General features: G+C 40.2%; 1 protein-coding gene across 10 annotated transcripts; it reads right to left on the bottom strand.

Annotated features, from left to right (window-relative positions):
* Window positions 1-7,960: 7,960 nt before the first annotated feature.
* On the bottom strand, window positions 7,961-51,570 carry ITGAM (integrin subunit alpha M). 10 transcript variants are annotated; one of them, XM_053213188.1, is made up of 31 exons: window positions 51,467-51,570; window positions 49,825-49,952; window positions 46,210-46,313; window positions 45,825-45,895; window positions 45,561-45,678; window positions 39,624-39,754; window positions 39,038-39,183; window positions 38,133-38,286; window positions 36,764-36,914; window positions 36,059-36,132; window positions 34,213-34,342; window positions 33,784-33,926; window positions 21,283-21,423; window positions 20,982-21,194; window positions 16,652-16,782; window positions 16,394-16,557; window positions 14,166-14,320; window positions 13,937-14,068; window positions 13,328-13,401; window positions 12,970-13,111; window positions 12,756-12,878; window positions 12,173-12,252; window positions 11,825-11,908; window positions 11,408-11,483; window positions 10,772-10,879; window positions 10,503-10,586; window positions 10,014-10,127; window positions 9,826-9,927; window positions 9,490-9,600; window positions 8,952-9,068; window positions 7,961-8,673 (listed from the first exon to the last, which is right to left on the bottom strand). In XM_053213188.1, exons 1-30 carry the CDS (start codon window positions 51,491-51,493, stop codon window positions 9,000-9,002), a joined length of 3,480 nt encoding a protein of 1,159 aa, XP_053069163.1. In that variant the 5' UTR covers window positions 51,494-51,570; the 3' UTR covers window positions 7,961-8,673; window positions 8,952-8,999. The 10 variants fall into 10 exon arrangements, with proteins under 10 accessions (XP_053069163.1, XP_053069164.1, XP_053069162.1 ...); XM_053213189.1 differs by having other exon boundaries at window positions 7,961-8,609; XM_053213187.1 differs by having other exon boundaries at window positions 8,963-9,068.
* Window positions 51,571-67,313: the final 15,743 nt, after the last annotated feature.

Below are 67,313 nucleotides of genomic sequence, written 5' to 3'. Positions count from 1 at the left end.
TATCCTTCTGGTCCTCTATCCCCTGCATTCAGCACAACACCTGACACATAGGAAGCACCCAATCAATACTTGGTGCCTGCATGAAGTTAAAGAAGGGCAGAGCTAATCCCAGTCAAGGGAACAAGCCTTTTTGTACAGAACATCTAATAGTTCTGGTCTCAGTCACTGTTGCACCTCAATTATGTGCCTGGGAAATAGCACTTGCTTCTGTTTGTTGCTATAGCTGTTATAAGTTGAGGATAAGGGTGAGAATTAACAGTTTTCCTTAGTGAAGAATAAAAAGTGACACCCTCTCAATGACAGCTCATTGAGATCAGACACTCATTTCTCTTTCTTTCTCCAAGGATGGCCACTAGACCTAGAGTAGATACAACCAGGGGTCAAACATGCCTGTTGGGTATGTGGGTAGTTGGGTGATAAGAGGGTAGATGAGTTTGTGTGTGGACAGATGAGCAGGTGGCTGGGTAGATGGGAGGATGAGTGGATGAATGGATAAGTGGGGTGGATGGGTATGTGGAAAGGAAATCTGCACATATTTGAAGGTGATAGACCAAGTGTTCAGCCCAGATCACCCTGGGATTCCCCCAATTGTTGTATAAATCGAAGGCTGCCTCAGAACAAGGCAAAAGCAGCCTTTCTAGGAGGCAAACTAATGAATTGGGGCAAATTTTGGATACAACAGGTATTTGTTTAGGTTGAGTAAATGCTGTAGGAAATAAGTAGAAGAATGTTAGGGAACACAGCAAACGTGTGTCTAGTGGATGAGGAAAAGCCTGGGGCAACAGTGAAGGGAAGAGGAAGGAACACTGGCTTGGCTTCTCTACGTACATTGGCAAAAACCCCTTGGAGAGTCAAATGGTTGTCCTTTAACTCCCACTGCTGGCAAGTGATTTAACTGGAATTAGAGGAACATAGCACTTAATTTGCACTTAATTTCTGTGAAATAGAAGAGAAAATGAGAAGCAAAGATAATTCATTGGGAAAAGGAAAGACAGAGAAGAGGAAAGAGAGCAGAAATGAGATGGTCAGAGCAAGGTGGATAGGGGCTGAGTATTGATGACTGACCTACCTTCTTCTGGGTTTCCCTTGGAGGGAACATTCATACTTTCCATCTGAAGGCTCCATAATGCTGCCTCAATTCCCAGCCTTAGATTCAACTCACAAAGATGATCAGGAAAAGCTGGGCTGGAGTCCAAGCTATAGGAAGTCTTGACTGACCTTGGGCAAGTTAACATAACCTCACTAATCATCAGTATCCTCTTCTGCAAAATAGGAACAATAATATCCACCTCAATGGGCAGGTGTGAAGAATTTAATGAGAACTGAATTGACTTTCAGGGCAGGACTTCTCCAGCCCTGTCTGAGCTAGAGTCTGGTCAGCACACCCCTCAAAATACCATGGAAAATAGCGTGAACAATGGGCTGATTACACCTGAACTGTAACACATAGATCAAGGTGCTCTTAAATCAGAGAACACAGTGGCTTTCTGCCTACTCCACTCTGTGACTCAAAAAAATTCTAAATGAAAAAGTAAGTGCAAGAAAGGTATTCAAAGTTCTGGTTTTCCTTCCAATATTTTGATGTTTCTTTGTATTTGTCAATTACAAATATTGTATCCTTTTCAAAAAATTTTTTCCATCATTTTTTTGATGCCTTGACTTTAATAGAGGCTCAAGCACAGCAGCTGTGCTGCACATGGGAGGGGCTGGGCTGGAGATGCTTGTGGGAATTAGGGGAGGGAGAATTCCAGAGAACAGGGGTAAGGCTGGGTCATCAGGCTTAGCTTCTGTACCTTACTCTTGGCTTGGTAGCAAGATTATTCTCTTTTTTTATATATTAAATACAATTTATTGTCAAATTGGTTTCCATACAACACCCAGTAACAAGATCATTCTCAACAGGCAAATATATATATGGAAGAACATGGCAATCAATGCATTCAATTCATGTTTACTCAGAGGGGCCTTGGAACTTCAATGGGCAACAAGAGATGGGGGCAGATAAGGAGACCCATTTCAGCAATTGTTCAAAGTCTGTGCCAAAATAGGAATGCCCACAGGGAAACTGGAAAGGAGATCATTGTGGTTTGTTTGTTTGTTTGTTTGTTTTTTAATTGTAGTAGCTGGACCAGAGGATTGAGAAAATAAATGAAGACCAACAAAATGTCTGTTGATAGGCAAAGGCTATTTATTCAGAGCTTGCCCTAGCAAGAAAATCAGCCACCATCACTTGCATTTTGACAAATACCCAAAGGCAAGGGAGGAGGAGAGGATAGGCTTTATGGTATAAAAAGGGAAGTTTTCAGGTGTGCCCTGACTGGAGGCTGTTGGCCCAGGGAAGCTGGAGTGGATTAACTGGAAGGAGAACATCTTTTGATTGGTTAGGGGAGCATATTTGGCTTTTCCTGGCTGGGCCTAAGTTGGATACAGCAACAAAAATTAGGGAAGCTGTCAGTTATTAATCAAGCCCTGGTCATTTTGAGCCAATTATTACATGGGTTATTGTTTGGCTTCCTGGACCAGTTGCTAAAGGTCTCACTTCCTACAAGTCTGACTTACAGGTGGCAAACCGGCTTCTTGGGCTGTTTATTATAGTTAATGGATGGGTTTCTTGGGCTGATTGCTACAGATTATGGGTCAGAGCTCTGTTTCTATGTATAGTCTGTCCATTATCCATTCATTCTCTCAAGATTTAGAAAATGTGAAGTAGTTACATATAGCCAGATACTATATGGTCCTGAAGAAATGTGTTGTGCTGTAGGGAAACAGACTTTTGAGAGCTCTGTCTTCTGGTGGAGGGAACAAAAACAGGAAGCCAGGAAAACCAAGATCATTCATTCATTCATTCACCAAACACATATATTCAGCAATTGTTTGCTCTGTGTTCCAGATATTGTCATAGGGGTTCCTGCACTCCAGGAATGTACAGTGTCCAGGAATAAAAAAAAACAGGTTACTGACAGCATATGAGAGGTGAAGCTTCTCTTGGCTAGGCATTCAGGAGGATTTGGAGGAAGTGACATTCAAGCTGAGACAAGAGTCAAGTGAAGGAGGAAAGGAAGTGAGTTCTGGGCAAATAATAAAGCATGGACAAATACTGGGAAGTGAGAGGGAATGAAGGGGGAACAGATACATCCTGACCTGTCCTCAACAGGTCATGTTTAGGCTTGACATCCCAATGCAATTATTATTCACACTTCCTTTCACTTTTAAAAGGGTCCTGACTGGTCACGCTAGATATGGTGCATTTGAGAAATATGAGGTTGAGAGGGAAGGGAGCAGAAGGTGAGCTACAGAGGTAGGCAGTGACCAGATCACATAGGGCTTCAAGATCACCTTTAATCCAATGGACCCTAACCTCAGAGCAGGAGTGCTATATGGAGTGAACTGGAAAGCCATGTCCTGCCTGTTTATGGTGGCTCTACCTAGCTGCAGCCTCATGTTGTCTCACTCCCATTTTTCAATAAAAGCCATAAATTTGGATTTCTCTAAGAAATCTGCCAATTTTAAAATGTCATCAACTCAGGGCGACTCGGTGGCTCAGTTGGTTAAGCGGCTGACTTCAGTTCAGGTCATGATCTTGCAGTCTGTGGGTTCCAGCCCCGCGTTGGGCTCTGTGCTGACAGCTCAGAGCCTGGAGTCTGCTTCCAATTCTGTGTATCTCTCTCTCTCTCTCTCTCTCTCTCAATCTCTCTCTCTCTGCCCCTCCCCAGCTTGCTCTCTGTCTCTCTCTCAAAAATAATAAACATTAAAAAAATTTTAATAATAAAATGTCAGTAACTAATCAAAAACAAATAAACAAACAAAACTATGTAGGCTAACTAGAACCTGAGGGCTATTACTCAGCCACCAAAAAGAATGAAATCTTGCCATTTACAATAACACGAATGGAGCTAGAGTGTATTTTGCTAAGCAAAATAAGTCAGTCAGAGAAAGACAAGTACCATATGATTACACTCATGTGTAGAATTTGAACAACAAAACAGATAAACATAGGGGAAGGGAATGAAAGAAAGAAAGAAAGAAAGAAAGAAAGAAAGAAAGAAAGAAAAGATGGAAACCCATTCCAGACTATTAACTATAGAAAACAAACTGAGGGCTGCTGGAGGGAAGGTGGGCAGGGAATGGGCTAGATGTGTCATGGGTATTAAGGAGGGCACTTGTTGGCATGAGCACTAGGTGTTATATATAAGTGATGAATCACTAGATTCTACTCCTGAAATCAATATTACTATAAGTTAAATAACTAGAATTTAAATAAAAATTTGAAACAAACAAGAATAAATAAGCTGTGAGTAAAAGCAATAGATTTTTTTAAAGGCTCTGAACTTTCCCTGGGGAGGGGAAATTCACACCATCAGGACACACATCTCTAGTAATCTCTCAAGACAGAGAAAGGAGAAATACCTTCCAAGTACCTTTCTCATGCATCTACAGGTGAAACAGGACAATTAATTTCTCTATGAGGTCATTTAGCCAGCAGGAAGGACCCCACTTTTGTGATCTCAGAGGTTGGGGATAAATCCTGGAGACCAACCCAAGTGGGCTCATCAGGAAGATCCCACAGATGAAGAAAGTATTACTGATGCCTGTGACCAGCCTGAGAATGGATACAGTGGAACATTCTCCAGCCCCCCCCCCATTTTAGGTGCCAGTCATATCATAAGTCCTGACAAGAAGGAGGGGACTGAAATGCTAGAAACTGGGGTAGCAGCACTATCAGAATTTACCACAAGTTTAGTTTCTTTGACCAAGTAGGTAAAAACTCTTGAGAAGGTAATGTTATTAGTTACAATACAGGGACAACTGCTGTGTTGAAGACTCAAAATACCAGTGCCTTAAAGAAGATTTCTCTTTCTTATAACAATATGAGACTATGGAGTCCATGGATAACATAGTGGTTCTACAGAGTTAGAACCCAAACTCTGTCTCACTTTGGCATTCTTAAGTGTTGCCCTTGTCAGCAAAGTCTAAAATGGTGAATGGCACACTTCAGTTGGTAAAGATGGTAAGGAGAAAAGAGGTACACTTCTTCTCTCAGAAGACCAGACTCCAAAGTTGTTCACTCACCCTACTCATATCCCATTAGTCAGAAAATAGCCACATGGCCATCATAGCTGTATAGGAAACTGGGAAATGTGCTCTTTAACTGGGTGGCCATATTTGTTATCCATTGTGGCATAACAAACTATTCCAAAGCAGAGTGGATTATTTCCCACAGTTCTGGGCAGTTCTTTTGTTGGACTTGCCAGTGGCTGCAGTCATCAGATTCCAGGACTGGGCTGGAAGAGTCACAATGGCCTCGGGAATGCAGTTGTGCTATCAGCTGGGAGCCTTAGTCGTCTCTTCCATATGGCTGCTCATTCTCCAATGTGCTAGATGGGTATCAGCATGATGGTGTGAGGGTGGGAGCAGAAGCTGTAGTGCCTCTCATGGCCTAGGCTCTGGAACTCCAACACATCCCTTAAGCCACCACATTCTATTGGTCAAAGTAAGCCACAAGACCAGCCCAAATTCCAGGGAGTAGAGATAGGCCCCTCCACTTGATGGAAAGAGCACAATGTCCCAGTGCAAAGGAGTGGGATACAAAGAGGCACAATTCACTGGAGATTATAATTCTAACAATATTCCATGGTGGCCCAGATAAGAACCCTATTACTAAGTAAGAAAAGGAGGGTAGAGACTGAAGGGATTTATTTATTCTGAATCAAGGGACCCCAAAAAGTAAAATCAAAGGCAGACTTTCCTGGTTTGGCTGCTTATCATGAGAGATTTATGGCCCTGTTTATTAGTAACATTATGGTCATGTTAAGAGAATTTGTCACTGGAAATTATTTCTTTTCCAACCCATCATAAAACTCCTATCTGGCTGAATTCGACACAAGCTTCCGATTCAATGATGCCAATGTGGACTCTGAGCCCACAAGACTTTAGCTGCTCATCCAAGAGCAGGTCCCTGCAGATACAGAGGCCCTCTTTCCTGGGGCATTTAAGGACTTCTGCAGATATTAAGGTCATTTATCTTTTAACCTAAGAAAGGAAAAAAACATTTTTAATGGATTTTAAAGTCAGAAGAGAAAATTGTGTGGAATCGTCTAAATGTGTATCTAAATCATCTAAATGTGTATGTGGAATCATCTGACATGTGTAATGGCACCCCCAGGATACAAAGGGCCATTGTCTCATTAGTCACTCTTTGATGACATCATATTGCACTTTGAATAAAATTAGAACTCCTCCACTCTGGCTTACAAAGGGCATCTGCCCAAGCTCTTGCCCACTCTCCAGCCCCATCTATGCTGTCCCCTAACTGGAACACTTCGGCCCCTACTTGATTCAGGTGTTGCCTATCCTGGGGTCTCTTCCCAAACCTTCCCAAACAGGAAGATCCCTTCCCTCTTCCTATCATATCTGGAACAGGCTTCCATCTGAGCAATGATTTTCTTGCATTTCTGTTAATCTAAACCATGATTTTCTTGTATTTTGATAAGCCCCATGAAATTGTCATTTTTGTCAACATGTTGGCACTTTCATATGGCTCACCTAATATTATTATAACAGCTGAATAAGTCACTCTCCTGACACTTAACTCGTACCTGCTGCACACCCATTCCTGACTGCCCCTGCTGCACACCCATTCTTCAAAAATCATCAGGACAGTAAAGGAGGAAAGCTTTGGAACCAGACAGACCAGATTTGAATCCCGGCTCCATTCTAGTTCTATCTATAATGACCTCAGGCCATTAGTGTGATCTCTCCAAGCCTCAGTTTTCTCATAAGTGAAATTCAGGTATATTAAATAGCAATGTTATTAACCAGCAAGTGGTGGCTACTTAGCAGGACTAGTGTGAGAATTAGGATACATGCTGAAGCCAGAGTTGTGGCTACTGCACTGACAGAGGTATGGGAGATGGGCACTGGGGGGAGGGAAGGCTACCTAGAAACAGCTATCAAAACTTTACCTGTACACACACTTGGTAGCAAGTGCTGTTGGTGCCCTGCCCAGATCCCTGTGGACCTTGCCAGGGGAGCATAGCCTCATCAGTCAGACTTCCAACTAGCAGCACCTGTTATCTCTTTCTCTGACCACCAGAGCCCACTCTGTCCTCATTCAGGACAGGCCAGAAGTGCCAGAGAATTAATGACTCCCTTCCCCACCAAGAGCAGACCTCAGCCAATAACTGCAGAATTGGTGGACAGTTCTCTTGAACAACACAGGTTTGAATTGCACAGGTCCACTTTTATGTGGATTTTTTCCAATGAAGATACATATAGTATCTTCATTGGAAATGTAAATGTATTTTCTTTTCATTATGATTTTCTTTTTCTTAAATTTTTTTTTAATTTTTATTTTAAATAGGCTCCATGCCCAACATAGAACTTGGACTCATGACCCTAAGGTCAGGAGTCTCATGCTCTACTGATTGAGCCAGCCAGGCACCCCTTCCTTGTGATTTTCTTAATAACATTTTCTTTTCTCTAGCTTACTTTATTATAAGAATACATAAAATAATACAATATAATACATACAATATGTAAATTATGTGTTGACTATTTATGTTATGTCAGTAAGACTTAGTAATTAAGTTTTTGGGGAGTCAAAAGTCATACATGGATTTTCAACTGTGTGAGGGGTCAGTGCCCCTAACCTCCGCGTTGTTCAAAGGTCAACTATACATATTTCATCTCCTTCTGTCTTCAAGTGGGGCAATGTTGAGGTGTGCATTCTACACTGTCTCCCAGAAATCCCAGTAGGGTTATGCTCCAAGGGTTCAGAGTGGTCCCTCTTGAAAATGGATGACTTTCCTGGATGTCTTTCCTTCCCAGCTCACATCCCTCCCCTATTTCTTGGGGCCACTGTTAAATAAACTTCTTTCACTCATATTCTTATCTTGAATTTGTTTCTGGGAGAACCCAAACTTCTGAGAATATATCCTATAAATCATCTTTACACATATGCAAAAATTACATATATTCAATTTATTAATTCATCATTGTTTGTAGTTGCAAGAGGTTGGAAATAATATACCGAAAAGAAACTGGTTAAATACAGCATGATCTTTCCATACAATGGGATACTACACAGATGTATAAAAGAATGAAAAAAAATACTTTGTCTTGATATAAAACATCTAAGCCATATTGATGAATAAAGCAAGATGCAAAACAGTATAAATAACACCTATTACCATTTGTGTAAAAAAGCTTATGTGTGTGTGTTTGCATATGCTTAAAATCTTTGTGAAGAAGACCCAAAACACATAACCTTATAACTCCTTAGGAAGGACTTGAATGGCTAGGGGGACCAGGATGGAAGGGAAAATTTTCATCATTCATGCTTGGACAACTTTTGATTTTTGTTCTGTCGATGGATTTACCCTTCCAAAAAATAAAAGTAATATTAAAATAATAAGTAAATGCATACATAAAAGGAGGTGCACCATTGCTCATTGGACCTTATGTAGCTCTAGTATGGAATGGAATGAGTGGACAGGCTCCTGGTGGCTAATCAGATCCTGGCTCCATCACAGCTCCTCCATGTGGTCTTGATCCAGCTGCAAAGCATCTTGCAGATATGTGTCCTCACCCATGAAAGAAGGTCTTGCTTCCTTCAGCAGGAACAGGATCTGTTACATTTCCCTTTATCTTCACCCACAAAATCTGCCATCACTTCTGTCAAGAGGAAGGCCCAATGGCACCTTCACCCACACACAAAGAAGCCTAATCAATTCTTTTCTGCCTGAGAGGTTGTACTGACGGCACTCATCCCCATGCAGAAGACATCTGAGTCACACACACAACTCATGCACATGCTTGCACACACACTTGCACAAACACACACACACATGAATGGAAACCCAAGCAGTTCTTTTTCGACCGAGATGTTACCACCCCACTCTCCTAATAGCAGAGTCTGCCCAACAGCCTGGAGACCTGCATGCTGGTCTAACCAGAATCCTACTTGCTGCAGGAGAGGCCACTCAATGGGGAAGGAGCTGTTACTGGGGCTGGGCATTGGGACCAGCTTCACTCATCATGTCCTTGTACTGCCGTTTGAAGAAGCCAAGCTGTGGAGGCAAAGACAGAGGAGTAAGGGCCACCAAAGTCAGGGAAGTGGTGAAGGCCATGCAGAACAGGAGGGGAGACATAGGGGCCAGGAGGCACAAAGAATAATGTGACAGAGTGTAAAGAGACCTGGGGAAAGTGGGGCAGAGAAAGAGATGGCTTTGATGTTAGAGTCAGGAAAGTGAAAATAAATAAAACATACAAGAAGGATTAATCCTTACATAGTGGTCATTCTGTACCAGGGACCATTCTAAGTACACTACATATATATTAACCCAATTACCTTCACAAAGTAGTATTTATATTCTCATTTCATAGCTGAAGAAACTGAGACTCTGTGACTTGGTGTGAGTTGAACCCAATAATGAGCTGCTGAGTAAGAAGCAGTGAGGATAGAGGAGAGCAAACAGGAAGAGGGGATACCTTGTACAGTCCAGCGGTGATGAGGGCCAGAAGCACCAGCCCCCCCACTGAGCTGCCCACTATAAGTGGTACAGGGTTGTGCACTTCATTTGGCTCCACTTTGGTTTCTATCTGTAGCAGGGGGAGGGAGGGTACATCAGGGGAACCCCAAATTTCTAGGGGTTCCCCAGTCAAACCTTCTGCCCCCACTTAACCCAATGACTGGCCCCTCCCTCTGCCCTCACTCCTCCTCCCACTCCTCCTCCTCTGTCTCTTTCTAGCTCTTTACCCAGAGATCTCCACAAGCCCAGCCTCAGCTCCTACCTCCAATAGTCCCTCTGTGCCAAAGATAGATACCTGGGCCCTCAGAAATGCCTCCTGTCCTGGAAGCAGGGCAAACTTCGAATCATCATACAAGACCTCTGCCGTGGTCACAACCTGAAGGTAGTTTGCTGAAGTCTACAGGAGAGAGTAGATTGAATCTGGACCCATGGGCCCTCTGAAATATCATGTCCATGCCCAGCTGAGTCCTGTCCTTCACATACCTTGATATACCAGTCAAATGAGAGTTTGCCTTGGAGAGTAATGTTGACTTTTTCCTGGATGCTGAAGGATGGGATGTCACATTGGATTCTCTGGCAGACAGCAATGGAGCAGTTCTGGGGAAGGGAAGAAAGGGGAGAAGTGACTAAAGAAATTGGATGCGGGGCGCCTGGGTGGCGCAGTCGGTTAAGCGTCAGACTTCAGCCAGGTCACGATCTCGCGGTCCGTGAGTTCGAGCCCCGCGTCAGGCTCTGGGCTGATGGCTCAGAGCCTGGAGCCTGTTTCTGATTCTGTGTCTCCCTCTCTCTCTACCCCTCCCCCGTTCATGCTCTGTCTCTCTCTGTCCCAAAAATAAATAAAATAAACGTTGAAAAAAAATTAAAAAAAAAAAAGAAATTGGATGCAAAAATGCTCATGCACCCAGCCCACTCAGTTGACAGATGGTATTGAGCATCAACAAGGGGACAGTGCTGGGTCTGGCTTATTCTTACCACCACTGGGGCCCTCTTAAGCTCTGCCATGAAGTCAGAGAGACGGGGAGAATTCTCCGTGGTGTTGCATGTTCTGGAGAGGTTCTGAGGAAAAGAGACACCATGAGAATAGAGAGAAATGAGGGCTTGTGAATCCAGGCTTAAGGAGGCTGAAATGGCCTAAGTCCAGGAGAAGGTCAAAGTCTCTCCAAAATAAAACAGAGATTTTAGGAAAGACAAGGGCTATGGAGGGAGGAGTTAGGACACTTCTCAAGCCCAGCTAGGCTTACCTGGGAAAGGATGACCTGGAGGTTGTCCCACACAGCCACCTGGTTCAGCTTGATAGGCACCCAGAAGACCACAATGATGGGGAGGCTCCTCTGTCCCAAGTTGTTGACCTGCACAGTGGGAAGAAGGCAGTGGACTTCAGAGCTCTGGCCTTTCCACTTACACCAGCAACCAGAATCAGTCTTCCCACTCCTGACACCCCAGTACACTTAAATAAGGCCTCACAGACCCAAGCAGCCTGCCTCTTGATGCTTTCTGGGATGCAGTAAATTGTAGCACTTAAACACACATTCAAGACCCAGATAGGTTGGTAATAAGTGGTGTCTCTTCCACTTACTAGTGGGGACACTGTGGCCATGTTCTGTTAACTTCTCTGAGCCTCAGTTTCTCCATCTGTGAACTGGAGATAATGATAGTGCCTCCTTCAAAGACTCATTGTAAGGATAAAATGAGGTGTGTGTGTGTGTGTGTGTGTGTGTGTGTGTGTGTGTGTGGTTCTGTGTGTATAGGGTGAAAGTAAACTTGGAACAGAGCCCAGAACATAGTAGGCACCTGAGGCATGTATCCCATCATTATTTCCCATTATTGCATTCCCGGCACATTGATTTCCCTCCCTGTCATCCTTCTCAGCTCCCCACCTCATACTGGTGCTTTATACTGTGGCTGGTCTTCTCTGAGGCTATGAAGCTGAGATATTTGGTGGAGACTTCATGGCTGATGGGAGAAAGAAGAAAGTACAGGAGGTGTCAGGACATCAGAGGTGTCCTGAGAAGGAGTCTTGGGCTAAGTATGTAAGGGAGTGAACAAGTACATGGGTAATGCTGTCCTGAGAAGGTGCCAGTGGGGCGGTAAGCGGGGGGGATGTGTGTCAGACACACAGGATGTGCTAGCTTGGGTTACACACACACATATGCACACAGGCACAAATACACTCCCAGGCACATATAAACACATATACACAGGCACTCATGTGCATAGACTCACACACACAAATACACAATGGGTCATGTCCAGCATAATGGTAAAGGCAGAGCTGAAGCCCTAGAATCCAGCACCTGGTGACCACCACGAAGACAGTGTATTTCACAGGCAACTCCAGTTGGAATTCAGTTTTGTTGGTCTTAGTTGTGTTGTTCTCACTAAAGGGAAACAGAGAGCTTTCCTGTGTATATTTCCACTAAATTATAATCTCTGTAAGGGCAGGAACCACAGCTGTCTTGTCCATCACTGTCTCACCAGCACTGGGCACAATGCCTGGTACATGGTGAGTGCTCAGTTGGTATTTATTGAATGAATGAATAAATAACTGACTAAGCTGAGGAGAGAACCAGTGGGGAGAGGGCAGTGGTCCATCCTGGGCAGGGGGTTGGGGCCTCAAAGGGGGTAAGATAGGCACAGCACACCTGGTCACATTGGCCTTGAGTAGTAGTCTGTTTCCAAAGAAAGCATCAGATTCCACACCAAATGTGATATTAAAGGTGATCTGGAGTTAGAGAGAGGAGAGACAGTGAAAAGAATAGAAGAAACAACTTAAATGTCTATCAACTAAAGAATGGATAAATAAAATGTGGTGCTTCCATACAACAGGATACTATGCAACAGTAAAAAGAAATAAAATATTGATAGATGCTGCAAATATACATGAGAAGTGTCCAGAATAGGTGAACCTAGAGACAGAAAATACATTAGTGGTTGCCTAGGGCTTGGAGAAATGAGAGGACTAGAATTGATGGCTGAGGAGAGCAGCGTCTTTTCTCGAGGTAATAAAATATTCTAAAATTGATCATGGTGATGAATATGTAACTCTGTGAACATACTAAAAAGCCACCCAATTGTCTGCTTGAAATAGGTGAATTGTATGGTATACGAATTGTATCTCAGTAAAGCTATTTTTCAAAACAAAAAAAGGAGCCTCTATTTTTAAAAAATAAGAAAAGAATTCAGAAAAAGACAAAAGAGAAAGGGAGAGGGGGACAGCAGCCTGACCTCTGAGTAGTTTGGGAAGATGGGGTGGCTTATGTTGCAACTGCTATTCTTCAAAGCTTCGGGCCCATTGGTGGAGTCTTCAGACTCACAAGTCAGGCGCCATGGTCGCTGTGAGCGCTGCTTCTGGAAGGCAAGGGAGACAGAGATGATGATGTGAACCAGAACCTGTGGGGACAAGGAAAGCAAAGTCAGAGCCTGAGAAGGATTTGACTACCTGGGTCACTGACATCCTCCTATAGGACAGGCCAGGTGGGTAGAAGAAGGTAACTTGAGTCCTGTAGGAGTCCTCACCCTGGTTTCTCACAGTCAATGTCACATTCAGGTCTCGGGGACCACCCACCACCAGGGTATCCAGACTGTGGAAAGAACAAGCCAGGCCGTGAGATGCTGAGGCCCTCCATGTGGCAAGTCTACTCTGGTGGCACAGACTCTTGGAGAGAGAAGACAATGGATGGAGCAACCACACAAACACCTCCAAAGCAGCTGCTCTGTTCCAGGCTCCCTCAGAGGCCAGAACAGAGCACCAGGTTGTGGTGCAGGTTTTCAGGTAGCAGTGAGGAAAAGAAACTCACCCCATAAAAGTGAAGGTGATGCTGAGGTCATCATGGCAAATGTTGTCACTGCCACAATTCTGCTCAAAAGGAAACTACAAAAAAATAAAGTATGATGAAAGAAAAGGAAAGAATAAAATGAAACAATAAAATATTGAGCTAGAGTGTATTATGCTAAGTAAAATAGGTCAATCAGAGAAAGACAAATACCATATGATTTCACTATATAAGTGAACTTATAAGTGGAACTTATAAGTGGAACTTAAAAAAAACAGATGAGCATATGGGAAGGGGATAGGGAGAGAAGAGAGGGAAACAAATCACAAGACAATCTTAATGACAGAGAATAAACTGAGGGTTGATGGAGGGAAGTGAGTGGGAGATGGACTAGAAGGGTCATGGGTATTAAGGAGGGAACTTGTTGTGATGAGCACTGGATGTTGTATGTAAGTGATGAATCACTCAATTCTACTCCTGAAACCAATATTGCACTGTATGTTAACTAAAATTTAAGTCAAAATAAAATAAAATATTGAAATAAAATTATGTGAAATGAAATAAAATGTTCTTCAACAATCTTGGCCTCTGGTGTCTTCCATGACCCTGAAGGACCCCAACTCCAGAACTCACCGAAGCTGTGAAGAGTCTCTGAGCATCCACAGCCAGCACTGGCTGGAGGTTCCCGAATAAGGACAAGGGTTTCCCCACCAGAGAGAAGTTGAAGTGCAGGATGATGGGGTTCACTGAATCCTCTACACAATACTGAGAGATAGTAGGGGGTTTGAGGGTTTGCCCTCCTTAGATTCCCAAACCCACCCCATGCATGGAGGACCCAGGAGTGTGGCCAACCCTTGCTCACCGGTAACAGTAGCTTTAGGGTCTCACATTCTTGATTCAGCTTCAAGATTCTTGTCTGTCTGCGTGTGCTGTTCTTTGTCTCATCAAAGACAACTCGGGGATGTGGGAGAGTTGGCTCCAGAGCCAAGTCATATGTGATGTTGCTCTGAATCTCTCCTGAAGGGGCAGGGCAGCATGGTAGTGAGGATCCCAGCTTTGGAGTCAGACAAGCATGAGTTTGAGGCCCAGCTCTACTTTGGGCATGCTACCTGACCTCTTTGAGTCTCCATTCCTTATTTTTTTAATTTTTTTAAGAGAGAGAGAGAACACAAGGGAGGGGCAGAGAGAGGGAGAGAGAGAATACAAAGCAGGTTCCATGCTGTCAGCACAGAGCCAGCTGGTTCGAACTCACAAACCTTGATATCATGACCTGAGCCCAAGTCAAGAGTTGGATGCTTAACCGACTGAGCCACCCAGGCACCCTGTCCATTCTTTATTTTTAAGTTGAGGAAGATAATTGTACCTTCTCAGTGGTGAAAATGAAATGAAATAGTGTCTATAAAGCATTTATCACAGTCCTGCCACACAGAAAGTACTCAAAAAATAGTAGCTATTCTGTTACACACTAGAAAACTAAGTATATTTTTCTGGTTGCGTTTAACTTCTTTCTCTTTGTCATTGGCATTCAGTAATTTGTGCCTTGGAATGGTACAATGTATGTCATATACATTGGTATAATGTACTATGGTATGGTTTCCTTTATATTTATCTTGCTTTGTTTTGGCAGAGAATCTTGATGTCTTTCATTAGTTTTAAAAAAATTGTTACTGGGAACCCTGGGTGGCTCAGTCAGTTAAGGGTATAACGCTTGATTTTGACTCAGGTCATGATTTCACATGAGCCCCACTTCAGGCTTATACTGACAGCTTGGAGTCTGCTTGGGATTCTCTCTCTCCTCTCTGCCTCTCCCCCTGCTTGTGCTCTCTCTCTCTCTCTCTCTCTCTCTCTCAAAATAAGTAAATAAATTTAAATAAAAAAAGAAAAAATTTTCCCTCTATTTTGTTGCTTCTTTCTTATTCTCTCTCTTCTTTCAATTTCAAATTACGTTTATTAAATTTTTCACCATGCTCCATATGTCTTACGATTTTTTTCTGTATTTTTCATCCTCTTTTCTCTGTGTGTGTTAATCTAAATACTCTCAATTGATTTACCTTCCAGTTCACTAATTCTTTGTTCCACTTTGAACCTACTATCAAATCTATTTATTGAATTCTTAATTTAAGTCAGGGTATTTTTCAGTTCTATAGTTTCCATTTTACTCTATTTTATGAATTCCAGGTCTTTTCTGAAGTTCTCCATCATTTTCTCTTTTTTTCTTGAAGATATTAACTGTAGTTGTTTTTTAGATTCCTAATAACTCCAATTTCTGAATCACCTGTGGGTCTATTTCTATTGTCTATTGTTTCTCTTAGTTGCTGGTCTGAATACACATTGTTCCAATAGAAAGACCAAGTTGCTTACCAATACCCCTCTCAAATTTCTGTTTCCCCAGCACTAGGGAGCTGAACTTCTATACAACTCTTTGGCTGCTGTCTTCTACTGAGTTTCTTAGAGTATTGATCTAGACATACATTGCTGATGAAGTCAGCCTATGACTTGAGAGGAATTTATATGTAGGTTTGGGGGCACCTTCTACATGATTCTCTACTCTCCAACACTTTTATATTAATGTCTAGCCATGCAAGCTGTCTCCTCAGCCTAGTAAGATTACTGTTAGAAACCTAATTTTGTTCCCTCATTTCTCTCTAGTACCATCATTATAATTCCCCCACACCCAGCACAATGCCACTCTTTCAGATTAGAGATAAGGAGAAAGTCAAGTTAGTTGTGATAAAATGCCATGCCTAAATGTTTTCTGAACTGTGTTTAGCTTCATCAACTCAACCTGCCCTTTAAATGAGTTATCTCTTGACTTAAAAAAAAATCCTGGTTATTTCACAGATGTGGGGCCATTGTTTCTCTGGAGAACAGAGAGAATAAAGGAGTGCCACATGCTCACTTCTGGTGAGGTTTTCTGGGCCTCTGTACCCAGTCAGGGAACTGTCTTCTCACTCCAGCCGAGCTTCAAAAAGGCTGTAGAAGCCTGTGGAAGTTTGCTCTGGACTGCCAGAAGGCTGGGAAGACTGCACTGGGACACCCATCAATATCTCCAGTTATTTAACCCTTTCAGACTTACCTACCCAGCCTCACCTTCTCTTAGCCTGTCCCGTGTATTCTTGCGGACACGAAGGCAAACTCTAACCTCCCCAGCAGTCTGACCTTTCACCACCTTTGCACGACATTCAAACACATTCCTTGCCACTTCTTTGGGTGTGAACTCCATGGTCACCTCAAGTCTCAGCACAGGCTGGGATCTGTAGGGACACCAGAGGACCATCAGGGGCCTTCAGACAGCAAAGCCACTCCTGAAAGGGAAGATATTTGGTGTGCTATAAAAGAATTTCTTACCTAAGCAGCAGTACATGGCCTTGAGCTCCTATAGCCAGGTCCACCAGTCCATCCATTGTGAGGTCCTGGCCCCCACTCAGTGACTGACCAAAATATTGTAGTGTGGGGGAGAGCTGGGAGCCTTCAATCCGCTGAAGGTAGAAAAGAGGAGAGAAAGAGAGTGGGAAAGAATAGGGAAGTGTGTAACTCGGTTACCCAGAATGACCCAAGAGGACAGATTGTCTGGGTTCCACTCAAGTCTCATCTCTTATAACTTCTCAGGGAATTAGGGCAACCATTCAGCTTTAGACCACAGCCTTGAGATGATACCCAAAGTTTCCATCAATCACCTAGGTTTTCCAGGACAAAGTTTTACAGGAAAGAAATTACAGGGGCACCTGGGTGGTTGGATGTCCAACACTTGATTTTGGCTCAGGTCAAGATCTCACAGCTCGTGGGACTGAACCCCACGCCAGGCTCTGTGGTGACCATGTGGAGCCTGTTTGACATTCTCTCTCCCTCTCCCTCTGCCCCTCCCTTGCTCATGTTCTCTCTCTCTCTCTCTCTCTCTCTCTCTCTCAAAATGATGAAACTTCTAAAAAAAACTTTTAAAAAAAGGAAAGAAGTGACATAGCATGCTATTTGACTCACCTAATATCATTGACATGTCAAAATAATGCAAACACGGAATATCAATCTACCAAAATTCTCATATAAATGTAAGGAGTGGGGCAAAGAGGTGAAAGGGCCGAGGGGGCAAGCCCTCTGAAAGAGAGCTCACCTCTCATAGAGGGAAGTCAATGCTAAAATAAAAGTCAAGAGACAGCAAAATAATCATCTTATTGGGGAGTATAGACAATAATTGAAAAATCTGAAATAAAGTTTCTTCAAGAGAAGGGAAAATGAAGAGGAAGTTGCAGTGTGAGTGTGGTGATTGTTATTTTTCATAATGAGATATAAGAACAATTTTTACTCTTTAATCTATGTGCAAGAATAACACTGAAAGAATAACAACCAAATAAAAAGAAAATTTAAAAGTCATCTTGTCATGTACTTAATGCCACTGAATTTTACACTTAAAATGGTTAAAATGAAAACTTTTATGATATATATATTTTACCACATTTTTTACAAATTTTGTTAACTGAAAGGAAGGATGAGGAAGCATGGGATGCTGGGTATATGCTATATCTAAATCTAAATGGTGCTTACTTGGGTTCACAGATATGTGAAAATTCATCACTTAAGATTTATGTGTTTAGTGTATGTATATTATACCTCAACGTTTTTTGAGAAAAATTTATTGTATTCTGTTTGGAGGAAGTTTTGTTTTGTCATTAGCTATAAAGTAAAATTACACAGTTGGGAGATCCACAGCATATTTACTTATCCAAACACTGACCAACCTTATCCTCAATCATAAAGAAAAAAGCAAGTAAAAAAATACATACAGTAGAAAAGGATAAGATAGTAAACAGTAGAAAAGGAGAGGATAATCCTTTTGGCATTTGTTTTTAATTCCTGGGTCTGTGGGATGTGTGTGTGTGTGTGTGTATGTGTATGTGTGTGTGTACATATGAAGCACCCTCCCCTTACCTTTGTTTTCCTTTGCAAAGTGAGTTACGATGCAGATAAGGAGAGGGAACTAGGGCTTTCACTGTTTACTTTAGATTAATAAATTTATACGAGCATGTCAAGGTTTTATAATAAAATAAAGTAAAATCAGAGCCTTCACACGCATTGACACAGAGAAGCAACAGGTGTCAGTGAAAAGAGGCCTAATTACAATATTCATACAATTGTGTGTGGAAAAAGGCTCCCTGGTGCAGAGAGAAGTGGGTTAGGCAGTGCTTCTTATCCCTGGCAGCAACTAACAAGTGTCTTAAAAATACTGGGGCCTGCATCTCATTCTATTCCATTTATATGAAATTCTAGAATGGGCAAAACTCATTTATGGTGGAAAATAATCAGGACAGTGCTTTCCTCTGGAACGGAGTGGGGTCAGAAATTAACTGGAAAGGGGCAGGAGGGAACTTTCTGGAGTGGTGATTATGTTCTATATCTTGATAAGGGTGTGGGTTACACATGTGTATGCATTTATCAAAATCACTGAGTGGCAAAGGATTTGCACATTTCTTGTCTGTAAACTTTATCCTAAAACAACAGTAAGCAAATATTGAATTCTAGTTAATGATAAACATACTGAACTATTTAGGGGCATTGCAACTTATTTTGAATTAGAATTTTAAAATTCATTAAAAATAAGATGGACAATGGCACTGGGTGGCTTAGTCAGTTAAGCATATGACTCTTGGTTTTGGCTCAGGTCATGATCTCATAATTTGTGTGAGTTCAAACCCCATGTCAGGCTCCACGCTGACAGCACAGAGCCTGCTTGGGATTCTCTCTCTCTCTTTCTCTCTGCCCTTCCCCTGCTCATGTGCACACACACTTTCTCTCTAAACAAAAACTTTTTTAAAAAAGTAGTTTAAAACAACAAGATGGACTGATGGATGGATAGAAGTAGGATGAATAAAAGGTTTGATCTGTGATAACATAAATTTAGTCAAATGTTCATTGTAGATTCTAGGTTGTAAATATATGGGTGTTCATTGTACAATTCCTTCACTTTGTTGTGAATTTGAAATTTTTCTAAATAGTGCTGGAAAACTCTACTGATAGCTGGCACACTGCCCCAGACCAATTAAACTGGAGCTCTTATTAGCAGACCCCAGGCATCTGTGCCTTTTAAGACCTTAAAGTAATTTTATTTTTTTACTGTTTATTTATTTTTTTGAGAGACAGAGACAGAGCATGAATGAGGGAGGGGCAGAGAGAGAGAGGGAGACACATAATCCAAAGCAGTCTCCAAGCTCTGAGCTGTCAACACAGAGCCCAATGCAGGGCTTGAATCCACAAACCGTGAGATCATGACCTGAACTGAAGTTGGACACTTAGCCAACTGAGCCATCTAGGTGTCCCAAGGCCTTCAAGTAATTTTAATGCGTTCATAGGATTGAAACTCTGGTGTGAGGGATTTGGTAGAAGCGATGGGGGACAGAGAGAAAAAGAACATAAGAAAAAGGTAAGGCTGTAAAAAAGTCAGAGATCCAAGGGTAGAAGACCAGATGGTCTCAGCTGGCAGTGATGGGAGAGAACCAGACTCTGGGGTCCCTCCAAACAGTGGGCTCCATCTAGCAAGAAGCAAGGAGCCATTTTAGAGAGGAAACCAGTTGTGGTGACCAAGATTTCAGGTGACCAACCATCAAGATGGACTACATAATTTGCAGGACCCAGTACCAAAACAAAAAACAAAAAACAAAAAAACAAACAAAATGCAGAACACCCTGTTCAAAATTAAGAATTTCAAGACAGCATGAACAGAGCATTAAACCAAGTGCAGGGCCCTTCTGTGTGGCTGTATAGATCACCAACCCATGAACATGTAGTCCTGTAGGGTGACCAACTGTAGGGGTTTCCTGAGATTCAAGACTTTGAGCACTAAAACTGGGACAGATCTGAGCAAACCAGGACTACTGGTCACTCTACCAAGATTGAGATTCAGAAGAAAGGAAAGCCTGCATCCCAACACTCCCAGCCAACCACTTACTACCTCTGAGCCTTAATCTCCTCATCTGTGAAGAGGGGGTGATTGTGCCCCCATGCACCTCCTATAGTTGTGGTAAGAATTTCTATGAAGTGTGTTATTATTTTTGAAGATTCTAAAAATCCAGTACTGGGAGAATTGATGTGGCAGCTCTGAGGATGCTGAATTCGAAAGGGAAAGGGGCACCTGTGTAACTCAGTTAAGTGCCTGACTTTGGTCATTATCTCACGGTTTGTGGGTTTGAGCCCTGTGTTGGGCTCTGTGCTGACGGCTCAGAGTCTAGAGCCTGCTTTGGATTCTGTGTCTCCCTCTCTATGCCCCTCCCCCTCTCAAGAATAAATAAAACATTTTTTAAAAATTTAAGAAAGAGACAGAGGGGCACCTGGGTGCCTCAGTCGGTTGAGCGCCAGACTTCGTCTCAGGTCATGATTTCATGGTTCATGAGTTCAAGCCAAGCATGGGGCTCTATGCTGACAGTGCAGAGCCTGCTTGGGATTTTCTGTCCCCCTCTCTCTCTGCCTCTCCCCCCACTTTCACTGTCTCTCTCTCTCAAAAATAAATAAACGTTAAAAAAGAAAGGAAGGACACCAAGGAAGAGAGAGAGAGAAAGAAACAAACAAGGAAAGAAAGAAAGAAAGAAAAAGAAAGAAAGAAAAAGAAAGAAAGAAAGAAAGAAAGAAAGAAAGAAAAGTACATATCAGCAAAGAGGCTACCGTCATGACAGGGACAGTGACCTGGCCTCACCTGGCTGTGGGAAGGGCTAATGCCCGGTCTTGAGGTTCCATGAAATAGGTAAACAGCACCCCGGTTCTCCTGCTCTCCTGGGGCCCCAATGGCCACATCTGTCAGCTTGTCTCCATTCACATCTCCCAGCGCTGTCAGGGCTGCCCCAAAGCGGCCCCAGGGGTGGCCCTGCACCCCATGGAGAACAGTCTCACACTGCCATCTAGCCCTCTGCTGAACAAAAACAGTGTCAGGTCCCAACCTGGGTAACTCCCAGCTCATGCCCAGGCCCCACCCAGCCCAGACCCCATCAGCTACTCACCCCCCGAGGCAAGGGGCACACAGACACCTGGCCCCCCCTTGTCGGCTCATAGTAATGGGGGGCCCCAATAAGGACCAGGTCAGAGCTGCCATCTTTGTCCATGTCCACAGAGCAGAGGGAGGCCCCAAAGTAGGAGCCAATCTGAAAGAGATGAGTCCAGGATCACACATATATCTCTTGCCACCAAAATCAAAGTGTGAGTGTTTTCTTCCTGTGAAGAAAAATAATTTCAGCCAGGGAAAGCCCTTTGGAGCAGGTGTGATCTTCCATATGATTCAAATTCTCATTTGAGTGTACTGCTAGCTAGAGAAAAATATAGAGTTGATGGGCATTGGCTGAGGATTTACCCCAAATGGTGTTCCAAGGAGATGATTAATATAGCAAAGAAGAAGTTGGATTGGAAACTACACAGAAAAGCCTGGAAGAACACACAGGATATCTTTGCAATATACTGTAAATCTCTGTGGGTGGGGATGGATATGAAAAATTCAAAGTTATTGTCCTGTTAGTAAGGAATCAACTGGCTTAGATTAAAAATAGCTATTGCTACAGGATTTTTTTTGCATGATATTGAGAAGTACTGTCTATCTTTTAAAATAATTTTTAAAGTATGTTCTAAAAAAATATGTTTAATGTCAATATGTAGAATTCATCAACAAGATTCATCCTTTTATTCATTCATTCATTCATTCATTCAACAGCAAGTATTTGCTATTTGCTAAGCATAAGTCTGTGTAGTGGAAAAACAGTGTCCTCCAGAGCTCTCAGTACAGCAGAGTGGAGCAGAGGGAAATAGTAACAGATAAACAGGGAGGAGTATTTAGCAATTTCAAACGGGGGCAAGTTCTAGGAAGGAAAAGTGCAGGGGACGTCACACATGACTCACTGCAATCTGATTTCTGCCCCACACACAATTGAAGGAGACCTCACTAATGTCCCAATAAAGGCATTTAAGCTTTAACCTAATGTCAATAGGATTTTTTTGTCTTTAGGTTAAGTTGATTAGGGTATAACTGGCATACAATAAAGTTCAAGCTTTTTTTTTAAGAGAGAGAGAACACAAGCAGGGGAGAATGGCAGAGGAAGAGAGACAGAGAGAAGCTTAACCAGGCTCCACACTCAGCGAGGAGCCCAATATGAAGCTCGATCCCACAACCCTGGGATCATGACCTGAGCTGAAATCAAGACTCTGACACTTAACCAAGTGAGCCACCCAGACATGCCTATTTCAGCCTTTTTAGTATAGTTTTATAAGTTTTGAAAACACATAGAGTCATGTAACCACCACCAATGATCAAAATATATAAGTTTCACCACTCCCAAAATATTCCCTCATACCCTGCTGCAATCAACCGCTTCCTTCAAACACCAACTCCTGGCAACCACTGCTCGATTTTCTGTCCCTATAGTTTTGGCTTTTCCAGAATGTTATATATATGCCATTATATAGTATGTAACCTTTCACGTCTGGCTCCTTTCACATATAATAAAGCATTTAAGATGTAGTCATGTTGTTCTATCAGTAGTCCATTCCTTTAAATTTCCAGTATTTCTGATATTCCATTGTATGGATGTACCACAGTTTGTTGATTCATTTTCCAGTTGAGGGACACTTGTATTGTTTCTAGTTTTTGGCAATTATGAATACCACCAGTAGAAACATTCACATACAGTTTTTCATGTATACATCTCTTTTTATTTCTCTTACATAAATACCTAAAAGTGGGATTACTAATATGGTAACTGCATATTGAACTTTATAAGATATTGACAAACTGGTTCCAAAGTAAGCATGCCATTTTTCATTCAGATGGCAATGTTTTAGTTATTGCATACCCTTGCCGGTACTTGGTATTACCAATTTATTTCCTTATGTTAATCATTCTAATAGGTATGCAGTAGTATCTCATTGTGGTTTTAATTTGCATTTCCATAATGATTAATGACATGCGATTGCTAATCAGAGAGAACAGAGTTCCCATACTAGAGACTGGGTAGCTGGGTTATGCCATTTTCACCGCTCCCACGCATGAACAACAATCCACCCCAGTAGGCTAGCAGCGCCATCTAATGGAGAATGGAGATGTTACACTGAGTCCCACCCAACTGGGTCAACCTCACTCTTCAAGAACACAAGTCTCACCGCCTGCTTAGTTCATGGACTATAAAGCGCTACATGGTCTAATGTATAGGGGAAAACAAAGTAATATCAGTCCTATTTCAATCTGTTAGTAGGTCCATCTGTTCAATTTTCTTTCTTTCTTTTTCTTTGTTTTTTCTCTTTTACACTATTCTTTTTCTTGAATAAAGAGAAAAAATTCATTTTTATTTTCAATTTCTATTAAATATATTTTTCTTTAATTTTTTACTATAGTTTTCATTTTTATGTAAGTTTTCTCAAATTCTATTTTACTTCCATCATTTTATTTTAGTCTACTACAGTGTACTCACTTTTTCAAATTTTCAAATGATTTTTTCTCTTTTTTCTTTTTTGTTTCTTTTCTTTTTCTTGAATACATAAAGAGAAAATTTCACTTTCATTTTTACTTCTTATTAAAAATGTTTTTGTTTAATTTTTTCCTACTATATTCTTTACTTTTGTGTAAATTTTTTCAAATTCCATTTTACTCCCATCATCTCATTTTAGCATACTTCACTGTATTCATTTTTTCAAATTCTCAAACGATTTCCTTCCCCTCACTTTTTTTCTCTAATCTGTCAAACCACTGTCAACACCCAGACCAAAACACACCTAGGATCTAGCATCATTTATTAGGTGTGTGTGTGTGTGTGTGTGTTTTAATTTTTTAATTTTAATATTTTTAACTTTAATTTTTTATTTTAATTTTTCTACCTCATTAATTCATTTTCTCCATTCAAAATGACAAAATGAAGGAATTCACCCCAAAAGAAAGAGCATGAAGAAACAACAGCCAGGGATTTAACCAACACAGATACATGCAAAATGTCTGAACTAGAATTTACAGTCACGATAATAAGAATACTAGATGGAGTCAAAAATAGATTAGAATCCCTTTCTGTGGAGATAAAATGAGTAAAAAAAAATAGAATGCAATTAAAAATGCTATAACTGAGCTGCAATCATGGATGGATGCAGTGGTGCCAAGGATGGATGAGGCAGAACAGAGAACCAGCGATACAGAAGACAAACTTACAGGGAATAATGAAGTAGAAAAAAAAGAAGGAGATTAAGGCAGAAGAGTATGATTTAAGAATTAGAGAAATCAGTGACTCATTAAAAAGTAACAACATCAGAATCATAGGGGTCCTAGAAGAGGAAGAGAAAGAAATAGCGGTAGAAGGGTTATGTGAGCAAATAATAGCAGAAAACTTTCCTAACCTGGGGAAAGACACAAACATCAAAATCCAGGAAGCACAGAGGACCCCCATTAGATTCAACAAAAACCGACCATCAAAAAGGCATATCATAGTCAAATTCACAAAATACTCAGGCAAGGAGAGAATCATGAAAGCAGCAAGGAAAAAACGTCCTTAACCTACAAGGGAAACAGATCAGGTTTGCAGCAGACCTGTCCACAGAAACTTGGCAGGCAAGAAAGGAGTGGCAGGATATATTCAATGTGTTGAATCAGAAAAACATGCAGCCAAGAATTCTTTATCCAGCAAGGCTGTCATTCAAAATAGAAGGAGAGATAAAAAGTTCCCCAGACAAACAAAAGTTAAAGGAGATTGTAACCACTAAACCAGCCCTGCAAGAAATTTTAAGGGGGACTCTCTGAGGGGAGAAAAGATGGGAAAAAAAACATAGATAGATGATAGATAGAGAAATAAATAAATAAATAAATAAATAAATAAATACATACATACATACCAAAAGCAACAAAGTTTAGAAAGGACCAGAAAACACCACCAGAAACTCCAACTCTACAAACATCATAATGGCAATAAATTCATATATTTCAGTACTCATTCTAAACATCAATGGACTCAATGCTCCAATCAAACGATATAGGGTAACAGAATGGATAATAAAACAAGATCCATCTATATGCTGTTTCCAAGACCCACTTTAGACCTAAAGACACCTTCAGATTGAAAATAAGGGGATGGAGAACCATCTATCATGCTAATGGTCAACAAAAAAAGCCGGAGTAGCCATACTTATATCAGACAATCTAGAATCTGCATCTAGAGATGCAGAAGGACATTATATCATAATCAAGGGGTCTATCCACCAAGAAGACCTAACAATTGTAAACATTTATGTGCCAAATGTGGAGGCACCCAAATATATAAATCAATGAATCACAAACATAAAGAAACTCATCAATAGTAATACCATAATAGTAGGAGACTTCAACACCCCACTCATAGCAATGGACAGATCGTGTAATCAAAAAATCAACAAGGAAACAATGGCTTTGAATGACACACTGGACCAGACGGACTTAACAGATATATTCAGAACATTTCTTCCCAAAGCAGTAGAATATACATTCTGCTCCAGTGCACTTGGAACTTTCTCCAGAATAGACCATATACTGGGACACAAATCAGCCCTAAGTAACTACAAAAAGATCGAGATCATATGGTGCATATTTTCATATTTTCAGACCACAATGCTATGAAACTTGAAATCAACCACAAGAAAAAATTTGGAAAGGTAACAAATACTTGGAGACTGAAGAACATCCTACTAAAGAATGAATGGGCTAACCAAGAAGTTAAAGAGGAAATTAAACAGTATATGGAAGTCAATGAAAATGATGACACCACCACCCAAAATCTCTGGGATGCAGCAAGGCGGTCATATGAGGAAAGTATATAGCAATCCAGGCCTTCCTAAAGAAGGAAGAAAGATCTCAGATACACAACCTAACCTTACGCCTTAGGGAGCTGGAAAATGAACAGCAAATAAAACTCCAAACCAGCAGAAGACAGGAAATAATAAAGATCAGAGCAGAAATTAATGCTATCGAAATCGAAAAAACAGAACAGATCAGTGAAACCAGAAGCTGGTTCTTTGAAAGAACTAACAAAATTGATAAGCCACTAGCCACTTTGATCAAAAAGAAAAAGGAAAGGACCCAAATAAATAAAATCAAGAATGAAAGAGGAGAGATCACAACCAACACAGCAGAAATAAAAACAATAATAAGAGAATATTATGAGCAATTATATGCCAATAAAATGGGCAATCTGGAAGAAATGTACAAATTCCTAGAAACATATACACTACTGAAACTGAAACAGTAAGAAATAGAAAATTTGAACAGACCCATAACCAGTAAGGAAATCGAATTAGTAATCAAAAATTTGCCAAAAAACAAGAGTCCAGGGCCAGATGGCTTTCCAGGGGAATTCTACCAAACATTTAAGAAAGAGTTAACACCTATTCTCTTGAAGCTCTTCCAAAAAATAGAAACAGAAGGAAAACTTCCAAACTCTTTCTATGAAGTCAGAATTACCTTGATTCCAAAACCAGACAGACACCCCGCTACAAAGGAGAACTATAGACCAATTTCCCTGATGAACATGGATGCAAAAGTCCTCAACAAGGTATTCGCCAACCAGATACAACAATACATTTAAAAAATATGTTCAGGGGCGCCTGGGTGGCGCAGTCGGTTAAGCATCCGACTTCAGCCAGGTCACGATCTCGCGGTCCGTGAGTTCGAGCCCCGCGTCGGGCTCTGGGCTGATGGCTCAGAGCCTGGAGCCTGTTTCCGATTCTGTGTCTCCCTCTCTCTCTGCCCCTCACCCATTCATGCTCTGTCTCTCTCTGTCCCAAAAAATAAATAAATGTTGAAAAAAAATTAAAAATATATATATATGTTCACCACGACCAAGTGGGATTTATACCTGGGGTGCGGGGCTGGTTCGATATCCACAAAACAATTAATGTGATTCATCACATCAATAAAAGAAAGGACAAAAACCATATGATCCTCTGAATAGACAAAGAGAAAGCTTTTAACAAAATACAGCATCCTTTCTTGATAAAACCCCTCAAGAAAGCAGGGATAGAAGGAGCATACCTCAAGATCATAAAAGCCATATATGAATGACCCAACGCTAATATCATCCTCAATGGGGAAAAACTGAGAACTTTCCCCTTAAGGTCAGGAACAAGACAGGGATGTCCACTCTCGCCACTGTTATTCAACATAGTATTGGAAGTCTTAGCCTCTGCAATCAGAAAACACAAAGAAATAAAAGGCGTCCAAATCAGCCAGGAGGAGGTCAAATATCCACTCTTCGCAGATGACATGATACTCTATATGGAAAACCCAAAAGATTCCACCAAAAAACTGCTAGAACTGATTCATGAATTCATCAAAGTTGCAGGATATAAAATCAACGCACAGAAATTGGTTGCATTCCTATACACCAACAATGAAGCAACAGAAAGAGAAATCAAGGAATCGATCCCATTTACAGTTGCACAAAAAACCATAAAATACCTAGGAATAAATCTAACGAAAGAGGTGAAAAATCTATACACTGAAAGAAAGCTTATGAAAGAAATTGAAGAAGACACAAAGAAATGGAAAAGGATTCCATGCTCCTGCATATGAAGAACAAATATTGTTAAAATGTCGCTACTACCCAAAGCAATCTACATATTCAAGGCAATCCCTATCAAAATAATATTAGCATTCTTCACAGAGCTAGAACAAATAATCCTAAAATTTGTATGGAACCAGAAAAGACTCCAAATAGCCAAAGCAATCTTGAAAAAGAAAACCAAAGCAGGAGGCATCACAATCCCAGACTTGAAGCTATACTACAAAGCTGTAATCATCAAGACAGTATGGTACTGGCACAAGAACGGACACTCAGATCAATGGAACAGAATAGAGAACCCAGAAATGGACCCACAAATGTATGGCCAACTAATCTCTGACAAAGCAGGAAAGAATATCCAAGGGAATAAAGACAGTCTCTTCAACAAGTGGGGCTGGGAAAACAGGAGAGTGGCATGCAGAAAAATGAGCCTGGACCACTTTCTTACACCATACACAAAAATAAACTCAAAATGGATGAAAGACCTCAATGTAAGATAGAAAGCCATCAAAATCCTCGAGGAGAAAGCAGGCAAAAACCTCTTTGATCTTGGCTGCAGCAACTTCTTACTCAACACGTCTCTGGAGGCAAGGGAAACAAAAGCAAAAATGAACTACTGGGACCTTATCAAAATCAAAAGCTTCTGCACAGCGAAGGAAACAATCAGAAAAACTAAAAGGCAACCGACAGAATGAGAGAAGATATTTGCAAACGACATATCAGATAAAGGGTTAGTATCCAAAATCTACAAAGAACTTATCAAACTCAACACCCAAAAAACAAATATCCAGTGAAGAAATGGGCAAAAGACATGAATAGACACTTCTCCAAAGAAGACATCCAGATGGCCAACCGACACATGAAAAAATGCTCAACATCACTCATCATCAGGGAAATACAAATCAAAACCACAATGAGGGGCGCCTGGGTGGCGCAGTCGGTTAAGCGTCCAACTTCAGCCAGGTCACGATCTGGCGGTCCGTGAGTTCAAGCCCCGCGTCAGGCTCTGGGCTGATGGCTCAGAGTCTGGAGCCTGTTTCCGATTCTGTGTCTCCCTCTCTCTCTACCCTTCCCCCGTTCATGCTCTGTCTCTCTCTGTCCCAAAAATAAATAAAAACGTTGAAAAAAAACAAGTCAAAACCACAATGAGATATCACCTTACACCTGTCAGAATGGCTAACATTAACAACTCAGGCAACAACAGATGTTGGAGAGGATGCGGAGAAAAAGGATCTCTTTTGCATTGTTGGTGGGAATGCAAGGTGGTGCAGCCACTCTAAAAATCAGTATGGAAGTTCCTCAAAAAACTAAAAATAGAACTACCCTATGACCCAGCAATTTCACTACTAGGCATTTATCCAAGGGATACAGGTGTGCTGTTTTGAAGGGACACATGAACCCCCATGTTTATAGCAGTACTATCAACAATAGCCCAATATGGAAAGAGCCCAATGTCCATCGATGGATAAATGGATAAAGAAGATGTGGTATATATGTACAATGGAGTATATATGTACAATGGAGCAATCAAAAAGAATGAAATCTTGCCATTTGCAACTACGTGGATGGAACTGGAGGGTATTACGCTAAGTGAAATTAGTCAGAGAAAGACAAAAATCATATGACTTCATTCATATGAGGACTTTAAGAGAAAAAACAGATGAACATAAGGGAAGAAAAACAAAAATAATATAAAAACAGGGAGGGAGACAAAAGAGAAGAGACTCATAAATATGGAGAACAAACTGAGGGTTGCTGGAGGGGTTATTGGAGGGTGAATGGGCTAAATGGGTAAGGGGCACTAATGAATCTACTCCTGAAATCATTGTTGCACTATATGCAAACTAATTTGGATGTAAATTTTAAAAAATAAAAAATAAAACAAGTTAATAGAAATAAAAAATAAATTTCCAAATGTTCATTGGTAGTATAGAAATGCAAATGATTTTTATATATTCATCTTGTAACCTAAGAACTTACTGAAATAGCTTATTTTTTAATATGAAATTTATTGTCAAATTGGTTTCCATACAACACCCAGTGCTCATCCCAAAAAGTGCCCTCCTCACTACCCATCACCCACCCTCCCCTCCCTCCCACCCTCCATCAACCCTCAGTTTGTTCTCAGTTTTTAAGAGTCTCTTATGTTTTGGCTCTCTCCCTCTCTAACCTCTTTTTTTTTTCTTCCCCTCCCCCATGGACTTCTGGTAAGATTCTCAGGATCCACATAAGAATGAAAACATATGGTATTTGTCTTTCTCTGTATGACTTAATGAAATAGCTTATTAATTATAGGAGCTTTTTTTGTAGATTCTTTAGGATTTTCCATGCAACATGTAATCCGCAAATAAGACAGTTTTATTTTTTTCCTTTCCACTCTGTATGCTTTTTTTCCCCTTTTTCTTGTCTTGTTGCACTGGTTACATCTGTCAGTACAAGGCTGAATAGGAGTGGTAAAAGTGAATATTCTTTTCTTTTCTTTTCTTTATTCATTTACTTACTTATGAAGGTGAATATTCTTATTTCCAATTTTAGGGGGGAAAAGTTCTCTTTTATTTTTTAGTGTGATGCTCGCTGTACTTTTTTTTACAAAACTCAAAAAATGTTAGTTCCTAGTTTGCTGAGAACTAAACATCATGAGTGAATGTTATATTTTGTCAAATTCTTTTTCTGTATCTATTAAGATTTTTTTTTCTTCTTTAGTCTGCTGTTATGGTAAATTTCATTGATTGCTCTTTTTCTCAGAATAGCTTTTTTTTAATTGAGATAAAATTTACATAACATAAAATTCGCCATTTAAAATTTAGTTGTTTTTAGTTCATAAACTATGTTGTGTAACCATCAGCACTAATTCCAGAACATTTCCATCACTCCAGAAAGAAACCCTTTCTGTTAGCATCAACTCCAATTCCCTCTTTCCTCTTTTCCCTGGCAACGATTAATCTACTTTCTAGCTCTATGAATTTGTCTAAGTCAGACACTTCAGATGGATGAAATCATACAATATGTAGCCTTTTGTGACAGGTTATTTTCACTTACCATGTAGCATGTGTCAACACTTCATTCTTGTTATAACTAAATAGTATTTCATTGTATAGATGTACCACATTTTGTTTACCTCTTCAAAAGTTGATGAACATTTAGATTTTTTTCACCATTTGACTATTATGAATAATGTTGCTATGAACAGTCGTGTTTTTATTTGAACACTTATTTTTGTTTGGGGGGAAGCTATATATCTAATCTAGGAGGGGAATTTCTGGGTCATGTAGTAAACCTATATTTAACTTTTTGAGGAACTGCCAAACTGTATTCCAAAAAGATTCTATTATTTTACATTCCCACCAGCAGTACATGAGGGCTCCCATTTCCCCACATCCTCACCAATATTTGTTATTTTTTATTTTTTTAAATAGTCATTCTAGTGATATCTCTATTGTGGTTTTGATTTGTCTTTCACTAAAAACTAATAATGTTGAACATCTTTTCATGTGCCTATTGGCCATTTGTATATATCCTCTTTAGAGAAATGTTTGTTCAAATCTTATACCCACTTTTAAATTGCATGTTTTGTCTCTTTATTGTTAGGGTGTAAGAGTTCTTTATATATTCTAAATACCAGATCTTTATCAGATATATGGTTTATAAATAGTTTCTTCCATCCTTTTCATTTTCTTGATAGTGTCCTTTGATGCTCAAAAGTTTTCAATCTGATGAAGCCAAATTTATCTATTTTTTCTTTGTTTTATTGTTCTTGTGGTGTTATATCTAAGAAACCACTGCCAAATCTAAAATTACAAAAATTTACCTATGAGTCCTTCTAAGAAGTTTATAGCTTTAGTTCTTACATTTAGGTCTTTGATCTATTTTGAATTAATTTTTGTATATTTTGAGGTAGGAGATATCCAGTTATCCCAACACCATTTGTTGAAAAGATTATTTTTCCCTATTGAATGAACTTGGTACCTTTGTCAAAAATCAATTGATTATAGATGTATAGGTTTATTTCTGGACCCCTCGTCCTATTCCATTGACCTGTAGGTCTATCTTTACACTGATACCACACGGTCTTGATTATTGTAGATTGGTAGTAGGTTTTGACATTGGAAATTCTTCTTTTTCAAATATTTTGAGTATTCTGGGTCCCTAGCATTTCCATGTGAACTTTATAATCAGCTTGTCCATTTCTGGAACATTATTGAACAAGCCCTGCATTCATGGGATTAACTACACTTGATTGTGATGCATTATCATTTTTATAGATTTAAATTTTTATTAAATATTGGTCTGCAGTCAACAAAGTGTTTTAAACTGAAGATTGATATCAACAGTTTCTCATTTAGAAAGTTCACTCTCCCTCTATGGATTAAAGAGAGGAAACATAAGACTTTGGGAGACCCACAGGAACCTAAAGCTAGGTCCACGGAAATGATGGCATGTACCAGGCTGATTTCATTAGAAATGGAGGGAGTGATAGATTTGACATTAATCTAGTTCTTCCCAGTGTTTTCACCCACACTCCCCAAACCCCAATACACACACTCTGAACTGTGTCTCATGCTCTCTCCTTCCTTTGGCCCTCTTCTTTCCACATTCTTCATTTCTCTAGTTCTTCCACATCAATTGTCACTTTCTCTAGGAAACTTTCCTTAACATCCTTGTGTGAATATCCCTCCCATTTACTCTCATAACACTCAGACTGTCCCAGTTTAGTATTCATCATCCTTGATTCTAATTTGCATGTGTAATACCTGTGTATGGTAAAAGAGTTGACCATCCAGCCTTCTCCATGTAATTCTGGACCACACACACTTAAACCAGAGAAGTAGCATCACATTCACACTTGACTTCCTAGAATTCCCCTATGTATTCTCCCCCACCCTACCCCTTATATGTGTCAGGCACTGATGCCTATGTTTTGTGTTGATAAAAACTATGAAAAGACCATATGAAGAATTTGACGATGGCAAAGAATTATGACAAGCTGTTCAGGTATCAGAGCAATCAGGTATCCACATATGATGCATTAATTGCAGACCAAAGTGAGCCAGTGATAAAAATGAAAGGAATACACACAGAACTACAGACACATGAGTGCAACCCTATTTCAGGAATTTTCAAGGATAATTTGAACTAGAAACTTTTGTGTCTCACACCACATATGATGCCACACATAAGATGCAACCACACTGTTTTTTCAGGGTGATATTCAAAATATTGAACTGCTAGGGGCACCGGGGTGATTCAGTGGGTTAAGGGTCCTACTTCGGCTCAGGTCACGATCTCATGGTTCATGAGTTTAAGCCCCACATCAGGCTCTGTGCTGACAGTGCAGAGCCTGGAGCCTGCTTCAGATTCTGTGTCTCCCTCTCTCTCTCTCTGCCCCTCCCCCACTCACACTCTGTCTCTCTCTCCTTTTCAAAAATAAATAAACATTTTAAAAAATCAAAATATTGAACTGTTAGGATTGCTCAGGCACTGACTATGGGCTTAGATGAAGTAGGTCCAAAAGCTCCCCTGAGATGCCCTGTCTCACCTCATAGTTGTTGAATCATGGGGAAGTTCAAAGAATAATGAGGAAGAGACCAGAGTGCAAGGGAGGGGGAAGAAAGCATTAATCTAAGGAAAGCGTCTATTGATTGACAGATATGGAATTATTTCCATATTCTAATAACTAATATGGCTGTACTGGTTAAATACCAGCTCTTTGCACAGGGAGACTCACAGAAAGCTCTGCACAAGTCAAGTGTCATTATTTATTGTAGTTAGAAAAGTGAAAACACAACATTCTCAAATACAAAGCTTATTCTTGTGACTGTCCAGCTCAAAGCCCTCTGAAAGCTCCTTTACAAAACTCTGATACACATAGCACCTGGTGATGCCCATACTGGAATGTCAAGCCCCCAGGGTGCCTCTGTTTGCACATTTATGCTCCACATACTCTGCACTTACCTGGCTACCCTTGATAATAGTGTTGGTCTCCCAGGTACCAGCATTCTCTCTAAACATCACCACCAGGCCAGTGTGCTGATATCGAGGTGCCCCAAGAACCAGATTTTGCACCCTGCTCCTCCATATGACTTCGGCAGCATAACCTGAAGATGGTGATCTGAGAGGATAAGTGCTTTCCTTCACAGACTCAGCCCCCTCTAGGAGACCTATCCTTAGAGTAGGGGCACTGCAGTAGCCCCATGCTTAGTAGGTTGGGATAACTGGACCCTGCACTATATCCCCCTTTTTTAACATAACTAAAATGAAATTTTGAAATTTCTGTCTTTAAATTTATTCCAAGGGCCTTTGAAAGATCCAGTGATGTCTATGCTAGTTGAGGTATGCCCTATCAAGACCCCTTCTTAGAGTTACCCTGCCGTCTCCACTTACCCAAGTAAGCATCATTCATGTCTGAATCTACCCTGGTTGTGTTGATGAAGGTGAATTTGTCCTTTGACACATACAGAAAAGCTCCACCAGCCCAGTCAAAGCTTCCCACAGCACCTAGCAAGAGATCATTCTGGGAAAGAAGGTAGAACAAGATTGAGCAACATACAGCTTCAGTGCAATCCTTATCAAAATTTCAATGGCATTTTTCATGGAAATAGAACAAACAATCCTAAATTTGTATGGAACTACAAAAGACCCCAAATAGCCAAAGCAATTCTGAGAAAGAAGAACAAAGCTGGAGGCATCATGTTTTCTGATTTCAAACTATATTGCAAAATTATAGTAATCAAAACAGTATCATATTGGCATAAATACAAACATATAGATAAATATAGCAGAATACATAGACAGCCCAGAAATAAACCCATACATATACGGTCAATTAATTTACAACAAAAGATTCAAGAATATGCAATGGGGAAAAGACAGTCTCTCAATAAATGGGATTGGGAAAAGTGAAAAGTCTCATGCAAAAGAATGAAACTGAACCACTATCTCACATCACTTACAAAAATCAATTCAAAATGGACCATAAGACCGTAAACCATAACATTCCAAGAATAAAACTGGTGGTAAGCAACTTTCCATTGATCGTGGCAAGGATTTTTTGGGTTTGACACCAAAAGCAAAGGCAACAAAAACAAAAATAAACAAATAGGACTACATCGAGCTAAAAATCTTCTGCACAACAAAAGAAACCATCAACAAAGTGAAAAGGTAACCTACAGAATTGGAGAAAATATTTGTGCATCATATCTCTGGTAAGGGGTTGATATATACAAAATATATAAAGAACTCCTACAACTCAATAGCAAAAAATTTCTGATTAAAAATGGGCAGAGGATCTGAATAGACATTTTTCCAAAGAAGATATACAGATGGCCAGTGCTCAACATCACTAATCATCAGGGAAATGCAAATCAAAACCACAATGAGATGTCACCTCACACCTGTTAGAATGACTGTCATGAAAAAGAAAAGAAAGAAATGAAGGAAATGAAAACACTAACTCAAAAAGATATCTGCACCCCATGTTCACTGAAGCATTATTTACAATAACCAAGACATGGAAATAATCTAAGTGTCCACTGAAGCACAGATAAAGAAAATGTTATATATAATACAATGGAATATTAACCAGCCATAAAAAAGAAGGAAATACTGCCATTTGTAACATGTATGGACCTTGAGGGCATTATGCTAAGCAAAACAAGTCAGAGAAAGACAAATATGGTATGATCTCACGTATATATGGAATCTAAAACAAAACAAAAACTGAACTCATAGATGCAGAGAACAGATTGGTGGTAGCCAAAGGCAATTTGTTGGGAAGGTAGGCAAAATGGGTGATGGTGGTCAAAAGGTACAAATTTCCAGTTATAAAATAAAGTCTGGGGTATAATGTACACCCTGGTAAGTATAGTTAATAACACTGTATTGGTATTTTAAATTTGCTAAGAATATAAATCTTAAAGTTTTCATCACAAGAAAAATAAATTTTTTACCTAAATGTGTGATGGATATTAATCAGACTTATTGTGTTGATCATTTCACAATACATGCATACATCAAATCATTATGTTGTATACCTAAAGATAATACCATATGTCCACTATATCTCATTTAAAAAAAAAAAAGGTCTGATAAGGAAAAGAAAAGGGACCACTGCTCCCCATCAAAGACATGCCTCCCAACAAGTACCAATTGCAGATAAAAGCCACCATACCCTTGTACCTCTTCTCCCCCTTCTTCTTGCCCCATCACAATTTAATAAAGGACCACTTACAGAGGTGATGGCAGCACTGAAGCCTTCCTGAGACATCTCATGTTCAAAGGAGCTGGTACTTCCTGTCTGAGTACCTGTGAGGAGGAGCACTTTCTACATTAAAGAAAGCAGAAGAGCTGGGAACTCAAATGTTATGTTGACCAAACAAAAAGAGAGTCATATGGGAGCTATGTTGCACTAGAAAGCATGTACTCCTTTTAAAGAGAAGGTGGCAATTTGGTCCCACCTTCTTTTTGCCAAGTAGGAATGCAGTCTAACCTTCCAACTTTTCAAGAGAAACCATAAATCCAGATTGTGTATGAACCTTTCCCTAATTTTTGAATTAATTTATTCAATAAACATTTATTGAGAACTCTCTATGTACCAGGCACTATTCTAGACACTGGAAATACAGCAGTGACTCAAACAGACAAATGTTGGTAGCATATCTAAATTTTTTGAAAAATACTATCTGAGATTTGGCTCCCTTATCCTCCAATTTTTCAGCCTATAGCCAAGGCTTACAAAGTAAAGTCTACATTCTTTGATTTCAAAGGAAATGACCAAGTGAGGCCAGAGTTGCTGGGAACTAGAGGAAATGGAGAAAGAGTTAATGCTGAGAGGATATCAAGGGTTAAGAGGTTCTAGCTACTAAAGAGGAAATGCATGTTTGGAGATAAGGAGCTGCCTCTGGAGCTGCTACAGGAATATAGAACCTTAGCTTACCCTCAATTGCAAAGATCTTTTCCTGAAGCTGGTTTTGAATGGTCTTCAGAGCTTCAAAGTTATTCACCCGGAACACATAATCACGAGGAGGCTTTGATGCAATGGTATTAAGCTCTTCACGAGTTTTTGGACTGTTGAAAGCAGCTCCCACCTGTTATCAAGGAATAGAGGCCAAGTCAGACATCATCTGGGGGTATCAGTCTCATCCAGCAAAGAAAATTCTGTGGGAAAAGAATCTGAAACAATATCTGTCAGATGAAGAAATGCACCAGAATAGGGACAGGGCTACCAAGTATAGTAGGGCAGGTTATGCACTGCACATAACATTCTGTCAAGGGAGAAATTAGCTTTTGGTCCCTTTGCTGTGCTATGCCTCCTGGTATGGAGCTGACCTCTCCCCAGAGTAAAGGGAGTCTTTTTCTCTATATGAAGGGGTTTCCTACTTGCCAACCCATGCACCCGTGATGATACCTTTTTCTATGTCATACAAGGTACTGTGGTAGTTTGATTACACTGATGATCCCCAACTCTATACCTTTTCCTATATCCAAGCCTTTTCCCCCAAAACTTTGCTGTATCCTCCTATTTACGGCAGAGCAATCTGCCCTGCTTGTTGTCTCTGGGTCTGGCTATGTGCCTTGCTTCAGCCAATGGATATTATCATACATGATTCAGACAGATGCTTTAAAAAAAAGTGCTTGAAACATTTCCACTTGCTCTTTTTTATTGTTTTTTTAATGTTTATTTATTTTTGAGAGGCAGAGAGAGACAGAGCATGAGCAGGGGAGGGGTGGAGAGAGAGAGGGAGACACAGAATCTGAAGCATGCTCCAGGCTCTGAGCTGTCAGCACAGAGCCCGACAGGGGCCTTGAAGCCACAAGCCATGAGATCATGACCTGAGCTGAAGTCAGACTCTCAACCGACTGAGCCACCCAGGCGCCCCTAAAAATTTTTTTTAAAAATAAAGGACTGAATTCTGGTGCGCATGGGTGGCTCAGTCAGTTGAGCATCCGACTTTCGCTCAAGTCATGATCTCACAGCCCATGAGTTTGAGCCCTGCATCAGCCTCTGTGCTGACAGCTCAGAGCCTAAAGCCTGCTTTAGACTCTATGTCTCCCTCTCTCTCTCTCTCTCTCTCTCTCCCTCTCAAAAATAAAAATAAATTGTTAAAAAAAATTAAAGGACTGAAATCTGAGATAATTTGTTGTACTGCATCATTGTAACAATAATTAACTGACACAGGCTCATGTGGGCTAGCAGTGACCTTGCCCTACCTTGGTTTAACCGATATTTACAAATTGAAGGGAGGGTGTATCCAAGTAGAAGCATCAGGCCACAGAAGCTCAGGCCAGAGAGCCACATTTCCTACCCCAATGACATAGCGAATGATCCCCTCTTTGTCTGCTTCAGGAATGACATCCTTGTACTCCAAGGGATCGCCAAACTTTTCTCCATCCGTGATGACTACTAGGATCTTAAAGGCTTTCTCCCGGGCTCCACTACTGCTCTGAAACAATTCTCTTCTGTCCAGGGAAGAGGAAAGAAAAGTCAAATGTGAACAGAGATACTCTTAATGCTAAGGAGGAAGCATCAGCAGTCACTGGTTCAGATGTAACTAGGAGGGGTTTGGGCTCCCTTGGAATGAACACTGAGATGTGGCTGCCCCATGACCTGGAAAGGCAACAGGAGAAGGTAGAAGAGTGGAAGGAAAAGAAATCTTCACTGCATTTATATACTTTTGCATATATTGATTTTTTAAACTATTTTAAATTAAAACAAAATTTTTAAGCTTAATTGGGCCCTCACAAACCTTTCCTGGTTTGATGCAACGGGTCTCTAGCTCACCTTCCTATACTTTTGTCCCAATCCCCACCCTCACCTCTATACACGTACACACACACACACACACACACACACACACACACACACACCAGAGTGAACTTTCCAAAACAAGATGTGGTGACATCTCCCCTCTGCTTAAAACCTTCAGTGGATCCCCACTGGCTTTTCAGTTGCCTTAAGGGACCTGACCTCAACTAATCTCTGTGGCCACCCTCTAGCTTTACCCTCACGTCTCCCCTTCACTCCTACCTTTACTCACAATTTGTATTTCATGAACATACAATGCAGAGTCCCTCCTCCACACCTTTACTCATGCTGTTCCCTCCACCATAAATATCCTTTATCCCATCCCTGTCTGAACAACTGCCTTTATTCTTCAAATCCCAACTAAAAAATATCACCTCCTCCTTCCATCCTAAGCAAAGAACTTACACTACTTTGCGGATTCCTGTGGCAGTGTGTGTCCGCCCACGCAACTGTTTTATTGGCCTCACCAGCAATGATGGGTTAGGGTTTTTCTTGAATTCATTAAAGGTGAAATGAGTCTGGAAGTCTTCAGAGTACTGCATTAAAGAAAACTGGGAACAGGCATCTGGTATTACACTGGAGAAAGTGTCCCTCCTCACACTTACCCACCTCCTAGGAAATGTTACATAAATCTTGAAACACTCAAGTCTCCAAATCCCTCCAAATTCTACACTGCCCCCAATTCTTCTGCCACACCAGGACAGAGATCTGCCATCAGCTCCCACCTCTAAATACTAGAACTCAGCCAGAGATGACAGGTAGGTTTCATCTCCCATGCCAACCCTTATCAATTAGTCAGAGCGGCCTGCTTTACAGAGGGCTGGAAGAATGCTGAGGCTGCATCCAGAAAGAGCAGGAAAGAGGATCATGAAAGAAAACATGATCAATTGGCAATTTTGCAATAGAAGTAAAAGAGAAAAGTGGCAGACTGGTTGCCATGGATTTACCAGCTTTATATGAACTATTTCCTAACCAACCCATTTGCCCTCACCAAGGTTTTGGATTTCTTGAATTGACCCATCACAGTTGAGACAAAATCCTTCATCTTCTGAAAGTCGCTCTGGATGATGCTACCAGAACCATCAATCAAGAAGGCAATATCACTGTCTTGCCGAGGGCACTCTTGGGAAACAGGAGAAAGAGCATGAACTGATTAAGTATTAGAGACTGGGATTAATTCTTTTCCATGTCAACCCTCTACTAAGCGGTGAAAATAAAAAGTAAACAATATGCAACCCATGCTCCAAGCTTAATAAAAACATGGACACAGTCTCAAGATGGCAGTCACCATGAGGAAGGCATCTGTAGAATATGTCAATGTTACTTTTGAATAACAACAAAAAATAAAAAATTTTTCAATGAATGCAAGTAGAATCACAGAGCTGAAGGAAGAAATACAGTGAAAAAGAAACAACAAAATTTAGAAGATGCTTGCACTGTTGGTGGGAATGCAAACTGGTGCAGCCACTCTGGAAAACAATGTGGAGGTTCCTCAAAAAATTAAAAATAGAACTACCCTATGACCCAGCAATAGCACTGCTAGGAATTTACCCAAGGGATACAAGAGTGCTGATGCATAGGGGCACATGTACCCCAATGTTGATAGCAGCACTCTCAACAATAGCCAAATTATGGAAAGAGCCTAAATGTCCATCAACCAATGAATGGATAAAGAAATTGTGGTTTATATACACAATGGAATACTACGTGGCAATGAGAAAGAATGAAATATGGCGCTTTGTAGCAACGTGGATGGAACTGGAGAGTGTTATGCTAAGTGAAATAAGCCATACAGAGATAGACAGATACCATATGTTTTCACTCTTATGTGGATTCTGAGAAACTTAACAGAAACCCATGGGGGAGGGGAAGGGAAAAAAAAAGAGGTTAGAGTGGGAGAGAGCCAAAGAATAAGAGACTCTTAAAAACTGAGAACAAACTGAGGGTTGATGGGGGAGGGACGGAGGGGAGGGTGAGTGATGGGTATAGAGGAGGGCACCTTTTAGGATGAGCACTGGGTGTTGTATGGAAACCAATTTGACAATAAATTTCATACATTGAAAAATAAAATAAAATAAAATAAAATAAAAATAAATTTTAAAAATCCATTAAAAATCTGTACATTTTTTAAATATTTTAAATATTTTATTTATTTATTTATTTACTTATTTATTTACTTATTTACTTATTTATTTTCAGAGAGAGAGTATGCACTTGTACATGAGTTGGGGAGGGGCAGAGAAACAGGAGAGGGAGAATCCTAAGCAGGCTCCATGCTGTCAGCACAGAGACCAACTCGGGGCTCCATCTCACAAACCGTGAGATCATTACCTAAGCAGATATCACGAGTCTGATGTTTAACTGACTAAGCCACTCAGCCACTCCTCTGTTCATTTTTTTCTAAAATTATTTATTTAGGGGTGCCTGGATGGCTCAGTTGGTTGAGCATCCAACTCTTGATTTTGGCTCAGGTCATGATCCCAGGGTCATGGGATTGGGCCCACTAAACATGGAGCCTGCTTAAGATTCTCTCTCTATCTCCCTCTGCCTTTCCCCTGCTCTCTCTCCCTCTTTTCAAAACTAATTAATTAATTAATTAACTAACTAACTTCTTTTAACATATATGTATGGAGGCTGCTGGGTGGCTCAGTTGGTGGCACTTCCAATAGCCAAATTATGGAAAGAGCCTAAATGTCCATCAACTGATGAATGGATAAAGATGTGGTTTATATATACAGTGGAATACTACTTGGCAAGAGAAAGAATGAAATCCTGCCATTTGCAGCAACGTGGATGGAACTGGAGGGTATTATGCTAAGTGAAATAAGTCAGTCAGAGAAAGACAGATACCATATGTTTTCACTCATATGTGGATCTTGAGAAACTTAACAGAAGATCATGGGGGTGGAGAAGGGGGGAAAATGTTACAAACATAGAGGGAGGGAGGCAAACCACAAAAGACTCTTAAATACAGAGAACAAACTGAGGGTTAATGGGAGGCAGGGGAGGGGAAAGTGGGTGATGGGCATTGAGGAGGGATGAGCACTGGGTGTTGTATAGAAACCAATTTGAAAATAAATTATATTTAATAAAAATAATAATAAATAATAAAAATAAATAAATAAACATTTAAAAATTAAAATAAATAAATAAATAAATAAATTTTAAAAGCTTTAAAAAGAAAAAGAAACTGACCAGAACCTGTCACAACCACTGACTGTCTCTGAGCATGCACAAATGTCCTAGAGTGTGGTAAATCTATGCAATGGAATACTACTTAGCAATTTAAAAAAGGAAAGAACTACTAATACACACAACAACATGAATGAAATGCAAGTGTATTATACTAGCGAAAGAAGCCAATCTCAAAAGGTTTTAACTCCATATATGTAGCTTTCTTGAAAAGACAAACTGTACAGTGATGGAGAACAGATTAGTGAGTGCCAGGTACTAGAGTGGAGGGGGAGAAAGCAACTAACTATAAAAAGATAGTATGAAGGATTTTTTAAAGGAGTAATAGAGCTCTTGTTTTCTGTTCATGTTGTCTTTTTTAAGATTTTATTTTTAAGTAATCTCTACAACCAACACGGGGTTCAAACTCACAACCCTAAGATCGAGTTGTATGCTGTATTGACTGAGCTTGCCAGGCACCACATGTTCACATTAGTTTTTTATCCAAACCCATAAATACTTTAAAATTCATGGAACTGTACACTAAAAGAAAAAGGTCAATTTTACTGTATGATCTATAAAAAAATTAAATTACCCAAAAAAAGCGTTGGCTTTTTAAAAATAAATAAACAGATTCTAACATTTATATGGAAAATATACAAAGAAAATTAACTATAGAAAATATACAAAGAAAATTAATCAAAAAAATGTTTGAAAATCTCAAAGATATGTTAATTGGAAAGGATCAAGTGTGTACAGAATGTGCCACCATTTGTGGCACAAAATGAAGACTATAGATATGTATATGCTTGTGAATAAGACGAGAAACTGGCAATGAAATGTTTATAGTGTGTCCTTTAGTACTTTTTGAATTTTGAATCATTTTTAAAGAATTGAAGATGTTTTTTATTTTATTTTTTTAGAGGGGGTGTCACAAGTGAGCGAGGGGCAGAGAGAGAGATAGAGGGAGGGGGAGAGAGAGAGAGGGAAGGAGAGAAACAGGGCTAACCCAAAGTGGGGCTTGCGGGGTTTGTTTTTTTTTTTTGCTTTTTTGTTTTTGTTTTTCTTTTACCAAAGTGAGGCTCATGCTCATCCAAATTGGGGCTCAAGGTCACCCAAAGAGGGGATCGTGCTCACCTGATGTGGGACTCCAACTCAGGAATCATAAGATCTCGACCTGAGCCAAAATCAGATGCTTAAGCTATGAGCCACCCAGGCACCCTAAAAATACTTTTAAAAATACTTTTAAAAGAAAAGTATTGAATCCTGAGAGTGAGAACAGAAGAGAGAAATGTGAGGGTGGAGCTGAAGCCACAGAACTGGATGTGATTGGGCAGGAAGAACACATGGACAAGAATAGAAGCTGTAACATGGTACCCCTATGCATGCAAAGAAGGCAGAGGAAGACTGCCTGGAGCTGAAGCTTAACAGAAGCCCTTGGCAGGGGGAGAAGCAAAGACAGAAGAGAGAAGGGGAAGGGAGGAGAAGGCAGGAGAGGGGAGGAGAAGGAAGGGGAGGAGAGGGGAGGGGAGGGGAAGGGGAGGGAGAGGAGAGGAAGGGAGAGGAGAGGAAGGAGGGGAGGTGGAGGGAGGGGAAGGGAGAGGAAATGAGGAGGGGAAGGGAGGAGAAGGGAGAAATCTAGAGCCAAGTTGTTTTGGGAAAGAAGAGATGATCTGTAAGTCACATCAGAAAAGTCAGTAAATATGAGGGCAGAAAAGAGATTTGGCATTTAGGGAATCATAAATGCCATTTGCAAGAGGAAGATTTATATGATGGTTGACCAGAAGCCAGATGTCAGAGGGTGAAGAATGGTGATATGGGGGAAATGGAAACAAGGAGAGAGAGCCCTTTCAAGAAGTGTGGTGGTGAAGGTAAGGAGAAATGGCAGAAGATATAGAGGAGATCAAGGAGAGAGAAGGGTATTTTTAGTGCTATTAATTTTGGTGGTTGATTGATTTTAAGATATGGATAAGCATGAGCATGTTTACATTCAAAAGAGGGGTAGAAATTTAAGCTCCTAGAGAGAATGAAAGGTTTAGGATGTGGATTTCAAGTTGGTGAGGTGAGAGAGCCTCAAAAGCCCAGAGAAAAGAGTGATTCATGGAAAGGTGGAGAGACAGGTCTTTCTCTAAAACCAAGGGTGATACCATTGCAAAATTTGAACAAGGAGAAGGGGTAAGTGGAGGGAGTTCATCCCTGGCAACTTTGATTATCTTTGTGAAGAAGGACGGTTATCTTTTGAGAGTAAAGTACAAAGGAGCAGAGCTTGAGAGAAAAAAAAACTTACAAAAGGAAGATATATCTGCCCTTGTTTCCAGAACCAACTTGAAGACAAGAAAAAGAAGGCCAAGCAGCTGAAGAAATAAGTGGCAAAAAGTAGTTTAGAAAAAAAAGATTCAGTCAGTCACTCACTCTTTCAGTCAACAAATGTTTGGGGAACAAGAATGTGGTAGGTAGCCACTAAGGTGGTCCCCAAGAGTCTCACCTCATGGAAATAACACCCTTGCATAGTCCCTTCTCTTGAGTGTGAGCTAGACTTTTTGACTCAATTCAAAGAAATATAAAATTACAGAAGTAATGTGTTTTTACTTCTGAGATTAGATTATGAAACTACTGTGTTTTCTTCCTTGGGTGTTTTCTCTCCCTCTTGCTCTCCTAATCCCTTGTTTACTCACTCTGGAGGAAGCCAGCTGCTCTGTGGGGAGCAGTTATGAGATTATTTATAGGGAAGCCCATGTGACAAACAACTGAGAGAAGCCTCCAGCAACAGCCAGTGACAACAGAGGCCTTCAGTTCAACAATCTGGTAAATGAGCTTGGAAGTGGATCTTTTTCTCAGTCAAGCATTCAGATGAGACCACAGCTCCAGTTTAACAAGTTAACCTCAATCTTACAAAAAAAAAAAAAACCCTAAGGCAGAGCTACCCAGCTAAGTCATGCCCAGATTTCTGAGTCATAGAAACTGTAATATAATTAACATTTATTGTTTTTAGCTACTAAGTTCAGGGGCAATTTGTTAAGCAGCAATAGATATGAGAGTATAGAACAATGAACAAGCTGGACAGTAGTATCCTTGCTATCATGAAGCCTGCATTCCAGAAGAAAGGACATAAAATAAATAAGTAAAATATGTACATACAAGTATGAAAATGGTAAAGTAGGACAATGTGATAGGGAGTGATGATGGAAAAGATTAGAAGATCCACTCAGAAAAGGCCTCTTTAAAGAAGTGACATTTGAGCTGAGTTGACAATAATGGGTTGCCAGGTAAGATCTGAGGGAAGAGCATTCCGGGCTGAAGGAATAGTGAGTGCAAAGGCCCTAAGACATGGACAACTTGGTGTTGTTCTTGAAGAAAGGCAGCCAGAGTGGATGGAGCACAGTGGCTGAGGTAGACTGGATGGGAGAAAAGTTGAAGAAGCCATACCATTCAGAGCCTCAAAGGCTATGATTAGGAGACTTAGGCACTTATTCTAAGGACAATGGTTGGGACATCATCTCACAAAGATGAGTGGGCATATCAGGACTTTCCTTATTTATTTATATTTATATTTATATTTATATTTATATTTATATCAGGACTTTTCTTAAAGTGCAAAATCCTAGCATCAACTCCTACCATCTCTGTTGGAACCTAGTTGCCTCCCACTTCTGCACCTAGATCCCTAAGTCACCCCTCAGGCTGTGAATAGTCCCCATCCCAGTCCTGCCCTTATGCTCACACTACCCATCTGTATTCTTTGCCAAAGGCCACCTACCTCTGAGGCTCTCTGGGAATCTCTGGGGCTGCTGCCGTAGGTTGGATCCAAACAGGAAGCATAAGCCATTCACATAGGTGTTCTCCTTACAAGTTTGGTGCACAGTGGGACCACAGGCCTGGGGGAAGGTTGCATGTGGGAGGGGCTGTTCCTGCTTCCTGTCCTTTTACCTCAGCATCGCCACCCTCCACAGACCCCAGCCCCAGCAGCCATAAGCCCCTGACTCCTTCTTTCAGAACAATCCCATGACCCAGGACAACTCACCAGCAGTCGAAAAGGGTTGGTGGCAAATGCCAGAGACAGGCCCAGAGACATGTTCACCGCCTCCAGGGGGACTGAGGAGACATATATATATACATGGTCACCTTCAGGGGCATAAAATGGGCTATGTGAAGGTCAACAGAGGTCACTTTAACCTGGGAGACATGCAGACTAAACAGATCAAGGTGAACGTAAGTCACAGGAAAGGAACATGAAGGGGGTGCCTGAAAGTATCTGAGGTAGAGCCTGCATACAGCACAGAGACTGATGAACTGGATGCCTGAGCCCCCAACTACAGACGCTCAGAACAAAAGGAATGCCTGGCAAGTTCAGGTGTACACACAGGTGGAAGCCTAGCCCTGGATCCCAGGGAGGGGCAGTGACTCACCCTCCAGGGAGATAGGCTCACACTTGCCCGTGCTGTAGTCACACTGGTAGAGGCCACCTGTTTGGTTGGCAGCCTTTATCTCCTGGGGGGCTCCAACCACCAACCTGGGGGGAGAGTTAGGAAAAGATCACTACAGGGACAAGAGAAAACCATGGCATGTGGGAAAGAAGGAGACCATGGAAGTTCTGCCACTCAAAGGAAAGTGAGAAGAGACAACCCTCAGTACTTCCCAATTCCCTGAAATAGGAGGAAGATTCAACAAAGAAAAAAATGGGAAAAGTTTAAATATTGGAAGGGGAAGGGCCTCCTTAAGAATGACACAAAACCAAGAAGTCATTCAAAAGTTGTGGCATCCTGGGGCGCCTGGGTGGCTCAGTCGGTTGAGCGTCTGACTTCAGCTCAGGTCACGATCTCACAGTTTGTGAGTTCGAGCCCCGCATCAGGCTCTGGGCTGATGGCTCAGAGCCTGGAGACTGCTTCCGATTCTGTGTCTCCCTCTCTCTGCCCCTCCCCCATTCATGCTCTGTCTCTCTCTGTCTCAAAAATAAATAAACATTAAAAAATTTTAAAAAAAAAGTTGGTGCATCCTATATTGTACACCTGAAATTAATATAACACTGTATGTTAACTATACTGGAATTTAAAGAAAAAATTTTGATGAATAAATTCAACCACTTTAAATTCAGTCATTTTGAATAAATTTCTGTATGTGATATCAGGGAAATGCAAATCAAAACCACAATGAGATATCACCTTGGGGGCACCTGGGTGGCTCAGTTGGTTAAGCATCTTGACTTTGGCTTAGGTCATGATCTTGTGGTTCGTGAGTTCTCTCTGTTGTCAGCACGCTTCCGATCCTCTGTCTCCCTCCCTCTCTCTCTGTCCCTCCCCTGCTTGTGCACATGCTCTCTCTCTCTCTCAAAAATAAATAAACATTAAAAAAATAATGAGATATCACCTTATACCTATCAAAATGGCTAAAATCGAAAAACACAAGAAACAACAGGTATTGGTTAGGATATGGAGAAAGAGGAACCCTCACGCACTGTTGGTAGGATGCAAACTAGTGCAGCCACTCTGGAAAACAGTATTGAGTTTCCCCAAAAAGTTAAAAATAAAGCTATACTACGATCCAGCAATTGCACTACTGGATATTTACCCAAAGAATGCAAAACCAATAATTCAAAGGGATACATGCATCCCAATGTTTACAGCAGCATTATCTACAATAGCCAAATTATAGAAGAAATCCAATTGTTCATCAACTGATGAATGGATAAAGAAGATATGGTGTATTCTGAGCCTGGCTGGCTCAGTCAGTGGAGTGTGTGACTCTTGATCTTGGGTTGTGAGTTCAAACCCCACACTGGGTGTAGAGACTACTTAAAAATAAAATCTTAAAAAAAAAGATGATGATGATGATAATATGATATATATATACACATATATATGTATATACTATATACACACACATACATTATGGAATATTAATAGCCATAAAAAAGAATGAAATCTTGCTGTTTGCAACGACATGGGTGGAGTTAGAGACTATTATGCTAGGTGAAATAAGTCAGTCAGAGAAAGACAAATACTGTATGATTTCACTCATATGTGGAATTTAAGAAACCAAGCAATAAGCGAAGGGACAAAAAAAGAGAAAGGCAAACCAAGAAACAGATTCTTAACTATAGAGAACAAAAACTTTTTTCTAAATTTCCGTATGTGAAAAACTACCATATACAAAGTCAAAGGACAAACAATAAACTGGTGACAGGGAGATTAGCAACTCATGCCACAGACTACTTTCCTCAATATAGTCAGAGCTCCTACAAATCAATAAAGAAAAAAGAAATAAAACAATAGAAAAATGGGCAACAAATAAGAAAAAGGTTCACAGAAAAGGAAATACATTTCTCATTTAAAAACAAGTGCAATTTAAGGGGCACCTGCATGACTCCTGGGTAACTCAGTCAGTTGAGCATCCAGCTCTTGGTTTCAGCTCAGGTCATGATCTCACAGTTCGTGAGTTTGAGTCCCTGACATAGCAGACCCTGCTTGGGATTCTGTCTCCCTCTCTGCCTGCCCCTCTCCTGCTCTCTCGCTCTGTCTCTCAAAATAAATAAACGCTTTAAAAAATAAAAATAAAAAATAAAAATAAGGGGCACCTGGGTGGCTAAGAGTCTGACTTCTGTTCAGTCATGATCTCAAAGTTTGTGAGTTAGAGCATCACACAGGGCTCTGCGTTGACAGTGAGGAGGCTATTTCAGATCCTCTGTCTCCCTCTCTCTCTGCCCCTTCCCAACTCGCACACATGAGCACCTGCACATTCTCTCTCTCAAAAATAAATATAAATAAATGAATAAATAAATAAATGCAATTTAAAACTAAATTGAGATACCATATCTAACCTATTCAATTTGCAAAGATCAAGAAGTTTGATTACACATTGGGTTGGCAGGTGGGTGGGGAAGTAAGTGTTTCCATAAATTTCTGGTGTAAGTGCAAACTGTTTCCACCTCCACCAAGGGTAATCTGGAAACATCTATTAACATCACATATGCATTCCTTTGATCCAGGAATCCTAGTTCTAGGAATTTGCTTCCAAATATACTCACACATGTACAAAAGGACAGCATTTTTCACATCACAAAAATTTGGAAACAATCTAATGTCTATTAAGAAGAGATTTAAATGTAATATCAATGTAAACTATAGTACCTCAAAATAATAGAATATGATGCAAGAATTTAAAAGAATGAGTTAGGGGGCACCTGGGTGGCTCAGTTGGTTAAGTGTCCAACTTCAGCTCAGGTCATGATCTCATGGTTTGTGGTTCTAGTCCCACATCAGGCTCTGTGCTCACCAGAGCCTGAAGCCTGCTTCAGATTTGTGTCTCCTTCTCTCTCTCTCTCTCTCTCTCTCTCTCTCTCTCTCTGCCCCTCCCCTGCTTGTGCTCTCTCTCTCTCAAAAATAAATAAACATTTAAGAAAAATTTTTTAAGAATGGGTAAAGTTTTTATGCATGTATCTGGGAAAATTACCAAGCTCTATTAAGAAAAAAAAATGCGAAGTTCAGAATAGAGCAGAGGCTGGCAAACTTTTTGTGGAAAGGTAATACTATTTCCATAATTCTTTTTATATAGGCAAATATTTTAGGCTTTGCAGGCCATATACTCCCTGTTGAAGCCTCTTGATTCTCCCATTGTAGCTCGAAAGTGTCCATAAACAACGAATAGCAAGTTGGGATGAGGATGGGATCAATAAAATTTATTTACAAAAATAGGAAGCAGTAGTTTGATACAATGTGTGCTACAAATTGTGTGGGGAATGGGAGTTAAGGAAATTTGGAGGTACACACAACATAGACTCTGCAAGGACCCACAAGAAACCATTTAACAGGGAACCTCCTGGGTAAAGAATGGGGGAAGGGAGTATGTGCTGAGGAGACTTTTTACTATTGCACTCTTTAGGATCTTTTGAATTTAGAACTCTCTATCTGTATTACCTATACAAAAAGTAAATCAAGAAAAAAATCCACAAAATTGTGATTTTTTTTTTCAAGTATATAAGTGTTAAAGAGAAGTGTAATACAGAGACCTCCACATGTGGTCCTTACCGGGATCCCTCAAGCTGGACCACACTTTGCCCGAAGCCCGCTGCATTCTCTTGGAATAGCGTTGCATGCTTAGTATCCAGGTTGAACCCATGACATAATAAGGCCAAGGCTGGAAGGAGGAGAAAGCCCGAGGGTCAGGAGGACATAAGGAGATAAGAAAGCAACTTGGATGTGAGGGTGATCTGGCTGCGACATCTGTCACCCCATTGATTGCCAGGGTTGGTTCGGCTGATTTGACTGGCTAGGCAGGTGTCTCCTTCCTCCCTCACCACTCCATGTGCTTCCCTCCCAAAGTTGCGCGCTCGGTCGAAGAGGACGACCTTCCCTGACAGAGGAGGGCCGTTCTTCCGCCACAAGTATATGAGTAGCTGCGCTCCCATGCTAGAACCTCCAAACAAGCTCTCAAGGTCCATTTGTAGGAGAACGTAGGATAGTCAAGCTTCCAAGACTCCAGACACATCCAAATGAGGCGCTGCACGTGGCAGTCTGCCTTTCTTTATAAAAATAAAAATAAAAATAACACTAATAATAATAAAAATAAATAAATTTTTTAAAAAAGCAACTTGCCCTCCTGCTCTGTGCATCTACCTGCTGGAATTCACCCTAACCCAGCATGGAGATATCTGCCTCCCAGGTCCAACTGTCTTACTGTCCAACTGTCTGAAGTGGAGGTTGGCACACTTTTTCTATAAAGGGCCAGATAGTAAATATTTTAGGTTTTGTGGGCCAAGAAGCAAGTAGAGTACATTAGGTAAGTACTTACACAACAAGAGAGAAAATGTATTTCCACAAATTTTTCACTAGGGAAATTCAAAATATAATAATTGAGTACAGCTTTTTTGTAATATAAATTTACTAATGAGACAAATGGAATTCTTTTGGGAAAATAACGTGTCACTTCACCGGGATTCAGAGTTAGCTTTCCTTATCATGAATCAATTGCAAATGTTCACCTGAGACCTATGGCTCACAGTACAAAAACAGGTAGGGGAATCCATGCCTTATGGCCACAGGCATAAGTTACTTTGCTGACTCTTGGCCCCAAGACCACTAATATGGGGTACAATCAGTCCCTCTCTGAGCTCCACCCTATGCTCCTACCTTGCTGATTTGCCTAACAAGTTCTTAAAGACTCTCTATTAGGCAATTTCCTTCGTATGCAACTCTCAAGCATTTTTTTTTCCTTTATTTGGCTCATTCTCCACAAAGCACAGGCATGAAAGGAAGCAGATTTGAATCATTTTGGTCATTCAACAAACATTTACACCTGGTTCCTTGGAAAATAGAACTGTAGACAAAGTGGAGATGGTAAAATGGAATCCAAGAAACACTCTGAGAATCCAATATATGTTGACTTTTGGGCATATCATTCCACCTGTCTGGGGCCTCAGTTTCCTCATCTGTAAAGTGAAGGGGACAGCCAAGCCCCATTGCATTATCTGTAAATTTAAATATTCATCCAAGCTTCTCTGGTCATCCCATCTTGGTCTAGTTCTCTCTGCTTCTTAAATCCCTTGTCCTTCCTCAAATTCCCCCCATCTAACTCCTAGATATTCTGTGCCCTGTCTCTCCACTCAGAGACTCAAAAGGTCCCCGTCTCCTCACTCTGATCACCCCACCACCACCAAGTCCCTAGGGTACCTGTTAACAGAAGAACTCTGTGAGTCATAGCTGGAGGGAGCAGAAACTGTGGAGCTGGATGCACCACTGAGCCACTTCAAGAAAGCCACCAAAGACAGGAAGGACAGAAAAGGAGAAGTAGGAGGCAGAAGTCTATTAGAGATTCAAAGGAAAAGGGCGGGGGCTTAGTGAGCACAGTCCTGCTCAACCTTCTTCCTTGGACTACAAACAGCCTGTGCTCCCTCCCTAACCATATTCCTGGCCCAAACCAACAAGATCCCTGTCCCAAAGGTATTCTTTGCCCACCCGCTTCTAGGGTTGGCCAAGCATTATGAAAAGTAACCTGAGGGGTGCCTGGGTGGCTCAGCTGGTTGACCATCTGACTCTTGATTTTGGCTCAGGTCATGATCCCAGGGTCCTGGGATCAAGTCCTGTCACAGGCTCGCACTGAGTGTGGAGCCTGCTTACTTGGAGCCTGCTTAAGATTCTCTCCCTCCACCCCTCTCCCCTGCCTCTTGCTCATCCTCTCTCTCTCTAAAATAAATAAATAAATAAATAAATAAATAAATAAATAAAATATATATATATATATTTAAAAAAGAAAAGCAAGCTGAAGAAACTTAGGGTCTGCCTCCTGGAACATGTGTCTAAACTAATATTAATACAGACCAAGCATATGTGGACAGTCACACTGTGTCTCTCTGAAAGTACACTTTGCAAAATGTCCGTCCCTCTTGCCCAAGGAAATAGGAGTACCCTTCAGCCACAGCTGTCCTCCTTTTATAGCCATCAGAAAGGACAAGTCAGGTACAGAGAAACCCAGTGCTTTTTAAATATTATTTTGCTTTAAAAAAAAAAGCCTCAAACACTTTGTCTAGGAGTTTTCACTTCCAGAAATTTATCCTAAAAAATAGTTGAGAAGTACAAAGATGTATTTACAAGCTTGTTCACTGTGGCATTGTTTTTAATAACAAAAAACTAGAATTGCTTCAATAGCCAACAACAGAGGGATGGTTGAATGATGTCTCACTCTGTGATACATCCTTACATTCCATCATGACTACTCACTTCTAAATCTGTTTTCAAAGACATAATTTCATGTGTTAACCTTCAAAACAAAACTGTCAGTTACTTTACCAGCAAAACTGGGTTTATTCAGGAATAATAGAAATTGTGATTTGGGACTTACAAGCTATGGCAAAACCAAGTCCCAAAAACAAAGGACAGGAAAGCTCTTTTATAGAGGAAAGAAATGAGTTGGGAAAGGCAGTTATAAACAAAAACTCCATTGGAGTAAACTGGGAGTTCAAAGTATAGTGGCTTTTCATTCCTGAGTTGGGACATTTTCTCTCACTGACTGGTCTGTTGGTCAGCAAGGAAAAAATCTTTTAGGAGGAAAAAAATATAAAGTATAACTAGTAATTTATCCAAAGGATACAAAAGGGCTGATTCGAAGGGGCTGATGCATCCCAATGTATATAGCAATGCAATCAACAATAGCCAAATTATGGAAAGAGCCCAAATGTCCACTGACTGATGAATAAAGAAGATGTAGTATATATATATGCAATGGAATACTACTTGATAATCAAAAAGAATGAAATTTTGCCATTTGCAACAACATAGATGGAACTAGAGGGTATTTTGCTAAGCGAAATAAGTCATTCAGAGAAAGACAAATATATGATTTGACTCCTATGTGGAATTTGAGAGACTCAACAGATGAACATAGGGAAGGGAAGGAAAAATAAGATAAAAACAGAGAGGGAAGCAAGTCAAAAGAGACTTTTAAATACAGAGAACAAATTGAGCGTTGCTGGAGCTGGGTGGGTGGGGATGGGTTACATGGGTGATGGGAATTAAGGAGGGCACTTTTCAGGATGAGCACTGGGTGTCATATATAAGAGATGAATCACTGGGTTCTACTCCTGAAGCCAAGACTAACTACACTGTATGTTAACTAACTTGAATTTAAATTTAAAAAAGGAAAGAAAATATAAAGTATAAGTGTCTTCCTGTTGTGTAATGCAGTCCCTTTCTGTTGGAGCCTGCAAATGACCAGGAGCAGTGAGTGTGAGAGCTTCCCTTACTGTTTTCCTGACTCCATTTTGTTTTTTTGAGAGAGACAGAGAGAGAAAATGAGTGAGTAAGAGAGAGGCAGAGGGAGAGAGAGAATCTTATGCAAGTTCCATGCCCAGCACAGGGCCCTATGCAGGGCTCCATTTCAGGGGCTCAATCTCACTATCTCACCACCAACTGTGAGACCATGACCTGAGCCCAAATTGAGAGTTGGAAGATTAACCAACTGAGCACCCCCTCCTGACTCCATTTTAAATGCAGCATTGGGGCACCTGGGTGGCTCAGTCGGCTTACCATCCAACTTCGGCTCAGATCATGATCTTATTATTCATGGGTTCAAGCCCCGTGTCAGGCTCTGTGCTGATTGTGCAGACCCTGCTTGGGATTCTCTCTCTCCCTCTCTCTCTCTCTATGCCCCTCCCCCACTCGTGCTTTCTCTCTCTCAAGATAAATAATAAAAATATTAAAAATAAATACATAAATAAATGAGGTTTCCTTTATTCAGTCACACATGAAATATATAGAACACCAAACTGCACCTTGTATATGACTACTAATGTGATTCCCCAAGCCAATGATTTTTTCACTCTATCTCTAACACATTTTCTCTTGCCCCTAGTCCTACCTGCTTAATAACCAGAGCAAGTAAATATTTGTCCTCTTTAAAAAAATTCCATTAAAAATCTGTACATTTTTAAAATATTTAAAATATTTTATTTATTTATTATTTATTTATTTATTTTCAGAGAGAGAATATGCACATGTACAAAAGGCCCCGAATAGCGAAAGTAATTTTGAAGAAGACCAAAGCAGGAGGCATCATAATCCCAGATTTTAACCTCTACTACAAAGCTGTAATCATCAAGACAGCATGGTATTGGCACAAAAACAGACACATAGACCAATGGGATAGAATAAAAACCCCAGAACTAGACCCACAAACGTATGTCCAACTGATCTTTAGGAAAGAACATCCAATGGAAAAAAGTTTCTTTAACAAATGGTGCTGGGAGAACTGGACAGCAACATGCAGAAGATTGAAACTAGACCACTTTCTCACACCATTCACAAAAAATAAACTCAAAATGGATAAAGGACCTGAATGTGAGACAGGAAACCATCAAAACCCTAGAGGAGAAAGCTGGAAAAGACCTCTCTGACCTCAGCCGTAGCAATCTCTTACTTGACACATCCCCAAAGGCAAGGGAATTAAAAGCAAAAATGAACTATTGGGACCTCATGAAGATAAAAAGCTTCTGCACAGCAAAGGAAACAAACAACAAAACTAAAAGGCAACCAACGGAATGGGAAAAGATATTTGCAAATGACATATCAGACAAAGGGCTAGTATCCAAAATCTATAAAGAGCTCACCAAACTCCACACCCAAAAAACAAATAACCCAGTGAAGAAATGGGCAGAAAACATGAATAGACACTTCTCTAAAGAAGACATCCAGATGGCCAACAGGCATATGAAAAGATGCTCAACGTCACTCCTCATCAGGAAAATACAAATCAATACCACACTCAGATGTCACCTCATGCCAGTCAGAGTGGCCAAAATGAACAAATCAGGAGACTATAGATGCTGGAGAGGATGTGGAGAAACGGGAACCCTCTTGCACTGTTGGTGGGAATGCAAACTGGTGCAGCCACTCTGGAAAACAATGTGGAGGTTCCTCAAAAAATTAAAAATAGACCTACCTTATGACCCAGCAATAGCACTGCTAGGAATTTACCCAAGGGATACAGGAATACTGATGCATAGGGGCACTTGTACCCCAATGTTGATAGCAGCACTCTCAACAATAGCCAAATTATGGAAAGAGCCTAAATGTCCATCAACCAATGAATGGATAAAGAAATTGTGGTTTATATACACAGTGGACTACTACGTGGCAATGAGAAAGAATGAAATATGGCGCTTTGTAGCAACGTGGATGGAACTGGAGAGTGTTATGCTAAGTGAAATAAGCCATACAGAGATAGACAGATACCATATGTTTTCACTCTTATGTGGATTCTGAGAAACTTAACAGAAACCCATGGGGGAGGGGAAGGGAAAAAAAAAAGAGGTTAGAGTGGGAGAGAGCCAAAGAATAAGAGACTCTTAAAAACTGAGAACAAACTGAGGGTTGATGGGGGAGGGACGGAGGGGAGGGTGAGTGATGGGTATAGAGGAGGGCACCTTTTAGGATGAGCACTGGGTGTTGTATGGAAACCAATTTGACCATAAATTTCATACATTGAAAAATAAAATAAAATAAAAATAAATTTTAAAAATCCATTAAAAATCTGTACATTTTTTAAATATTTTAAATATTTTATTTATTTATGTATTTATTTATTTATTTTCAGAGAGAGAATATGCAGTTGTACATGAGTCGGGGAGGGGCAGAGAAACAGGAGAGGGAGAATCCTAAGCAGGCTCCATGCTGTCAGCACAGAGACCAACTCGGGGCTCCATCTTACAAACCGTGAGATCATTACCTAAGCAGATATCACGAGTCTGATGTTTAACTGACTAAGCCACTCAGCCACTCCTCTGTTCATTTTTTTCTAAAATTATTTATTTAGGGGTGCCTGGATGGCTTAGTTGGTTGAGCATCCAACTCTTGATTTTGGCTCAGGTCCCAGGGTCATGGGATTGGGCCCACTAAGCATGGAGCCTGCTTAAGATTCTCTATCTCCCTCTGCCTTTCCCCTGCTCTCTCTCCCTCTTTTTCAAAACTAATTAATTAATTAATTAACTTCTTTTAACATATATGTATGGAGGCTGCTAGGTGGCTCAGTTGATTAATTGTCCAGTTAATCATCCAACTCTTAGTTTCAGCTCAGGTCATGATCTCATCATTCATAAGTTAGAGCCCCACATCAGGCCCTGTGCTGTCAGTGCAGAGCCTGCTTGGGATTCTCTCTTTCTCCCTCTCTTTGCTCCTCCTTCTCTCTCTCCCAAAATAGATAAATAAACGTTTTAAATTAACTAACAACTAACTTTTAAAAAAGATAAAAATGTGTGTGTGTGTAAGAAAAGCAAAATGTTAATAATGGTTATCTCTAGACAGTGGATTACGAGTTTTTTCCAATCATTTATTGCTGTGTAGCAAACCACTACAAATTTTTGTGACTTAAAACAGCAACTCATTGTCTCATTGTCCTGTGGGTTGTCTAGCTTCAGCTATTCTCATAAAATCTAACATGGTTTCAGTCAGATCATGACTAAGGCTGGAATCATCCAAGGCTCAGTTGGGCTGGACTTTCAAAATTGGTCACTCACATAACTGGCAGTGGTGCAGGCAGGGAGCTCATTTGGGGCTGTAAACTGAAGTACCTTCATGTGGCCTCTCTATATTCCTTGGGCTTTTCACAGCACAGTGATTAGAATTAAAGAATAAGTATTCCAAAAAACAATAATTGAAAGTGTCAAGCCTCATAAGGTTTTGACTTGGAAACTGTCACAGAGTCACTTCCACCATATTCTATTGGTCAAGCAGTCACAGATCTCATCCACATTCAAGGAGAGGGGACATAGATCCCACTTCTCAATGTGAGTTGTGTCAAAGAATTGTGGTCTATGAATTTTCTTCTGTAATTCTTTTGTATTTAAATTTTTTATACCAAAAAAAATGACTTTTATGATCAGAAAGAAAATTAAAACACCAGTAAATAATTTAAAACAACAAAGTGCCTATACCTATTAACAGGAAAAGGAGCTGAAGAAAGAGGAATAAGACCATAAGCTCTGGATAAGAGAATATCAGGGTGTGGAGGAGTAGTTTCATGAATATGCTTGGTTTGTTTTGGTAAAAGCTTTCACTCTCTGTTCCAGCTCAGGTCACGATCTCACAGTTTATGAGTGCTAGCCCCACATCAGTCTCTGCACTGAGCTGGAGCCTGCTTAGGAATCTCTCTCTTCCTCTCTCTCTGCCCCTCCCCTGCTCATATGTGCTCTAGCTCTCTCTCTCTCTCTCTCTCTCTCTCTCCCTCTCCCTCTCTCTCTCTCTCAAAAATAAATAAGCTTAAAAAAAAAAAAAAAGCTTTCACACTCTGACCACCAGAGGAAGTTGCTATAGCTCAGACATGAGGGCCCTTTTTTTCCCTGAGCAGGGCCAAGCGTCCACTATGTATAAAGGCATAGATAAAATTTCAGAATAGCTATCCAAACCACGGAGACTTTCTCAATGACTCGGCAATGGGTGTGCACCTGACCAAGTGACCACAGGTGGGCACCTATTTATAGGGTCCCTGTCATTCCTTCCCATCCATCCCCAGGCCCCCTCTTGATAAAATCTTAGCTTGGGTTCCCCTAAAAATGGACCCTGAGACAAGGATCCAAGTGCAAGTAATTTATTTGGGAGGTGATGCAAGAAACACTGGTGGGGAAGTGGGAATAGGAAGAATACCATAAAATTGTGTGATGCCTGGGTGGTTCAGTGGGTTAAGCATCTGACCTCAGCTCAGGTCATGATTTCACAGTTCATTTGTTTGAGCCCCACATCAGGCTCTGGGATGACAGCTCAGAACTCAGAGCCTGGAGCCTGCTTCAGATTCTATATCTCCCTCTTTCTCTGCCCTTCCCCTGCTCGCATCCTGTCTCTCTCTCTCTCTCAAAAATTGAGAAAGAGAAAAGTGATGAACCGTGGGAATCTACTCCTGAAGCTAAGAGCACACTGTATACGCTGTATGTTAGCTAACTTGAGAATAAATTATATTTTAAAAAAAAGAGTAAGAAACTGATTTAGCAGATATGTTAAATACTAAGAACAGTGCCTGCTGCTTAGGATTACTACATGTACTGATAAATTTAAAAAAGAAATACCCATATTATAATTAGTGAGATTAAAGAAGGATTTTGTGTTTTTTCTAGGTAAAATGAATTTTATTTTTTTATTATCTCTTTTTATTTTTTTTTTAATTTACATCCAAGTTAGTTAGCATATAGTGTAATAATGATTTCAGGAGTAGAATCTAGTGATTCATCACCTATATATATTACACCCAGGGCTCATCCCAACAAGTGCCCTCCTCCATGCCACTTGTCCATTTAGGCCATGCCCTCACCCAAAACCCCTCCAGCAACCCTTAGTTTGTTTGCTGTATTTAAGAGTCTATTATGTTTTGTCCCCCTCCCTGTTTTTATATTATTTTTGCTTCCCTTCCCTATGTTCATCTGTTTTATATCTTAAATTCCACATACGAATGAAATCATATATTTGTCTTTGACTAATTTTGCTTAGCATAGTGCACTCTAGTTCCATCCACATTGTTGCAGATGGCAAGATTTCATTCTTTCTGATTGCCAAGTAATATTCCATTGTGTATATATACCACCTCTTCTTTATCCATTCATCTGTAGATGACATTTGGGACATTTGGACTCTTTGCATACTTTGGCTATTGTTAATAGTGCTGCTGTAAACATTGGGGTGCATGTGCCCCTTCGAATCAGCATTTTTGTATTCTTTGGATAAATACCTAATAGTGCAATTGCTGGGACATAAGGTAGCTAAATTTTTTATTTTTTGCGGAAACTCCATACTGTCTTCCAGAGTGGCTGCACCAATTTACATTCCCACCAACAGTGCAAAAGGGTTCCTCTTTCTTTGCATCCTAGCCAACATCTGTCATTTCCCGAGTTGTTAATTTTAGCCACTCTGACAGGTGCTAGGTGGTATCCCATTGTGGTTTTGATTTGTACTTCCCTGATGATGAGTGATGTTGAGCATTTTTTCATGTGCCTGTTAGCCATCTGGATGTCTTTTTTGGAAAAGTGTCTATTCATGTCTTATTCCCATTTCTTCACTGGACCATTTGTTTTTTTGGGTGTTGCGTTTGATAAGTTCTTTATAGATTTTGGATACTAACCCCTTATCTAATGTCATTTGCAAATATCTTCTCCCATTCTGTCAGTTGCCTTTTAGTTTTGCTATTTCCTTCGCTGTGCAGAAGCTTCTTATTTTGAGGTCCCAATAGTTCATTTTTGCTTTTGTTTCCCTTGCCTTCGGAGACGTGTTGAGAAAGAAGTTGCTGCAGCTGAGGTCAGAGAAGTTTTTACCTGCTTTCTCCTCTAGGAATTTGATGGCTGTCTGTCTTACATTTATGTCTTTTATCCATTTTGAGGTTTTTTGTGTGTATGGTGTAAGAAAGTGATCCAGGTTCATTCTTCCACATGTCACTGTTTAGTTTTCCCTACACCATTTGCTGAAGATACTGTCTTTATTCCATTGGATATTCTTTCAGGCTTTGTCAAAGATTAGTTGGCCATACATTTGTGGGTCCATTTGGGGATTCTCTATTCTGCTCCATTGATCTATGTGTCTGTTTTTGTGCCACTACCATACTGTCTTAATGATTACAGCTTTGTGGTACATCTTGAAGTCCGGAACTGTGATACCTCCAGCTTTGGTTTTCTTTTTCAGGATTGCTTTGACTATTCAGGGTCTTCTCTTGTTCCATACAAATTTTAGGATTGTTTGTTTTAGCTCTGTGAAGAATGCTGGTATTATTTTGAGAGGGTCGTCTACGGCCATACCACCCTGAATGCGCCCGATCTCGTCTGATCTCAGAAGCTAAGCAGGGTCGGGCCTGGTTAGTACTTGCATGGGAGAGGGTAGATAACGTGAATTTTAGATTGCATCATGTTAGCTAACTCTATTTAAAAAGTCAAGGGATTGCATAAATATTTGGAAAGGATAATGAGTAAAATAAAATTCTTTTGGATTCTGAAAGGAATACAATTCAGTTATCTGGAAAATTCAACTAGCTGATAATTGTCTAAAACATCCTGATAGTCAAGACTTTACTATTCTTAATTATTTAACTCTTGTTTACAAATTTCCACCATATTGTTTATTGTTAGTTATGTCATGTGTGTTTGGTCTTCACAGCCAAGTTGTATGTTTTCTTTTGTATTCAATAACATTATGTAAATAAGTTTCTTTTCACACATAAATAAATAAATAAATAAATAAATAAATAAATAAACATGCCTCAAAGTTATCCACCTGAAGGGCAAGGGGTCTAAATTCTTATCCACAATTCACATCAGCTATTGGTTGAGGGGTGTTCTCTGTGGTAGCCTAATTCTCTGGTACTCCCAACCTGCCTGACCTACACCCACATACAGACTCCAAGAAACAGAAAGAACGGTCAGGCAAGCACTTGCAGGCAATGATAGCTAGAAATCTGACTAGATTACATAAGAATGTTAAACACTGATTGGGATGTGAGTGGAGAAACTACGATGTCTGCTACAGATACTCAAGTATTTTTTCATAGCACTTATCATGACATGAAATTATGTATTTATTTAGTTTTTCTATTGTTTGACTCCCAACTATAATATATAACCTCTCTAAGAGCAGAGACTCTTGTGTGTCTTGCTCATCACTCTATTTCCAGTGCACAGAACAGTGGCTGGTTCTAATAAAGATCCCCTCAAAATTAATTGAAACAGAATGATGATTCCAAAAGATAGCAAAGTAGGGAGAACGAGGAATTCTTCTCCCTACCTAGACAGCAACTGTAATGGCATAATCTGTCTGGTGGGACTGTATAGGAACTCTGGAGTCTTATACACTTGTGGCTAATTTCAATCTACTTCATTTCTTATTATTGCGGCAGCTATGGATCTCCCATCTCCCACAGTCTGGCAGCAGGAAGCTGTGTTTATGTTCCAGGAGCAGCTTACATGCAGCTTGCAGGAGTGTTCTGATTGTTGATTACAGCTTCTGATCTCAGAGTTTCAGACACAGGCAGGCAGCCATGTTGGATTTCCATCCTCCACAGATATGCAAGCCCCTCCATCTCTGACTGAAGCAAAATCCAGGAGATTTAAAGGGCTCCTGACATTTTCTTCTCCATTTTTTCTCCTTTTCTTTTTTTGGGGGGAGCCAGCCATTTAAGAACTAGAACATTCAAAAGAAACTGCTATTAAAAACTGAGAACAAACTAAGGGTTGATGGGGGGTGGGAGGGTGGGGAGGGTGGGTGATGGGTATTGAGGAGGGCACCTTTTGGGATGAGCACTGGGTGTTGTATAGAAACCAATTTGACAATAAATTTCATATTAAAAAAAAAAGAACCTGCTACATGGAAGAGTCTGGAAAGTCACCATAAATGCCCAAAGAGGACATTAATACCTCAAGCTGATCCCTGACACAGAGATAGCCTACAACAATGAGAGAATGAGAGAAACAGAGAGAACACAAACCCTGGGGAAGGGAAAGAATCTGATTTCCAGAGCTACTATATTGTTAGAAAGTATGGCCCAATTCAAAGGGGAAAAAAAATGGAAACTATTCCAGAGGAAGACCAGATGGTAGACCTAGACACTTTAAAACAATTGCCTTTATGGGGCGCCTGGGTGGCTCAGTCGGTTAAGCGTCCGACTTCGGATCAGGTCATGATCTTGCGGTTCGTGAGTTCGAGCCCCGCGTCGGGCTCTGTGCTGACGGCTCAGAGCCTGGAGCCTGTTTTGGATTCTGTGTCTCCCTCTCTCTCTGACCCTCCCCTGTTCATGATCTGTCTCTCTCAGTCTCAAAAATAAATAAAGGTTTAAAAAAATTAAAAAAACAAAAGGAGAGCATTTAAAAAAAAACAATTGCCTTTATATCATAATTAAGGTCTATCCACCAAGATTTATAACAATTGCAAATATTTATACCCCCAACTTGCAAGAACCCAAGTATATAAATCAATTACAAACATAAAGAAACTCATTGATAATAATACCATAATAATAGGGGCACCCGGGTGGCTCAGTTGGTTAAGTATCCGACTTCAGCTAAGGTCACAGTCTTGTGCTCTGTGAGTTCAAGCCCTATGTCGGGCTCTGTGCTGACAGCTCAGAGCCTGGAACCTGCTTCAGATTCTGTGTCTCCCTCTCTTTCTGCCCCTCCCCTGCTCATGCTCTGTCTGTCTGTCTCTCTCTCTCTCTCTCTCAAAGATAAATAAAGATTTAAAAAAATAATAATACCACAATAGTAGGGGATTTCAACACCCCACTTATAGAAATGAATAGATCATCTAAGCAAAAAATTAACAAGGAAACAATGACTTTAAACCATACACTGGACCAGATGGACCTAACAGATATATTAAGAACATTTCATCCTAAAGCAGCAGAATACACATTCTTCTTGAGTGCACATGGGACATTCTTGAGAATAGATTACATACTGGGTCACAAATCAGCCCTCAAAAAATGCAAAAAGATTGAGATCATACCGTGCACATTTTCAGACCATGACACTATGACACTTGAAATCAACCACAAGAAAAATTTTTTAAAGATCATGAATAATTGGAGATTAAAGAACATCTTGCTAAAGAACTAATGGGTTAACCAAGAAATAAAAGAGGAAACTAAAAAGTACATGGAAGCCAGTGAAAATGAAAACATGATAGTCCAAAATCTGTGGGATGCAGCAAAGGCAATCATAAGTATACAGCAATCCAAGCCTTCTTAAAGAAGGGAAAAAAATGTCTCAAATACACAACCTAACCTTACACCTAAAGGAGCTGGGAAAAGAACATCAAATAAAGCCCAAAACCAGCTGAAGAAGGAAACTAATAAAGATTAGAGCAGAAATCAATAATATTGAAGGAAAAAAAAAACTCAGTAGAACCAATCAATGAAACCAGAAGCTGGTTCTTTGAAAGAATTAACAAAATTGGTAAACCCCTAGTCAGATTTATCAAAAAGAAAAAGGAAAGGACCCAAATAAATAAAACCATAAATGAAAATGGAGAGATCACAACACCACAGAAATACAAACAATGATAAGAGAATATTATGAGTAAGTATATGCCAACAAATAGGGCAATCTGGAAGAAATGCACAAGTTCCTAGAAATATAAACCACCAAAACTGAAACAGGAAGAAGTAGAAAATTTAAACAGTCCCATTACCAGTAAGTAAATTGAATCAGTAATCAAAAATCTCCCAACAAACAAGAGTCCAGGGTTGGATGGCTTCCCAGAGGAATTCTAATAAAAACATTTGAATAACAGTTAACACCTATTCTTTTGAAGATGTTCCAAAACAAGTAGAAATGAAAGGAAAATTTCCAAACTCATTCATGAGGCCAGCATTACTTTCATTCCAAAACCAGGCAAAGATCCCACTAAAAAGAAGAATTACAGACCAATCTCCCTGATAAACATGGATGCAAAAATTCTCAAAAGATAACAGCAAACCAAATCCAATAATACATTAAAGAATCATTCACCATGATCAAGTGGGATTTATTCCTGGACTGTAGGGGTGGTTCAATATCCATAAATGATGTATCACATTAATAAAAGAAAGGATAGAACCACATGATCCTCTCAATAGATGTAGAAAAGGCATTTGACAAAATACAGCATCCTTTCTTGATAACAACTCGCAAGAGGGTAGGGATAGAAGGAATATACCTCAAATTGTAAAGGCCGTATATGAAAGACCCACAGCTAATATCATCCTCAATGGGGAAAAATTGAGAGCTTTCCATCTAAGGTCAGAAATACAGCAGGGATGTCCACTCTCACCACTGTTGTTCAACATAGTGGTGGAAGTCCTAGCCTCAGCAATCAGACAACAAAATGAAATAAAAGGCATACAAATCAGCAAGTAAGAAGTCAAACTTTCACTCTTCGCAGATGACATGATACTCTGTGGAAAACCCGAAAGACTCCAACACAAAACTTCTAGAACTGCCACATGAATTCAGCAAAGTCACAGGATATAAAAATCCATATACAGAAATCAGTTTCATTGCTAGACACCAATAATGAAGCAGCAAAAATAGAAATCAAGGAATCAATCCTATTTACAATTGCACCAGAAACCAACCATAAGTACCTAGGGATAAACCTAACCAAAGAGGTAAAAGATCTGCATGCCGAAAACTATAGAAAGCTTATAAAAGAAATTGAATAAGACACAAAGAAATGGGGGAAAATCCACGTTCATTGATCAGAAGAACAAATATTGCTAAAATGTCAACACTGCCCAAAGCAATCTACACATTCAATGCAATCCTTATCAAAATAATACCAGCATTCTTCACAGAGCTAGAACAAACAATCCTACAATGTGTATGGAACCAGAAAAGACCCTGAATAGACAAAGCAATCCTGAAAAAGAAAACCAAAGCTGGAGACATCACAATTCCAGACTTCAAGCTGTATTCCAAAGCTGTAATCATTAAGACAGTATGGGACTGCTACAAAGACAGACACATAGATCAATGCAACAGAATACAGAACCCAGAAATGGACCCACAAATGTATGGCCAGCTAGAAAGATTATCCAATGGAAAAAAGATAGTCTCTTCAGCAAATGATGTTGGGAAAATTGGACAGTGACATGCAGAAGAATGAACCTGGACCACTTTCTTACACCATCTACAGAAATAAATTCAAAATGGATGAAAGACCTATATGTGACACAGGAAGCCATCAAAATCCTACAGGAGAAAACAGGCAACATCTTTGATCTCAGCAGCAGCAACTTCTTACTAGACACGTCTCTGGTGGCAAGGGAAATAAAAGCAAAAACAAACTATTGGGACCTCATCAAGATAAAAGGCATCTAGGGGCACCTGGATGGCTCAGTCAGTTAAGTGTCTGACTTGAGCTCAGGTCATGATCTCACGGTTCATAGGTTCACGTCCTGCACCGAGCTCTCTATTTTCAGCACAGAGCCTACTTCATATCCTCTGTCCCTCTCTCTCTCTCTCTCTCTCTCTCTCTCTCTGCCCTCCCCCACTTGCACTCTCTTCCTCAAAAATAAACTTTAAAATAAAAAAAGTTTCTGCACAGAGAAGGAAATAATCAACAAAACTATAAGGCAACTTTCAGAATGGAAAAAGATATTTGCAAATGACATATCAGATAAAGGGTTAGTATCCAAAATCTATAAAGAACTTATCAGACTCAACACCCAAAAAACAAGTAATCCAGTGAAGAAATGGGCAAAAGATATGAAGAGACATTTTTCCAAAGAACACATCCAGATGGCTAACAGACACATGAAAATATGCTCAACATCACTCATCATCAGGGAAATACAAATCAAAACCACGGTAAGATACCACCTCACACCTGTCAGAATGGTTAAAATTAACAACTAAGGCAATGACCTATGTTGGCGAGGATGTGGAAAAAGGGCAACTCTTTTGCACTGTTGGTGGGAATGCAAACTGGTGCAGCCACTCTGGAAAACAGTATGGAGTTTGCTCAAAAAATCAAAAATTGAGCTACCCTACAACCCAGCAATTGCACTACTAGGTATTTATCCAAAGGATACAAAAATGCTGAATCGAAGGGGCACATGTACCCCAGTGTTTATAGCAGCACTATCAACAATAGCCAAATTATGGTAAGAGCCCAAATGTCCATCGACAGATGAATGGATAAAGAAGATGTGATATATAGGGGTGCCTGGGTGGCTCAATCAGTTAACCATCCAACTTCAGCTCAGGTCATGGTCTCACAATTCATGAGTTTGAGCTCCTTATCAGGTGAGCTTGAGTCCCACTTTGGGATTCTCTCTCTTTCCCTCTCTCTCTCCCTCTCTCTCTCTCTGCACCTCATGGGGTTCTCTCTCTCTCTCTTTCCCTCTCTCTCTCTCCACCCCTTGCTCACTCACACTCATTCTCTCTCTCTCTCTCAAAAATAAATAAATATAACTATTTATTTATTTATTTATACAATATAATATTACTCAGTGATCAAAAAGAATGAAATCTTGCTATTTGGAACAACATGGATAGAACTAGAATGTATTATGTTAAGTGAAATAAGTCAGTCAGAGAAAGACAAATATCATATTATTTCACTCATATATGGAATTTAAGAAACACAACAGATAAACATAGGGGAAAGGAAGGAAAAATAAGATAAAAACAGAGAGGGAGGCAAGCCATAAGAGATTCTAAAATACAGAGAAAAAAAAAAAACAAGGGTTGCTGGAGGGACATTGGGTGGGGGGAACGGCTAAATGGGTGATGGGCCTTAAGGAGGGCACTTGTTGGGATGAGCACTGGGTGTTATATGTAAATGATAATTTACTAAATTCTACTCCTGAAACCAATACTGCAGTGCTCGTTAACTAACTTAGATTTAAATAAATAAATAAGTAAATAAAACAACTGCTTAAAATTGCTCAAATAACTAAAGGAAAACATAGAGAAAGTAAAGAAATTACATATATATGTATGTATGTATATATATATATACATATATATACATATGTATAATATATATGTATGTTATGTATATGTATATTATATAATACATATGTATATTATATTATACATATATAAACAAAATGGAAGTATCAATAAAAGGAAGCCAAAAAGAAATTTTAGAGCTGAAAGGTGCATTAATTGAAGTGTAAAATTCATTAGAAAGTTACAAAAGCAGGTTTGATCAGACAGAAAAATGAATTAGCAAACTTAAAGGTAGGACAATAACCTGTAGTTACTGAGTCTGAGAAACAACAAAAAATTGAAGAAAAGTTAAAAGAGTGTACGGGATCTGTGAAACATGATTTTTTTTAATGTTTATTTTTGAGAGAGAGAGAGCGGGAGAGGAGCAGAGAGAAGAGAGAGAAAATCCCAAGCAGACTGATTGCTGTCATTGGAAAGCCCAACTTGGGGCTCAATCTCACAAACCATGAGATCATGACCTGAGTCAAAATCAAGAGTTGGACACTTAACCAACTGAGCCACCCAGATGGCCCCCTGTGGAACATCATTAAGCAGACCAATATACACATTGTGGAAGTGTCAGAAGACGAG

This window comes from Acinonyx jubatus, chromosome E3 (genome assembly GCF_027475565.1).
Source record: "Acinonyx jubatus isolate Ajub_Pintada_27869175 chromosome E3, VMU_Ajub_asm_v1.0, whole genome shotgun sequence".
In the NCBI taxonomy this organism is placed as follows: Eukaryota; Metazoa; Chordata; class Mammalia; order Carnivora; family Felidae; genus Acinonyx; species Acinonyx jubatus.
The sequence above is the reverse complement of the archived record's forward strand: the minus strand, read 5'-3'. Positions and strand labels throughout refer to the sequence as shown.

Excerpts from the sequence above, each read along its gene's own strand:
- ITGAM (XM_053213186.1), bottom strand. The coding sequence starts at position 51,493 with ATGACTCACAGAGTTCTTCTGTTAACA. Across the intron at positions 45,679-45,824 it reads CCAACCCTTTTCGACTGCTG|GCCTGTGGTCCCACTGTGCA; the intron begins GTGAGTTGTCCT and ends ACCTTCCCCCAG. Across the intron at positions 16,558-16,651 it reads GGCCATGTACTGCTGCTTAG|ATCCCAGCCTGTGCTGAGAC; the intron begins GTAAGAAATTCT and ends GTGTCCCTACAG.